This window comes from Stomoxys calcitrans, chromosome 5, assembly GCF_963082655.1.
Source record: "Stomoxys calcitrans chromosome 5, idStoCalc2.1, whole genome shotgun sequence".
NCBI lineage: Eukaryota > Metazoa > Arthropoda > Insecta > Diptera > Muscidae > Stomoxys > Stomoxys calcitrans.
This window is the reverse complement of record NC_081556.1, coordinates 17,537,416-17,608,780: the sequence shown is the minus strand read 5'-3', so window position 1 is coordinate 17,608,780 and position 71,365 is coordinate 17,537,416. Positions and strand designations below refer to the sequence as shown.

Below are 71,365 nucleotides of genomic sequence, written 5' to 3'. Positions count from 1 at the left end.
TCTACCTTCGACTCCTCCACCGAACAAGAGGAACCAACAGCTGCTCCCACAACAACAGCCTACAAGAGACCTTCCATAAACCTTTTCACGCCCATATACTTCAGTGGCGACAAACGCAGCCCCATGGGTCCCATACCACCCATAACGGTCTCCAATCCCGCCGAAACCTATCGCATGGCCGAGAGCAACAACTTGGAGAAATCGGGTGATAAGGAAGTGGAACAGCAAAAAAGGGAGGAGAAGGAGAAAGCAGAAGCAAAAAGCGGCAGCGGTGGCAGCAGTGATAAGGAGCAGCAGCCCGAGAAGAAGAGTGTCATGCGCGAGATATTGGCATTTGTGCGCAAGCCTTCGAAGCACATAACGACACGCACCAATCGCTTTGCTAATGCTTTTACAAGAGCCGAAACCGGGTCATCTAGGGGACCGCTCATTCGCCAAAGTACTTTTTCAGCCAGTCCGGCAGCATCGTCAACTGCTGCAAAGAGTGCTGTACAAAAACAAATGTCCGAAGTTGGATTCGAACCAAAGATGTCACTGAAATTCTCACACTATGCCAAAATGTCTCTGAAGTTACGTCGATCTGCCCGCGACGAGGAGAAATCCAAACAACAACAGACGCAACAACAACAGCAACAACAACAGCGTGCCTCCAATGACACCCAGAGAGCCAGCAACGATTCCTCCTGCACCGGCAGCGGTCTTTTGAATGTCCAAGAGGGCAGCGCCTCGGGCAGAGCTACACCGTTGAGTGATATTCCATTTGAGTTTGCCAATGTCCATTTCGAAAAGGTAGGTGAATCCTATATCAAGCATGATAAGAAACACGACGACGAAACTGTGGAAGATGGCGCCGATCCCACAACCGACATTATCTTAGCCAATCTCGTTGAGGAGATTAATAACTCTTTGAAAATAGCCTCATTGGCCACGGAAAATGCGGGCGCCACTCATCACTTCCAGAGACGCTCTGAAAGTCGTGAGCCCATAGAGCCTCGCATCAGCGAGGAACGCGAATCTGATTCGAATGACTTGGTTATACCGGAAGAATTTCGTACCGAACTCGCGGAGATTTTAAAGGGCTACAAACCGGAACCCATCTATGTGAACTTGATCGAATTGAAGAAAGAGACCGATGATGCCGAAGCTGCCGCAAATAAGGCCATTGAAGCGGCAGCTTTGGGCTCATCCACCGACAAATCCCCCTTGCAATGTCCAACCATTGAGTTTGTGCCTCCCTCGAGGCGTTCCTCATTTGATCCTCCACGTTCACCCTTCCTGGAGACTCTACGCAGCCCAGGTGGGGATACAGATGCCAGCTTGCAACGTTTAGAATCGGGTGGTGATAGCTTTGAAATGGTCGAGGGCGATCGCAAATCCAGCAGGGCAGAATCAAGTTTTGAATGCCCCTATTCTTCGCGAGAGACAAGCTTTGAGATTTCACGCTACCAATCCACCAGTTACGAGGACCAAAGCTCTAGTTTTGAAATAGTTGACATCGATGAGAAAAGTAAGAAGTCCAGCATAGATCTGAGGAAGTCCTCCATTGAGCTAGTAGATGCTGAGACCTTTCAAAGGTCCAACTCCTCACCCGGCCGCAAATCATCGCTGGAAACCCATTTTGATTATACGCCCTCCGAGGCCAGCGGTGGGGCCGGCGGCGGTGGTGGTGGTGGTGTTTTCGGCATTAGCTCCATTAGATCACCCAACTTTCCCATGACCAAAAAACAAAAGACCGAAACCTTTAAGTCCCTGCACATCTCACCCTTCAGTGCCTTTTCACGTGCACGCAGTCCCCTTTCCAATCAGACTTCCTCTAATTACAGTTCACGTGACAGCTACGATTCGAGTTCCTCTGCGGGTCACCATGATGTGCCGCAGCGTAGCCCCTATGCTGATCCCACAAAAAAGCATTTTCCCCTAACCATAAGACAAAAAGAGGAGGAAGTCAAGACCTTCTTGTGCACCGATCAACGATGTGCCTCCATCTTTGAGCCAAGACCCAGCTCGGTATTGACTCAACAGTTTTCCACCGGTTCAATGTCTACCCCTTCAGGCTATGCCAATGGCACCCCGAGAGCCTTGAGTGCAGTGGGCAGTAGTTTGGGCGGGGGATTTTCCAGTGGCAGTGAATTTGATCCACCTTCACCTCGAAGGGCTACCAGCGCTTCACCAAAGCATACTTTTACTTTTCGCATTGTGCTCAAGAAAGTGGATAGTTCACCAGAGGCTTTGTGTCCCGAAAGACATCGTAGTCGCATTATTGACCGTTATCGCCGAAGAGATAGTCGTCGCAGACGTTTGCAAACGGCTGGTAAAAGTGTTTAGAAATTACCAAAGGAGGAGAGTGTGCAGGAAACCAAGGGAAATGAAACATGGGAAATGTTGTTGTAAATGTTTAGATGGAATTGAATTTGAAGCCATTTGCATTGGATTCATTTTCAATAAATCCAATACGAAGAATGAAGGCTAAAATTATAGCTTCTCTAAAGCTGTGAAGTTAAAGTTGATTTTTTATAGACCCCAACATAGGAATAGATAGGATAGACTATTAGCTATGCAATTTCATTGGCAACAGTATCATGGGCTACGAAACACACGGACTTTGCACATCTGTCTTTTGTTATACTACTACAGAGCTTAAAAAAATATCAACTGAATGAATGCGTACGGTAGTATGAAGAAGACAACTTTTATTTCACATCATTTACAACTCTTCCCAAACATAACCTACGATGGTAAAAGATAGTAAATCTATCGAAGAAATTTTTTCCTGCTTAGAGTGTCACTTATAAGCCTCTCCAACTTTGGTATAAACTCAAACAAAACAGAAAAGAAAGAAAGTTACAAAGATAGATAAACCCCTTGATTTCGGATTAGAGCTGGCAAAATATCGATCGATCCATACCATACTATCGATATTTTATTTTTTGTCCGAATAATTGTTAGTTTTTCTATCGATACTATCGGCAAAGTTCAAGTTTTGCAAAATTGAACAAAGCTAAGCGATGCAACATTGAATGTATCCTTTGAGATACATTGCGCCTATAGAGGGCGCAATCATGGCTTCCCACTGACTTTATTAAGTTGGGGTTTGTTTTAAATTGATCTCCTGATTTGTACATCCCATTTTCGTTTAAAGTATATGTGATGGGAAATTAACGATAGTATCGATATTAATCATTAGAAATATCGAAAATATCGAATATTGCCATTATCGATAGTTTGCCAGCTCTAATATCAGACCAAAAATCCTTCAGATCCATATTTTAGCTGGACTCCTTGCCAAGCCTATGATCCAATTTAATATCTTGGAGTCACAAGCCTCACATATCTCCTCCAATTTGGAACGTCGAACTCTCTCGCAATGTATAGGAGAATTATGATAAAAATTCCGTGGAACCTATAAAGCTTTTGGGGAATATTAGAGATGTTTTTTTTTTAACCTGAAACTCTTACTACCACTTTTTATAGAAGAGATGCTTTGTGGTAGATATGAATAGTTCGACTTGGGCGTAATTTGCATTGCCCTCATGTTTTTGATTTCTCTTAGACTTATATAGATAGTTTACAAAATATTACATTTAAAGTCCCAAAAAAACTGTAATACAAACAATTTTATTAAAAAGTAAAGGCAACTCAGACAACCCGATTCTAAACTCAAGCTCAAGGTGTAGTTAGAAAAACAAAAAAATATTAAGACCATTGCAAAACCTAATAAGCAAAACAAATATTTTGAAATGACCTCTTATTCTCTAATAATGAAACTAATTGTTGGATAATCTGTTTGATATATGACAAACTATTTTAATTGTAAAAAAAAAAAATCTAAATGTTTGTTGAAATTTAATAATATCACAACAACAAAAAAAAAACAAAAGTATTTTAGAAAGGATCTCAATTGATATGTACGTTTTTGTTTTTGCCACAACTGCTGGTTTGATAATTAGCTTAGTGTCAAAATCAGCTGATGTATACAACAAAATCAGCTGATCAAACGAAACCTAAGCGTTGAAATAAATTCCAATGTCAGTTGCTTATATACTAACATCAGCTGATCAATCGTAGAAATTTGATAAGAAATATGATCATCTCTGTCAATTTCAAATTCATCTGTTTAATAAACTTAGATCTGTCGCCCGGCGAATGAAAGCTTAGGGAAAAGAAAAAAATGATTTAAATTTCGGATATTTCAAAATCAGCTGTTTGTAAGCAAAAATCAGCTGAGCAAGCGAATGATGGCGTAAAAGATAGAAAAAATGTGGTACACTCTGCATGTGTGGAATTTGACTGTTTCATAGACCAGACTAGCTAAAACCGGCCTGCCTCGATGCGCCTTCATTAAAACCACTCGAAAAATATGTTTCTTACATATTATGTATCATAAAGGTACATACAATTCCCCGGTACCATTTTTGAGACCGGGATTGTGATTCACCCCTTCCGGCACTTGTGCACAAATTCGAATGCTAGGTTCGCACTCTACTTAAAAATATCAATCACGTGATCTCCACATTGTCATGATCGGCCATTTGACCTATTTATTCAGCAGGCAGCTGGTATTAATTCTAAAAAATCGAATTTTCTTGTAAAGGTATAGGTAAATAAATAATACAATGTCTTTTACTTCTAGAAAAAAGTATATAACAGAATGATAGCGAACATATACAATAAATAAGGGGAAAAAAACTAGCGATGGGTAGCTGGAGCATTATTAGTTTAATGCAGGAACATAAGCAATATAGGTACAGTACAGAAAAAAAGTGATGAACGGGAAACACATCACCAGAACAAGATATTGGAGCAAACAGTATACTGGGATTAAAAACAGAACAAGCAGGATACAGGAGCAAATCAGGATAACGAAGAGGCCGAAACGGTAGACTGGTAGACCATGGATCATGGTGGTGGGTTTTAAAGATTCGGAACGGCCGAACAGTTTTAATAGTTTTATTTAGTTCTTTCGTCGCATTTTTAGACCCACCACCGAAGGATGAGAGTATATTCATTTTGTCATTCCGTTTGCAATACATCGATACATCCATTTCCGACCCTATAAATATATATATATTCTTGATCAGTGTAAACAACTAAGACGGTCTAGTCATATCCGTCCGTCTGTCTGTTGAAATCACGCTACAGTCTTTAAAAATAGAGATATTGAGCTACACCTTGCACAGATTCTTTTTTATTCATAAACAGGTTAGGTTCGAAGATGGGCTACATCGGACTATATCTTGATATAGCCCCCATATAGACCGATCCACCGATTTAGGGTCTTAGGCTCATAAAAGCCACATTTATTATCCGATATTGCTGAAATTTGGGCAGTGAGTTGTGTTAGGGAAATCGACACGTATCTGCAATTTGGCCAAGATCGGTCTAGATTTGGATATATCTGCCATATAGACCGATCTCTTGAATTAAAGTTTTGGGCCCATAAAAGGTGCATTTATTGCCCGATTTTGCCAAAAATTGGGACAGTGAGTTGTGTTAGGCCCCTTGATATATTTTTGCAAATTTGGCCCAGATCGGTCCAGATTTTGATATAGCTGCCATATAGACCGATCCCTCGATTTAAGGTCTGAACGAAGTAGTTCAGTGAGCTAAAAAGAACTGAAGTGAGTGGCATGCTTAATAAATTACATACAATGCGGAAGAACATTTGAAGAAATACACCTACACCGAAAAAAAAGTGATAACAAATTTGCTCTTATCACTACTATAGGTTACTAATAGTGAATGAATTATTGCAATGAATGAATGTAAACAATGCCGAGTGGTATTGAAGACATACCATATTTTGTTCTGGCATTGTAATTGGTGGTACAGAAGTAAAGGGTGGATTTTGAAAACAGATACACATTGTTTAGTTCGTACTTACTAATCTGTTAGTTTCTGAATTGACCACACAACTTGAATTTTTTTTAACAATCACCACTCTGCCACCAAAACAAGCAAGCATGGCAAAAATAAAAATGTTATATATCAGTAAAGAGATCAACCAAAAAAGACCTTAAGCGCCATCTTATGATTGTAGAACCCCCCTGAAATCTAAAAAAAAAACACAAAACAAAATGACAACTTGAATACAATAATTTTTCTCTGCAATATTAGGAAGAAAAAAAAACGTCAACTGTACAAAACAAAGAAATGTAAAAAAAAACAAATATTTATATGAATGTTTAAATTTTCTACTTTCAACATATTGCAATTGAATAACACAGACAAAAAATCAAAACAGTTTATCAACTTTTTGAAAACGATAATTACTGATCAAATTTTTCGGTAAAAGCACATACTCGTGTACTAGTAGTAAGTTGTGTACCACCTACTACTCCAAATGACAATCCTTCAGAGTTTCAATATCACCTTCCTCTTCCCCCTCTGAAATCTCCAAGGCATAAAGTTTGTAGTCCTTTAAAATCGAAGCATCAACACTATGAACTATTTATCAAATGCTAGTATTTACAAAAAAAAGAAAATAAATTTGCTTAAAACTAAAGAAACTGAAGACGAATATACCTGATTATTGTTAAAAAAAGCATAAATTATATATTTAAAAATTCAAAATTTTTTTTGGTAGTTATTATTCTAGACTTTTGGAAAATACAATTAAGAAGGGCGATTAATTGACGTAGAGGTTTGAAGAAACAAAATTTAACAAAAAACTTTATAATGAATCTAGAAAATTCTATAACATATCAAAATCGATTAACGTCGTCTGGGCCCACGCAGTTTCGATTTACGTCTTCAAAAATATTGTTGCTAGTAACTTCGATGTAAGTCGTCTCCGTAGTTTCAAGGAAAACAGTCGATGTGATTTTTTGATTGTACTCGTTGTTATACCCTCCACCATAAGATGGGGGTATACTAATTTCGTCATTCTGTTTGTAACACCTTGAAATATAGTTTCAAGGAAAACTCAGTCGATGTGATTTTTTGATTATACTCGTTGTTATACCCTCCACCATAAGATGGGGGTATACTAATTTCGTCATTCTGTTTGTAACACCTTGAAATATGCGTCTGAGACCCCATAAAGTATATATATTCTTGATCGTCATGTCATTTTAAGTCGATCTAGCCATGTTCGTCCGTCCGTCCGTCTGTCTGTCGAAAGCACGCTAACTTTCGAAGGAGTTAAGCTAGCCGCTTGAAATTTTTCACAAATATTTTTTATTAGAGTAGGTCGGTTGGCAGTTATCCACTCAAAACAAAACATTGAATAACATAATTCAATACAAGTCCTAATCACACCAATCGCGAAAAATTATTTCAGGTGATAAGGACGAGTATAATGTAATGGGTTGCATAATTATCGTCGCGAAGATTTGCTAAAACATCCACACAGAAAATGGATTGCCCAATGATATCGTAGAAGAGTGTTTCGTGGCTCATACAGAAGAACAATTGCGTAAAAATCTTCCAGAAGATTGTTTTATTCATCACTGGGACGAATACTCTTCCAGAACTATTAAAATTATTTGAATATAGATGTCATCAGCATAGATGAGGACCATGTGTTGAAGTATAATCTTCACCAGCAGAGTATTAGAACGAACACGGTATTTTAACCGAACAACGTACATTAGGCAACGTTGCCCTGCAAAGTCGTTTGAATTTGGGGGAATATCAAATTTATACATAGCTTGAAACATATTTGATTGTTAAGGGCTGACGAAAGCAGCTTTGTAATCAACAAAGTGATGTCAATTATCGATCCTTTACCCTTTGAATTTTCCAGGATTTTGCGTAGTATGGTCTATGTTAGATTCTCTAGATCTTAAGCGGCAATGTTTAGATCTTATTGATGGGTTGACTTTAGATTTCAACCATAAAGTATGTTGTATCCAATGGAAAGCCGACTTATTGCTCGCTGTCTTATCTGGTTTCTTATATACAGGACATAGTTCAGCTGGTAAACTATCAGCTCCTGCTGCCTTGTTGTTATACAGCCGGATTACTGCTACACTGATTCATTTCAGTTCAGATTGTATTCAGTTCATAGAATGCTTGGCTCCTATCATTGGGTACTCGTTCGTTTAGCCAGATTGAGCTGTAGAGCGAACACATTATCTGCGTGTCGCTTGCGGTCTTCAATAGTTCAGCTGATAACCCATCGGTTCCTGCAGATTTGTTGTTATAAAACCGAGTTAATGCTACACTGACATTTGTACCCAGTATATAGAATGATGAAGCCCCATTCATTGGGTACTCTTTTTTCTAGTCAGATTGAGCAGACGAGCAGATGATTATCCTTCATCAGCATATTGTCTTCATCCTAAAATAGTACAGCTGGTAGCCCATGTTGTTCTTGTTGTTCTTCAGCTGAGTTACTGCTACTCTGACATTTGTATCCAGTATATGCTGATGTATTTTGTATCCAATAGAAAGGCGACTCATCCCTCTGTAGGCACATGCTGTCTTGTCTCGTTTCTTATATACAGGCCATAGTTCAGCTGGTAACCTATCAGGCCCTTCTGCCTTGTTGTTATACAGCCGGGTTATTGCTACACTAATTTTTGTATTTCGATTATAGAATGCTTGGCTTCCTATCATTGGGTTCTCGTTCTATTAGCCAGATTAAGCAGTAGAGCTAACGCATTATCTGCGTGTTGCTTGTGGTTTTCAATAGTTCAGCTGGTAACCCATCGGTTTCTGCAGATTTGTTCTTATACAGAGGGGTTACTGCTACACTGACATTTGTATCCAGTCTATAGTATGGTGAGGCTCCAATCATTGGGTGCTCTTTCTTCTAGTCCAATGAGTAGATGAGCTGATGCATACCCTTCATCAGCATATCATTTTCATCCTAAAATAGTTCATCTGCTATCCCATCGGGTCCTGCTGCTGGCCTCATTTTAATTAGGGCGAACACATTCTATGTACTGAAAAAAATTGTGTCCCAATTTTAAAGACTTAAGCCAAAGATTACGAACTTAATTTTACGATGATCAATATTCTACAAGCTCGGTCATTGCACTGTGGGACAGATTCGAAAAAAACAAGTGAAATATCTGCCGTTTAAGAACAGCAAATCATGCATCTAAATTGAACCACAAAGCAGAAGAGATATTATAGTCCTCAAGTGGATTTTTTTTAGGGACTTGGGAGCACTTTACGGAAAAAAGTTTTGGAAATAGGACCATAAATGAAGCTTTTGGCAGCCCGAACAATTTCCCGAGGTGACAAACTGTAGAGGCCTGCCAAGAGGCGTCCGGACTACCTAGGTATAAGTTAACATGTCCGCCAATTATGGAAGACTGGGTTGGAATCCTGGCTAAAACTTTAGAATTGCTGTCGGCATTTATGAGTTATTCAAGCAAAATTTAAACCCTACTATAAAAAGGTTTACAATTTAACTTGAATCGGACAACACTCATCGATGTTGGAGAAGTTTTCCCTGTTCCTTAATAAAATGCTAATGATCAAATTTGACATTCTGACTCCTCAACAACCCGATTTGCCTACACTTACACTGATAGGAAAAATATGTTGCAAAATCATACATCAATCGTGCCGTACACGGACGTTGTTGGAAATATTGTCAACAAGCGTGGACGATTTTGTGAACACGCGTTCTTGTTTCATGCACCGACTGTTGTGAACATCATCCCTACGTAATGTGTATACAGATAGGAAAAATGTGCTGCAAAATCATGCGCCAACGTTATCATTATCATACACGGGCGTTGTTAGAAATATTGTCAACAAGCGTGAACGATTTTGTAAACAGGCATTGTTGATTTATGCAATCACAGGTTCAATACTCATCATCGGCACACAAAATCTTTTTGTAATCTTTAAATAAACTGTGCACTAGAGGTTGCCAGAATGTGAACGTCTGTGCACGTTTTGTTCAACATTACTATTGTTGGTTTATAAATATTTGTAGTTGATCTAATAACATCTGTGTGTTGATTCACTTTTATGAACGAATGTGGCCACTTTGTCAACGCCGTACTTGATTTTTTCATCATCGGCACACAAAATCTTTTTGTAATCTTTAAATAAACTATGCACTAAAGGTTGTCAGAATGTGAACGGCTGTGCACTTGTGGTTTATAAATATTTGTAGTTGATCTAATAACATCTGTGTGTTGATTCCCTTTTATGAACGAATGTGGCCACTTTGTCAACGCCGTGCTTGATTTTTTCATCATCGGCACACAAAATCTTTTTGTAATCTTTAAATAAACTGTGCAACTAGAGGTTTTCAGAATGTGAACGTCTGTGCACGTGTGGTTTATAAATATTTGTAGTTGATCTAATGACATCTGTGTGTTGATTCACTTTTATGAACGAATGTGGCCACTTTTTCAACGCCGTGCTTGATTTTTTCTATGGGTGTACGTCTTAACATTTCCTTCATCTTTTTTCTTGCGTTTTGTACATTGCTACTGACTGCAGGGTTGCTTTGAATGTCTTATTCCTAGCTAGGTTAGCCATTCATATCAAGGGTTACATATCAAGGGTTTCTTGGGCTAGGCATTTGGTATACAGGTAGGTCTTTTGCGGAGTGCATAAGGTGCATATAGGAATTTTTCTCCAATACTTAAAGTTTTTGTGCTAATCTTTCTTCAACTAATCGCTCTTCTTAAATTATTTTACACAACATATACATATTGTTCCTCTTTAAACATAACATTTACAAACACCGTTACTAACAAAAACACACATATGAGTTAAGTAAATCCCTTATTGTAAAAAAAAGAGAACAAAAACAAAGACAAACCTTTTTGGACATATTTTTAAAGCTGGTCATGGGGCCGTACTATTTATTTGTAATGTTAAAATCAAATAAATAATTACTTATTAGTATATACACACACACACATCCATATATACGTATAAACAATATTTTAAATGTATAAAAGTATGTTTAATGCAACATCAGTTATATACAATACAAACAGAGTTGTTATTTACTGTGGGCTTGTTTGTTAGCTTTTTATATTGTTTGAAATTTTTAATAAAAATAATGAAAAACAAAACAAAACCCAAATCTAATGCAACAATAATAAATAATGGATTGTTTGAGATTATCTTGAAAGAATGCAAGTAGAAAAAGTTTTAAGTTTTTTTGTTTTAATTTTGCTTTACTGTGGCTTATTATAAGTTGTAGTTTTTCTTTCTGAATTTTGTGATTTTTTTTTTCAATTGCATAAAAGCTTTAGTTATAGCCAAATATATTCTTATTAATATATATTTATATACAAAAACATACATACAAATATACAATATTAAGTACATATGTATACGTTTGGCTTTTGAGTATGTATCTGCAATATTGTTGTAGTTTAAATTAACAAATAAAATAATTTGATGTTTTTTTTTAATTTTTTCTTTTTTCAAGGAAAAAATTCCAATAATTTTCTCAACAAAACTTTTTCTATTTGCAGTTTTATCTAAGGATTTCTAAACAACTACAACATCCCTATATCAAAAAAATTTACATGTACTACCTGTGTTAGGATTATTTGAAAAAAAAAAAAACTTAAAAACTGAAAAACTTAAAATCTATGACATAGTAATTGAAAAACAAAGTATTTTCTTTAAAAGTTTTATAATATATTAAGGCTTGTATTGTGAACTAAATGATATCCTGATTTGTCTTATGGGAGAGGATTTAATATTTACATTGTGAACACAAATAAAAAAAAAAACCAAAGGAAAGAAAAGAACAAATTTAAATTAATATGTATATGTATATTTACTAGTTATATAAGTCAGATATTAAAACAATTGTCTAAATTCAATTTTAATGGTGTATTTATATGCATGAGCATTTGTTTTTTGCATCATAAATAAAACAAAAGTATTCTAGGTTTACATCATGAGAACTCACTGACTAACGTCCTTTATTGGGGGGTTTGTACAGGTAGGTATGCTGGTTATGTGGCATATGGCAGATGACAACGACATAAGTTCACTCAACAGAACTAACTAACAGAAAATCACTTTTTATCCCAATGAAATAGCAGCGCAACGGGAATTAACCCCTTTTTAAAATACCTTGAAATTCCTACTTGAACGCTTAAAGCCTCCCCCGAAAAATGCTACAAAAGCCAAGAATGCGACATGCAAAGAAACACTGCAGCAAGTAGCAACGCTCCAACCAAAGGAGAGTTAGAAAAAACAAGTAAACTTATATACCCTCCACCATGGATCTCATTTGTCGAGTTCTTTCCCGGTATCTCTTTTTAGATAAACAAAGGATAAAAGAAAAGAATTGCTGTGCTAAATGAATTGAATGTTGAAGACCACAGTAGAAGTATGTGTGTAAAAATTCAGCCAGATCGAATAAGAATTGGGCCTTTTAGCGGCTCAAGAAATCAAATAGGGAGATCGGTTTATAGGGGAGCTGTATCAGACTAAAGATCGATTCAGACCATATTTGACACGGAAGAAGCCTTTGTGCAAAATTTCAGCCAAATCGGATAATAATTAAGCCTTTTTTGGGATCAAGAAGTCAAGATCCCCGATCGGTTTATATAACTGCTATATCAGGTTATGGACCATTTTAAGCCATAATTGGCACCATTGTTGGAAATCATAACAAAGCACCTCATGCTAAATTTCCGTCAAATCGAAGAGGAATTGCGCCCTCTAGTGGGTAAAGAAGTCCAGATTCAAGATCGTTTTATATGGCAGCTATATGATGTTATATGCCGATTTGATCCATGCTTGGCACAGTTATTGGAAATCATAACGAAACACGTCATGCAAAATTTCAGCCTCTAGTGGGTAAAGAATTCCAGATTCAAAATCGTTTTATATGGCAGCTACATATATGAGATTATAACCCGATTTAAACCATACTTGGCACAGTTATTGGAAGTCATAACGAAAGACGTCATGCGTCGGATGAAAATTGCGGCTTCCAGGGGCTCAAGAAGTCAAATCAGAACGACACGTGCAAAGTTTGAACCAATCGGATGAACATTGCGGCTTCCAGGTGCTCAAGAAGTTAAATCGGAAGATCGGTTTATATGGGAGCTATATCCAAATCTGAAACGATAAGATCCATTTGTAATCCCCAACAACCTAAATCAATGTTAAATATCTGTGGACGGACGGACATGGCCAGATCGACTCAGAATGTCAAGACATTGGATATGCAGGCTATGTCGTCGAATTTAAAATTTGCTTATCATTTGATTTGTAGAATTTCGACAAATTGTAGCAGCCATAGAGTAAATCGTTGTGCAAATTTTTTGATAAAATCGATTGATAAACTCTTTAGCAAAAGCCTTGAAAGTGAAAATCAGGAGATGCATATATATAGGAACTTTATCTAAAACTTTTTTATATTAGCAGCCGTTGAGTGCAGAGGACTAGTTTTTTTTCGCTTCTCAAAGAAAAAAATATCCGTATCTCGGAATAGGTACTACCTATTACGAAAAATGTTTAAGCCTTTTTGGAGTAGGCTAGAAATGGACTCCAAAGATCCAACAGCTGCGGTGGTGGCGTCGGACCGTAGCATGTTCTTCTCCCCTCCTATAGGTGTGGTTGGCTTGGCAACTGTAGTCGAGAGTAATGCTTCAAGCGCACAACTAGTCATCGGACTAATTAGTGAGGAAGAGACACATAAACCAGAGGGATGCACAGTTCGTCTCCAGCCTTTAAGCAAAGGTGGTGTTTTCGACTCGGATTCATTCAGCGACAGTTTCAATGAAACAGTCGTCGCAGCCGAATCGAGAGATGATGGCAGCGGAATAATGGCAGAAGTGAACGATGGCTTTGCTAAGCTCACAAGCAGACCGAGAAAGCGATCCGGGACACGACGAAGGCGACAGAGGAGTGTGCACCGGTAGCGCAATCGGGCGAAAGAGCAGGATGCTGGAAAGGATAGAGCTGATATGCCAAGCACTTCTACGGAAGCTGGAAAGAGAATCTGTTCTCCCGACTCCCGAAGAGCATAACACTGCTAAAATGCTGAAGAAGAAAAAGAGCTCCCCGCTTTCAAGTATGCAAATTGCAAATTTTGGCCATGAACATTCCACTAAGGAAAAGGGGCAAACTTTTCACATATCAATGAGTGCAGTTCAATTTAAGTTTTAAGCTCAATGATAAGGGGCTCCTTTTTATAGCCGAGTCCGAACGGCGTGCCGCAATGATACACTTCTTCGGAGAGAAGTTTTTACATGGCATAGTACCTATCAAATGTTGTCAGCATTAAGAGGGGAAAACCACCGCTGAAATTATTTTTTTGATAGTCTCGCCAGGATTCGAACCTAGGCGTTCAGCGTCATAAGTGGATATGCTAACCTCTGCCCTACGGTGGCCTCCAAGTACTCTTGGAAAACCAAGCCAGTCATCCTGCAACGGAGACTCCAGAAAGTGTCCTGCGGAGGTAGACAAAGTCGGAACAGGAACGAAGGCAGCGCGCACGGCCTCTGACTCTTCTTGGAGGACTGTGACTTCCAAAAGGAGGCCACAGCCATCACCGAAGGGAAAGATGATCGCTGAGAATGGAAAGGAGCCGCCCTCTTACGCCAAATTTGCAAGGAAGCACAACAGAGGTGAGCTGACTTATGCAGTCATCAATATCGGCAGTGCATCCGGTAGGAGGATGATCGCTGAGAATGGAAAGGAGCCGCCCTCTTACGCCAGATTGGCAAGGAAGCACAACAGAGGTGAGCTGACTTATGCATCCATCAATATCGGCAGTGCATCCTGTAGGAATTCACCTGATCACCGGTCCCAAGTGGAGGGTCTGGTTAACGAGTGTGGAACTCTGTAGAGGGTCCACCCATACAAATGATGAGCTGTGAGTATAGAGGGGACATCTTTACGCTGCGTTTTGCGTCGGCGGAATGTACTGATACCGTCAAACAGCTCGTCAGAGGTATCCACGCTCCCTAGGAGGGCGCAAAGCTCGACCTGGTGAGAAAGATGGACATCCCCCAGCTCACAAAGGAGAAGGAAGGAGAAGGAGGAAGGATTTCTCCTTGTGATTGGCATTGATCAAGTCTCCGTGATGAGTTTGACTAAGACTAAAGGCATGGCGCACTACGGGAGCAAGACTGTCGTTTTCAAGATTGGGATGACTAGAATAGGCAGAAATCCTCATATTGAGACATCAGGCCGTGCAATGTCAGGTGGAAGATCATGTTACACGGATGGATCAAAGCTTGGGGACAGAGTGGACCTGGAGGTCGACATTGAGAACCCAGGGACTGAGATCTATTTTAGGCTGTCTGACCATAATACGGTCACGGAATGCGTAAGATGGTGTGGTGCTAACGCGATGGCCTCGAGTGTGCACATCTTTACCGACATTAAATTGCCATAAGGGCTATAACAACCAGTTTGGTAAGGTCACGAACAGTCTTGCAGTATAAGAAGGAGATAACCGCCTTCTCAGAAAAAGACAAAATCCGCATCGTTTGGGTGCCGGGCCATAACAAAATAAGGGGGAATGAAGGGGCAGATGATTTGGCGGTTAAGACCAGAGGACTGCCATCAATAAACTTGGTAAACCCGAAGCCTTTCGGGTCGGCGCAGTCCGAGTTAAGTGAGTGGGCGACGAATGCGCATGCAACATTGTGGAACAGCGAAACGGTGGGTAGGACGACGAAAATCCTATGGGGGGATCCAGATCGTGAGAAGAGGAGGCTATTACTGAAAGGAAGTAAGAAGGAGGTCAGTATAGCTAGTAGTATAAAATCGGTGTGGCAAGTGATAGCATATGTAGGGCATGCGGGGAAGATGATGAGACGTTGGAGCATTTCCTTTGTCATTGCCCGGCTTTCCCGTCTAACAGATACCGGCACTTAGGTGGGGACATTATACAACTTAGGGAAGTGGCATGGAAAACAATTAAGGATTTTGTAAGTAGCACGGAATTCTTAGCATAGATTTTCTTTTTCGAGGTTTATTAAAGCGCACAACAAGCCGATTACCGGCTTAGGTGTCCATAGGGGTATGGGCGGATTTATATCTGCAGCCTCTTTTCAACCTTACCTAACCTTACCTAACCATGTCCTGCTCACAAAAAGGAGACAAGACAGAATGTGCCACCTTCATATGAATCAGCTACCTACGCATCGCATACAAGTGACGTATAGAAATACAGCGATTACCGATTGGCTAGATCATATTGTCAGAATGAATGAAGTGGCCAAGCTTATGCCATATTAATATTCTAACCCAATATTGAAAACAAACAATTTTGCTGTTAGAATTTTATTGACTTATCAGGAAATTGACAGTTTATAAGCTCCAAATATTTTTCTTTTTCTGCTCTCCCTCCTTGTTATTGCACTTACAATTTGGAATTCTTGTGTATGGCCAAAACGCCATCGTCTTCATTGGCACCAATCCAGATTTGGGCATAGCCCCAAGTCTCCACTACCACGGTTTTACCGGTACATTTACCATTAACCTTGGAGCCCGAAATCACATCACAATAGGTACCAGCATCCAAGCAGGTCATTAAACGCTGATTCAAATCATAATTGTTGCCATTGAAGGCAATGAAACCATTGCCGCCGCGACAAAAAGCAATTTGATTGTCACCATTATCCCACCAATCGTTGACAGCCCAGTTGCCTACTACGTTTTTAAACTCAACCATATTGTACATTTGACGCCATCTGTGTTCACACACCCAGCCATTGGTGCAAGCTCCAGTTGCAGCATCAAAGGTCGGTGAAATAATGTGACCATCTGCTGTTTGTGGTGGTGGCTGATCACGATCGCTAAAATCAAAGGAAGACATAATGCGGCTAATGCCATAGGGGTAAGCCAAAGCAAAGGCTGTGGCCATCTTGTATTGCTTCGAAGTTTTGTAGGTTAAGACATGACCACCATCACGTTGATTGTCGTGATTGTCCACAAAGACCAAAGCATGTTCGCTGGGTAGGAAACCCCATTCAGGACCCCAGGTCTTAAGCCATTTCAGTTGATTGCCACCACGGAAAGCGCGGCCAATTTCTTCGGAGAACTGGAATTCGGTAACAGCACCCAATTGATTGTACTCATACTTGCTGACAGTTTCATGGCCATGATCGATGACCTCTTGGAAGATGAAGGCGCGGGAATTGTCGGCAAAGCCATGATTGGTATTGAGGTTGCGTACGCGATTGTAGATAATCTGCAACAGAATATAGCCTTAAATCATATGGTGTTAAAGTTAAATCTTAATGGTATTTGAAAGACCCAATAGCCAATGGCCAGCCAAAACCTGCTTTTGAAACGAACAACAAAACAATTCGATAAAGATAATTGCTGTGCTCTATTTTAATGCTATATAGGGCAAATCAATATTTATCGTTTATTATTATCGGTTATTGTATGATATCGATAGCTATCTATTACAACTTTCCACTGAAATTCTATCCAGAACATGTGACATGCACTGGATATGAAATAATACACAGGCTTGGAATTCTCCAATGACAACGCGATTACTTTAAGGCCTAGATCCCAGAGTTAACGCTCAACTCGCCCACAGAAGTCCATGACCAAGGACTTCTATCCTATTTCACCATTGGCCTTCTCTACCATGCCTACTTGCCTCGTCCTTAAGTGAAGTATGCACCTCTGGCAATATTTTCTTAAGTCAGCAAATATGTCCGGTTTGAGTATGGGCCCTACAATCTATCAATATCGAGATTCACTCCCTTCAAGATCCAAATTGTCATGGTGAGCAAATATGTCCTATTTGGGGGTTGTTATGGGAGTGGGCTTCCCCTAGGCAGTTGGTCTCGAATTTTGATATCAGATTCGTGGTCTGCTCCCAAATTCCTTTCATTTGATCCCCATATTTCCATAGTCAGCAAACATGAACGGTTTAGGGGGTGTTTTGGGATGGAGCGGCAGTTCAGTGATTTGTATCTGATAACATATATCAGATTCGGGTTCTTCTCTAAAATACCTCTAATTACAGCCCCATATTGGAATGGTCAGGAAATACGTCCTATATGGATGGTGTTATGGTAATGGGGTGGCCCCCTAGACACTTTTTCATGAATATTGATATGAAATTCTTCCTTTACTCCCAAAAGACCTTTCATTGCAATGGTCGTTAATTTGTCCTCATTGGGGGGTGTTCTTGGGAGAGGCGGCCCCCCAAACACTTCGCCGCAAATTTGAATATCAGATTCGTATTCTACACTCAAATACCTTTTATTTAAGAACCATATTGCCATGGTCAGTAAATAAGTCCTGTTTGGGGGTGTTTTGGAGAAGGGGTGGACCCCCAGAAACTTGATCTCACATTTGGATATCTGATTTGTATTCTACTCACAAATACCTTTCATTTTAGTCCCATTTTGCAATGGTCGGCAAATATATCCGATTGAGGGGTGTTCAAGGGGTTGGGGTGGTCCCCCTAACACTTGGTCCGACAATTGGATATCAGATACGTTTTCTTATCCTAAATACCTTTCATTTGAGTCCCATGTTGTTGTGATTGGTCTAAATATATATTTGGTAGGTTTCAGGTTTGGGCGGCCCCCCTACGCCGAAATTTGTACCAAATTTTTGTTTGTAGTTTACTATAAGAGATCACACAAAATTTTGCTTAAATCGCACCACCCATCACCGAGATCTGGCTTTTCTGAAATTTTGGGGTAAAGGAGAGGGTCCGCCGCCCCTTCAGATATCAAAAAAAAGTAGTATCCGATTTTCTCCACGGGATCATTATTCACCATCAATGAAAATTTCATGAAAATCGGTTCGGACGTTTTTGAGTCTTTAAGGACACACAAACAAACACAAATTGATTTTTATATATAGGAAGAAGAAGATAAGATTGCCAGAAAATACATGAACACTGCCTTTTTTCCAGAGAATGCCTCATATATTCTATATGTACTTTATTGGTTTGGAATTATGGCTGAATTATTTAAAGCTTGTCTCACACTGTTAACAGCCGGCCAAATTTAACGGTATTAATATGTCAGAGCTTAGTTTGCATTCTCTTTGTTGTTATCTTCTTTCTCGCATATTCTCTGCTGATGTAAGCACACTTTCTGCACACGCACACAAATTTCTTTGTGTGTGATGGCAAAAATTCGATCAGCTTGATGACAAGATGGCGATTTCATCGTATGCTTGTTTAGTTGTTGTACAAATGAGACAACCTTTAAATAGTTCAGCCATGATGCGTAATGTAACAAACGGCACTTATGTGGTGGATATGACAAAGGACAACACCGACATAACATTGACAATACCTGGCCAACGGTGGCCTCAGTAGACTTACCCTTAAATCATCCGCTTTCATATGCTTAGCAGCATCCACACGGAAACCGGCTACACCCAACTCCACCAAATGATCCAAGAATTCAACTAAACGATCTCTCACCCATTCACTGCCCTGATCCAGATCTTTAAGGCCCACCAATTCACAATTTTGAACCTGGTAGCGATCATTCCAGTCCCATATATCACAAGTTTCATGGAAATCCAAGGCTGAATAGGGTACGGCAGGGAATATCTTCATACCCGGTTCGGCTGATGAACCATCAGTACCCACAGCTGTCTTATATTGATCGGCGGCCATATGATTCAAAATGACATCGACATAAATGCGTATGCCTACGGCATTACAACGACGACACATTTCGGCAAATTCTTGCTCCGTGCCAGAGCGAGTTATCAATTTATACGAAATGGGCTGATAGCGTTCCCACCATGGTCGCTTGTCGACTACAACATTTTCATTGACAGGCGAAACTTGGACACCAGCATATCCACGGGGTGCCAAAAACTCCTCACATTCACGGGCAATGTCATTCCACTTCCATTCGAATAGATGCACAATAGTATTGCGACCACTCCACCAATGGGGATTGTGTTGCGAATTGGCCGTATTGGCAAACAGCGCCACTAGCAAAGCTAAGGCCCAAATGACTAACGATCGAGACATGATCCGTCTAATTTAGAACTAAACTGCTTTATTTGGCAAACCAGCCAATTTATAGTTTTTTTCATTCGATTCCCATGTCATTATTATCTGCCGCAATAAGCGATAAGCTTACCGGGATTTTCTTGTCAATGCGTTGCGTTTATTTTTGAATGCCTTTAGATGTGGGTTCGTATGCCTCTCTTGCCCATGACATGGTTATCTATTCGCCTATATTATAAATCCATTTTTTGGCGAAATATTTTATAAATTATTTTTTTCTGAGCTAAATAAAATCTTAACACTTACCGCATACCATTCTAATTGAAAAGGGGGGAACCATTGGATTGCAGTAATTTTCGTCGTCACAAAATTATCCAGCGACTAAAGTTTGCCTTTACTGCTGATGCGGGGGTTATGGACTAGGGAAAGAAATTTTACACCTCCTGGAAAACAGAAATTAAAAAAGTGTATGATTCTATCCCGGTCGGAGTGAAAAAAGTCAAATCAGCGGATTTGAGCTTATTGTTCGATTCGTATCGTACTTAGCACGGACATTGGACGTCATAATAGAAGTCTTTGTGCCGAACTCCAGGAATTGAGGCTTCCAGGGGCTAAAAAATTCAAACCCCACGATCCACCCCCGTTTACACCGCTCTTTAAATACGGATTTAATGACTCGACCATCCGTTTTCCCTTTATAAAATCAGCTGACAGAGCCTTAAATCCGGATTTAATGAGCAGTGTAAACGGGGTTGAAGCCTCGTCCATAAATAGAGCTAGGCAAATATTCGACCATAAACGTTATGCGGGATTCCCACATAACGTCATAGGGCTTATCGCCCATTGCCCTGTTATGACTTTTTGTTATAAATAGTACTCAACAACCCAATGTCGAAAGCAAACATAGAATGGACGAAAACACACCCACATGACGAGTAAAGTTTAACTTTCTATAACAATGTTGTGAAAGTATAATTTTCATAGAAAATCTAAAAAAATATATTAATTTTTCATAAAAAAATTTATATTGTATACTTTCAAATACAAAATGTAAAAAAAAAAATGTTTAATCATATATAAGTTTTTTAAAAACTTCCTGTTAAACAATTTTTTTAACACAAAAATATTTATTTGAAATATAAAATCTACAAAAATATCTATTTGAAATATAAAATTTACAAAAATTTATGGTTGCCGAAACCCGGGATTGAACCGGGGACCTTTAGATCTTCAGTCTAACGCTCTCCCAACTGAGCTATTTCGGCACATGTTAATTATATGGCAAACAACAAACGCAAACCTCACATGGGTCAACAAAACATATAATTGGTATTTAAATGAGAATGCACAACGTATGTGTCTGTCAAAACTATTAATAAAGCACAAACAATTGTGAATGCTTCGTTTATATTAGTCCAGTTTTATTTTAGTACTATAAGGAGAAAGGCAAAATTAATGGAAATGATTTTTTCCAAATTGTTTCCAATTTGGAAATCTTACAAATATTTTCACTTTTTTTATTGCAGGTAGTTCTAAAAGGTTGGTAAATGGGGCTACAACCTGGTCTGTATATCTGTTTTTTAGGTTTTCGACTATACTGATTTTGCAGAATGCACTTATAAGGTGAGGTCATGCGAACAGCGGAGTACATTTTTTTATTTCTGCTCTGATTTTGCAGTAAATCTAAATGTCAAAGGCATGATAACACAGCTATGATTTTTTTCGTAAATCTTAAAAATATGTTTTATTTGAACCGATATTCCACACATAAGCAAAAAACAGTGTTATAATGAAGAATATACATGTATAAAAAACATTTGAAGAAGATAAGTTGCAAAACAAAGATTATTTCCATGGCGAAACAATTAAAGGTGGTCTCATTTGAACAACAACCACAAATCATATGGTGCAATCTGCCATCTTGTCAACACACGCAAAGAAATTTGTGTGCGTGTGTATATACGTGTGGGTACATGAGCAGAGAATATGCGAGAAAGAAGATAACAACTATAAAAATTCAAACAAAAATCTTTCAGCTTAATACCGTCAAACCTGGCCAGTTTGTTCGCGTGAGATCATCTTTTTAAATCCGCCTTGGTTTATTTCTAAAACCACTTTGAAATTTCAATTTACGGCATTTGCCACTCAAGGTAGTTTCGTTGGGGGTAGAGTTTTGTTGTTGTGCTAATGACGTTACCTCTTAATTGTACCATGCTGATTTTGCAGGAAATCTAAATGTCAAAATTTGACAACACAGCTGCGATTTATTGTTTCTAAAATCTTTAAATGAGGTTCTATCTGATTAGACATTCCACACTTAAGCAACAAAACAGTGTAATAATAATGGAAATACAAATATAGAACACATTTGAAGAATATAAGTTGTAAAACACAGTTTATTTCTAAAACCACTTTGACATTTCAATTTAAGGCATTTGCCACTTAAGGTAGTTTCATTGGGGGTAGAGTTTTGTTGTTGTGCTAATGACGCTACCTCTTAATTGTACCATGTAAACGTCATATAAAATGTATTGATAGTAGTTAACGTCATAAACCTCGAAAATGGTCCGCTATTTGTTTAGTTCCAACATAATATCATTGTTTTAGATTAGTTATTGTTGCTATAGCAACTATAGACATTTTAAATATGATAAAAAATCTTTTATTTTAAATCTATTCATAATCAGCGCTCTGCCTTCCGGTTTAAACACGTAAAGATATTCGCAAATGCCGCCAGTATGTATAAATGAGGGAGAATAAAAGTTACAAAATGTTTTTGATGTTTTCGCCATGATTAGAACTCGGACGTTTTTTGTAATAGAAGATCGTGCGAACAGCTGGGTACAATTTTTTTTTATATTTGTTTTGATTTTGCAGTAAATCTCATTGTCAAAGGCTGGATAACACAGCTGTGATTTTTTCTAAAATCTTAAAATGATGCTCTATTTGATCCGATATTCTACACATTAATAACAAAACAGTGTTATAATGATGGAAGTACAAATAAAAAACACATTTGTAAAAGATAAGATGTAAAACAAAGTTTGTTTCTAAAACCACTTTGAGATTTAAATTTACAGCATTTGCCACCCAAGGTAGTTTCGTTGGGGTAGATTTTTGTTGTTGCGCTAATGACGCTACCTCTTAGTTGTACCATATAGGAGCACGTTCTAGCCTATGCACCGGTGTTGCCATATACATAATTTGACAATAGTTGAAAATAATTGTTTTTCAATTCCGTCAAAAACTAGTTTTTTGGCTAAGTTTATGACTTTTTACGTATGGACAGAATTCACTAAAAGAAGGTTAGATCACTTGCGAATACATAAAGTGCGTAGGGCCCATTAATATCATTAAGGGTGTCAAATCCTGACGTACATGTTATACATCGGAAATGTATGTATGTCATATGCGTCGGCGTTTCCGACAGACCATCTCTGGCTACAACCTTGTATGAAATAAATTAATTATAACCTACACCATACGTTGGAGTATTGTATATAGTATTGATCGTCATGACATTTTTTATCAATTTAGCCGTTGCCGTCCGACTGTCCATTCGTTTTTAGCACGCTAACTTTCGGCGCTCATTCTGGTTTGGCTTTGAGTGTTATCACAAAAAATAAAAGAAGGAGAGCTACATTTGCTAACAATTGTTTATTATTTAAAGGGTGATTTTTTTGAGGTTAGGATTTTCATGCATTAGTATTTGACAGATCACGTGGGATTTCAGACATGGTGTCAAAGAGAAAGATGCTCAGTATGCTTTGACATTTCATCATGAATAGACTTACTAACGAGCAACGCTTGCAAATCATTGAATTTTATTACCAAAATCAGTGTTCGGTTCGAAATGTGTTCAAATTTTGACAAATTTTGTTCAGCGATGAGGCTCATTTCTGGTTGAATGGCTACGTAAATAAGCAAAATTACCGCATTTGGAGTGAAGAGCAACCAGAAGCCGTTCAAGAACTGCCCATGCATCCCGAAAAATGCACTGTTTGGTGTGGTTTGTACGCTGGTGGAATCATTGGACCGTATTTTTTCAAAGATGCTGTTGGACGCAACGTTACGGTGAATGAACACATTTCGAACCGAACACTGATTTTGGTAATAAAATTCAATGATTTGCAAGCGTTGCTCGTTAGTAAGTCTATTCATGATGAAATGTCAAAGCATACTGAGCATCTTTCTCTTTGACACCATGTCTGAAATCCCACGTGATCTGTCAAATACTAATGCATGAAAATCCTAACCTCAAAAAAATCACCCTTTATAAGGCAATGAACGAAAATGCAAAGAAAATTTCCTTTTTTTATCATGTTGGCCCAAGTTTAAAAACGTTTCGTCCACGCTTTTGAGTGAATTTCGAATTTCCGCCCAGTGAAGAACTTAGTACCGCAATATTTAAGTTTTCACAGATTTTTTATATGGAGTTTCGATGTAAAAACTGAACTTGATCTACCTTAAAACATGTATTGTCTTTCGTCATTTACGTGCTAAATCATGTATTTTTTTGATATGTTTTACCACACAAAAATAAATCCAATTTTCGATGGATTTATATTTAATTCCCAATTATTATATTTAATTCTCAATAGATTATACGCATGTACGCTTGTGTATGTCACTTTAATTACGACGCTACTCAAAGCGCTCATTCTGTTTAGGCCTTTAGGTGAGTCTCATGGCTGAATTATTTTAAAGTTTGTCTCATTTTAACAACTACACAAAAACCATATTGTGAAATCACCATCTAACCATCAAGCTGGTCAACATTTTGCCAACACAAACAAAGAAATTTGTGTACGTTTGCAGAAAGTTTGAGAACGCGAGCAGAGAATATGCGAGAAAGAAGATAACATCAAAGAGAATGCAAACAAAAATTTGACATCTTAATACCGTGAAATCTTACAACCGGATTTAAAAAGGCTGTTAGCAGCCGGCGATATTTGACGGCATTAAGATGACAGATTTTTGTTTGTATTCTCTTTTTTTGCTATCTTCTTTCTCGCATTTTCTCTATTCATGTACGCATACATATACACACACACACACAAATTTCTTTGTGTTTGTTGATAAAACGTCGATCAGCTTGATGGCAAGATGGGTGAATGCACCATATGATTTGTGGTCGTTGTACAAATGAGACCACCTTTAATTATTTCGCATGGTTGATAGCAGGGGAACAGCATCAAAGGGATTGTTGGTTGGTCTCGTGGACAAAAGTATTCAGGAAACGTTGCGGCACAATATTTTACCAGGACTGCATCGGTAGTTTTGTTTTTTGTAAAATTTTCTCTTTTAATATTTTTGATCTTTATGGTCTTATAATATGTTCAGACCAAAGCTGTTTTGAGCAAACGACTCGTTTTCCTTTTATAATGCTCTGAAAACGATTCGTTTTTCCTTTACAATTTATAAGGGCAAAATGACTCGTTTGCCATAAAAACGAGTCATTCAAAGCTTAAGAGCCGAAAATAAATGCCTAAATTGTGCTAAATAAAAACAGCCCTGAATAATGTCAAACAATTAAAAACCAAATTACTAAGTTGTTAAAAAAAACCTCTTCACCTGGAGCGACTTCAATTTTCATCTCGACCATCCACAATCAATCTTTCTTTCTTAACTAAATAAACTCAAAGTTTGTGCCAAAAGGTAAATACCATAAAATTTCAAATAGTTCTTTTACAAATTTTTATGAGTAAAAGGGACAGTCATTCAATACAATTTCATTCCAAAGTCATTTTTCTAAAATTTCAAGGCTAAAAGAGAACCTCTTGAAAGCAAATACCAAAGTCGAAAGTAAAAAGTTGATATTAGGTCTGTTCGCGTACTTTTCCAGTAAAAATTTGCAGGAGAGTAAGAGCCATTTGACTCTCTTTAAAAAATTTGCAAGTAAAAGTACGCGAACGATTTTCAGTGAAAATTTGCAGAACAACAGCTGGTTTTTTGTTTTGGTTAATTTTTTCAACATATTCCTTTATGAAGATATTTCTTTTATGAAGATTTTTTCATAAGTAAGGAGCGAATGTCCTACTGGTTGAAAGCAATAAGTTTTTTTGCTTTAAAATCTATTATCTAAAAAAGTTAACAGCGAAAACTATCCCGAAAAAGGAACATAGTACCAGCTATTAGAGGATAAACAAAACATCCCTGTCGCAAACTGTTATCATTTGGCACACACCCTTAGTCAAAAAATCGACTTTTAGATCCCAACTTCTTCTTTTTCGGTAAAAAAAACAAATTTTCGCGTATAAAAAATGTGTTAAAAGGATAACATAGTGCAATTTCTCAACAAAATGTAAAAAATATTATCAATTTTCTTCAATATTCAAAAGACGATCTACACTAAAACCTGCAAAATCATTAGTGACCGCTGTTCCACCTTTTTGTTGTCGCTGCTGTGTTTCTTTGGGGAAAAATTTGGTTTTCTCTTTGGGAAGGGGGTAGACAGTAGACGTCAGAGGACAAAAAAAAACTGCTCTTGAAGCGGTCATTGTTGTGTCTTTTGTGTGCGAGTGTTACAAGAAACAGGAACAAAGTTATCGTTTCGTCGGAATTCGTGTTCAAGTGCTGCTCTTCTTTGCTTGCAAAGGAGGAGTTAGTTGTACTAGCCTGTGAGCAATATCTTTTGCTTTTAGCGCTTTGTGAAATATCCTTCTGCCGCCCGTTCTTCACTTCCAAGCATCATACTTCTTACGCTGTCGGACATGATGTCCGACCTGTCGGGAGGACGAACCGATGATGATAAACCTCTAATTTCAATACTTATTAACCACAATGTCTTAGAGGTTGGAAACCACCACATCACAATGAAAAATTTCAATGCAAATTACTTAATAATTATTGTTTGTGTATATAATTAAGGTTATCTTCTCCTATCTGGATTTGAGAGATCTGGGAAATTGTGCTACTGTCTGCCGCAGTTGGAAACATTTCCTAGACGATGAGAACAGTGATTTTTGGCGTTCGCACTGTATACGTAAATTGCCTGAGGAGGCGCTGAAATCCGATCTGATGTCTTCGTTACCCACGTATAAGATGAAATTGCGAGCATATTATCATTCATGGAATCCCAATGATTGCTCGCGAAATGTATATATCAAGCCAAATGGCTTTACACTACACAGGTGAGTTGTAACAGATTGTTTTTTTTTTGTTCACACATAAATAAATTCCAATGTAGTGACAGTACATCTATCAATTTAAGGCCCATTGCGTTACTTCCTGTCCTGTCTAAAGTTGTTGAGCATGTTCTGAAAATTCAAATACTTAATCATTTGGATAGTCGGGTCTTATTAAAGGAATCTCAATGTGGTTTTCGCTACCGCAGAAGTACATGTTCATTTCTGCTGCGATTAACAGATACAGTAAGATCATATCTATCCAATCATCAATTATGTGTACTTATTTCGCAGGACCTTGAGAAAGCATTTATTAGGGTGGACTATTTTAAGCTTATTGTTAAATTATCGAATTATTATGGATTGGGTAACAGTGCGTGTAAATTGTTTTACTCCTATCTAGCTAATAGGAGTGTGTATATCAGTGTTAATGGTGTAATGTCTAATGTTTTGTCCACTATTGCTCATTATGCTTTTAAATGACTTGTTCGTTGAGGTCAATGATTGATGTGTGCCCTATGCATATGCAGACGATGTTCAACTTCTTTTTAAAGGAGTTTATTCTCATATTAATTTTGTGCAGTCTAAAATAAATACGGTTTTACAATCTATATTGGCTTGGATGAATTCCAATAAGTTAAGTGTAAATGTTTCAAAGACTAAGGCATTAATGTTTTTTTTTTTATTGTTTAGGTGTTTTAATTGATGATAAGTTGTCTTTTGAATCCCATATAGATAATGTTGTTACACGTACAAACTTGTCGCTTCGAGGCGTTATATAAAAGAACCGCCTCCATCATCAGTCGGTGTCGGTGAGGTGTAATCGGTGCATGGAGTGGGTTTATTTCCGATCTTGCTCTGGCCTTACATCACTACGGGTGTATAGTCATACTGAATATGTTGCAAGGTACTGTGCGAACATTGACAGCAGTTGGTCACAAGCGCCTCCCGTGCGGCAATATACGCAACAGCAGCACCCTAGCCCTACTATTGCCAGGGCAGTGCCGGGAAGTGTATCGTTCTTGCAGTTAAACTGCAACGGACTGCGTGGCAAGATCGATGAGATCGTAGACTTTATGAGTCGGAAGAGCATATCGGTCGCAGCGATCCAGAAGACAAAGCTGACCAACACCTGCAGCTTGCACAGTTGTCACGGTTACAATGTGCTACGTAAGGATAGCTCAAGGAATGGAGGTGGGGGGTTGACCTTCGTGATACACCATTCCATGCAATATAGAACCACTTTGCCTGCGCCTGGCGCTGGTGACCCCTACATGGAGTGCATGGGGATAGCAGTTAGGTCCGGTACTGCCAAGATAGAGCTAAACAACGTGTACATACCGCCGGTTGGTAGCTGTGTCCTAATTAATGGCCAAGCTTACAACCCCGACATAAGTGGGTTACTATCTGGCCATAATCGTCTGGTTCTAGGGACTTTAATGCGCATCACAATTGATGGCATTCTCCCTCTCTACGTAACAACCAGCGTGGTATAGCTTTGGCAGAGCAGATTGATGGCTCCACGTTTTGCAGGGTGAATGAGGATGCCCCCATTAGGATGACGAGAAGGTGTAGCAGCTCCCCAGACATTTCCATTGCATCTCCTGAGTGATGTATCCTGGCAAGCCGCCCTCTCTTGGGGTCAGACAATCTCCTCATAATTCTCACCATCGACCGACCACCCGACTTCATAATCTTTGAGCGAGGAACGTTTATCAATCAGAAAGAGGCCGATTGGGCTGGCTTCAGAGAGTACACCAATCGCCGCTTCAGTGAAGTGGAACCCCCCTCGGATGTGCTAGTTGCCGTGAAGAAACTCCGAGACATCATTAACGCAGCACCCGCTTGTTTTCTACCAGCTGGTTAAAGAGAGAGAACCTCTATATCAAGCGGGGGGTAGACAACATTCATGCATACACGGAAGCAGATGCGGTAAATAACTGCCGTGAAGCTGGGTGAATGTAGTGCTTGGAGAGCGACAGCCTCCCATTGCACCAGAAGAAATGGACCTCCCCTGGTAAACCAGAGTAGTTCTGGCTCAATTACGTCCCGGCAGATGCAGTCGCCTCAACTTCTACAGAGGAAGAATTGATGCCGACGTGCAAGATTTATTTCCCGATTGTAACCAGGGGCCACACGACATACGTCACCTGTTTAACTGCCCAGCCAGACCCACTCTGGACCCCCCATCTTAGTCGTAGAGTTCCTGAATCTTGAGACTCAACAGAATCAAGCAGACAAAAGATAGAACACAACAAGCTGCTACAACAACAACGGATCTGTTTTTACCTCAGCCGATCAAGGAGCGTTGGTCCATGCACTTGTAATGCTTAACATATTTTATGTGTTAGGCATAGAAGTTTATTCGGGTTCCACCCATACTATCATGACGAAAGTTAGATTAGCTATTTATATTCCCGCATACATTTTGAGCATATATCGCCCTCGGTAAACCGTTTTTTTTTTTTTTTTGGGTTGCACTTTTAACAACTTTGTGAGCTTTAGAATGTTGATTATGTTTTATATAAAGTTCATAAGTACCAGTCTTTAATGTTTGTTTCTGATTGCTTTCGCTTTTCGTCATTCAACTTGTGCTGCCAATGGTTGGTTCATCAATCCCATGGCAGCTAGTTGTATGTACCGGATTGGCCCGATGAATTCCTTCATCGGCAAGGGCTGCCGCCTCTGTACCACACACTGCTGCTACAACAACATGGTTGGTTCATATATGACGGAGTCCTTCGTAGTTAGAAAAGCCTGGTTGTTTAATATACTTCCTAGCATTCTCAGAGTCTTTAATTTATCCAGCCACACTTACCGCAAAAATCTATTGCTGCATCTTGGGACCGTGTAATTATATTTAATTATTTTCAAAGCATTTTCTGATTTTTCTTCTGCATCTTTCTTTGAAAAATTGGTTATCATGAACACATTTTTATGTTTATTTATTTTTTAAATCAGATACTTCGTTCAATACTTTTTCTCCACCATATTTTATTGAGTTAAACCTAGTGAACTGTAATATTTTTTTTTGTTCTCATACCCTTAAAGCGGCTTACTTTATTATGCTAGAATAACGTTAGCTAATTTAAGTAAACTGAGATGTCTCTGCTTTGCAAACCTTTTCAAATTTATGCTTATATTTAAAGTTTGCATGTTTATATTTAAACTGTTAAGTAATTTTTATTTTTTTTTTTGTGTTAGAATAAATGCATGTTTGAATAAATAAATCTAAACCTAAAACCGAAGGGAGAAAGTAACTTTTTCATTAACAGTACACGCATAAACCTTAACTAAAAAATCTAATTTTTATCTAATCAATGTTAACAACTTCGATAATAAGTAGCTTTAACATAAATCGAACATTACTCATTAATAATATGAATGAGTGAAGTATCCCCCTGTTCCCAAATGAAACGTCCATGGTTAAATTTGCAATTTTAAATGAAATACCTTTAACTCATATACATATGTATGTATAGACCCAAAGCTAATCTAATGCACCAGAATCATGCCTGGTGAAGGAAAGTACTTCTCTGCAAATATGTTGTCAAAAATATAACAATCCAAGGCTAATATTTCGCCATGATAAAGTTTGAAAAGGGTCCAAGGGCCTGTGGAATGGCATTTCAATAAACAGCGCTATGAGGAAGCATGGCATCATGGGGTACCAATAGGAATGCTCATCTACCATAGGAGACGAAGACTTTATTTCACTCAGGCGAACAAGCAAATCCCAGCTATAGTTTTGAAATTGGGGTGTACTGAATAAAAATATGCTATTAAAGTTTGTCTGTGTCTCTAATCTCAAAATAACTAATGAACGCTAAAGAAATTGATAAAATACCTTGAGTTATCTTTATAAGAACAAAAAATTGCTGATAATGAAGTTACGGCGATTTACCGTGAAATTAGAATTCCCAAGTTGTGATCAATCTTATCATATTTATGATTATAGCATATTAAGTATTGGGTTGCCCAAAAAGTAATTGCGGATTTTTCATATAGTCGGCGTTGACAAATTTTTTCACAGCTTGTGACTCTGTAATTGCATTCTTTCTTCTGTCAGTTATCAGCTGCTACTTTTAGCTTGCTTTAGAAAAAAAGTGTAAAAAAAGTATATTTGATTAAAGTTCATTCTAAATATTATTAAAAATGCATTTACTTTCTTTTAAAAAAATCCGCAATTACTTTTTGGGCAACCCAATAGTAATCTAGGCGTATTTAATATGGTGGCAGCATCGGCGAATTGCTACAAAAAAGGCCCCTTTCGGGAACTTTATATGTCAATATTTGTAAGCAAGGCGAATAAAATTTTATTTGTCGTGACATTTCAGATTTGTTTTGACCAAGGCGAATTGCTACAACACAGCATCTTTTTTGGCAACCTGATATGTCAAAATTTGTAAACAGGGCGAAGAAAATTCGGCTCGCCCTGACATTTAAAATTTTCGGCAAATTTGCTTTGACCAATCAGAGCAAGAAGAAAGAAGTTTATTAATTTCAAGTAAGAAAACACACATTTAAAAATGTTAAAAATTCCAATTAGCTCCCGAGGCTTTACACACAAAACTGGCTGGAACATTGAGGTCCGACCTGTGTGGTGTTCATTGCTGTCACGAGAAGTTTAGCTGCGAGCTACCGGGCGCAAGACTGCACTGAAATTGCGAGAGTTGGTGCAGGATTATGGCCACACAAAAACCTAAATTATCTTCATGCAATAGTCCTTTTGCCATTCTTGACTACTAGCATTAAAATGCATATTGGAGGGAGCTTCTCCAGACCGCCTCACAGTGTGACTTTTTCCACTTTTAGGATGCCCATGTGGAAGGGGCTACGCTATTGAAATTTGGCATATATGCTCTGAGGGATTATGTGAAAGGTCAAAACAAATATGGGCGTTCACTTACAGTGTTGGGCAAAACTTAAGCAACTTTCGTTCACCTTTTTTAATATCAAACAAGAAAGGGTGGCGGTAGGGGGATGCAGCTTTTTGTTGTTGTTGCTGCTTGTTGTTGTTTCCCCCTCTCGCCCCCTTTTTGGTCGATGTTAAAAAAGGTGAACGAAAGTTGCTTAGGTTTTTCGCAACACTGTATATGTTGGAATCTCAAATGATATTAGTTTCTTAAAAATATACCTTTATCGTAAAGCACTAATTGCAAATTTTGCCCATGAACATTCCACTAGGGAACAGGGGCAAACATCTCACATATCAATGAGTGCAGTCCGATTCAAGTCTAAGCTCAATGATAAGGGGCCTCCTTTGTATAGTTTAAGTGTTTTTCTTCATTTTAATGTCTGGCATTGTACAGATGTAAATTTTATCAGTGTTCTTCTGCGCTTTTTGAATCTGTCGGGGGCTACACAATAGACCTAATTTCCCTGAGTTAAACTAAAAGTGAATGAGGTTGTGTGCCATTATATACCCTAAGTTTAAAAACCATACCATCAGCTGTGCTGATGCGACCACCTTATTAAATACGCCTTGTTTCGAAGCTTATATTTTTGTAAGGCGAATACAAAAATTAATTGACATATCCAAGGCGTTTTTAATAAGGTGGCCGCATCAACACAGCTGATGGAACTTTATATTTCAATTTATTTTTGAATTCGCCTCATTAAAATATTATGATTATTAAAAATATTACTACTCTGGTCTACCGTGGAAGGTTAAATGCATTCTTTGTAGCTAGTAGTAGTAGTATCTTTATTCATTTCATTTTAAAAAAAATAAATCGTACTTCGAATATTAGATTATGAAATAAGATATACGGCTTTGACTTAGTGTCGTCAGCCGGTAAATTTAATACAAACATTTGAGATTTGGTAAAGAGAACATTATGTTTAAATTTCATGTGAATTCAGTGATTATTAATTTTCTATACTTCAGTGCATTTTTTAAATATTTCACTAAGTTTATCCAATCCAAGGCTCCTCTGCCATCTAGAATATCTATGATTTCTCTGTCAGTTAAACTAATTTTGCCAAAAAATTGCATCCGGTATCCTCGCAGTATTGGGCATATTCCTAAGAAATGCTGAATGTTTTCTTTTGCTCGCATATTACATAATGTGCATTCGGTAATTTCATTAGAATTGGCAGTGTATTGGCTTCCATTGAGGTATATCAAATCGCATCTTGCCTTTAGTATCCAAGTTATATCATCTTCAGTGTAGCGATCGGATATATATTCAGAACCCCTAGTGTAGTCTAGGTGTTTATAAATTCTTTCGTTGCTTTGTGTTGCCTTCTGTTCATATTTTGTACGACTGCACGCATTTAGATGGTTAGTGAGCGATGTTATTATTCCATTCCAGGTAGTTTCATTGATGCTTGCATCGATTACGTGGATGTCAAACTCATTTAATTCTTTAACCCAGAACAGTTGTTTGTTCAGTAGAATTTTAGATAGCTGATGCGGTAGTCGATCTCGATTATATTTAAACATAGTTCTGCCCACGTATTTCATATGCAGTTGTAGCGTATATATATGACTATTTTCTATGCAGGTTTCAAGAGCGATAGCATAATTTGGGGTGTTTTCGGGTAGCTTCAGAACTCGTTTCAGAAAAAAACGCTGTAGCTTATCTACTTCTTCAAAATTTCCAAATCCCCAGACTTGTGCGGAGTAGGACTGTATGGATCTGCTAACCGCCAGATATAAATTCCATTTTTGGCTCAAGGAAATATCTTTCTTTTGAAGAAATGCTTTCCAAGTCATGTTTATTGCACTTTTTGCTTGAGCATTACGACTTTTAACATGCTTTTGGAATTTCATTTGCGGTGTAATTATAACACCAAGATAATTATACTCAGAAACAATTTCTATCGCTTCTCCGTGAAAATACCATTTTTCGTGGTCAGATAATCGTCCGCCGTTTCGAAAAATAATTATTTTGGATTTGTCCATGTTGACCTCCAGATTCCATTTTGCGCAATAGTATTCTAAGTTGGATATCATGTTTTGTAGTACCGTCTTGTCGTCGGCCAGAATTACAATGTCGTCCGCATATAGTAATACTCTTATGTTCAGCCATTCTATATTCAAGCCTCCTCCCAGACTATCATGTAGGTCGTTGACGTAAAGTGCAAACAGCAGTGGAGATAAAAGGCAGCCTTGTTTTACTCCCGAGATGGTATGAAAATAATCCGATAATTCTTCTCCTGTCCATATAGCTGATTGGGTGTTTTGATAGATATTTTCTATTATTGTAACAAATTTATTTGATATGCCCATTTCGTGCAATTTGTAGATAAGTAGGCTTCGGGATATCTTGTCAAATGCGGCTTTGAAGTCCACAAAAAATGCGTATACTTTTTCTTTTTTTGCCAGCTTAATGTGAACTATTGACGCTAGGTTGTATATGTTATCTGTAGTTGAGTACTTTTTTCGGAAGCCTGCCTGATATTCGACTAAAATATTTCTTTCCTCTATCCACAATTGCAGCCTTTCGTTAAGAACTCCCATGAATATTTTTGCTACAGAGTTCATGAATGATATTCCACGATAATTTTTCGTCTCATTTACATTGCCCTTTTTGTGAATTGGGAAAATTACCGTTTTGATAAAAGACTCATCCACTATTCCATTAGTATACATTGTGTTGTACACCTGTACTAGTTCCGAAATAAACTCGTCTGTAGCATTAACAAAAAATTCATAAGGAATCCTGTCCTCTCCTGGAGCTTTGTTTAGTTTAACCTTTTGTAACATTCTCCTTACTTCTTCGACCGTTATTTCCTTGTCTAATAAATGAACTGTGATAAATGAGGGAGCGTACAGAATATTCGACGTTGTCTGATCTGTATTGAGTAGCTTCATGAAGTAGTCTCTAAAAGATGACGCAGATATATTCGGGCCTATATGAAAGTGGTTATTATTAATCTCCCGTACTAATTTCCACCATTCTTTACTGTTTTTAATATTGTTGATTTGTTCGCTAATCATGCTGTAATAAGCCTTTTTGCTCGTTACGCATATCATTTTATATATACGTTGTGCTTGCAGGTATTGTTGTTTATTACATTCATTGCTACTTTTCTTAAATTTCCTCAAGCTTTTAAAGACTTTTTTCCTCGCCCAATGACATCTTTCAGTATACCACTTCTCCTTTGGCTTGTAGCTATGATTATCTGTGGTTACAGATGATTTTACTATGATGTCTGTCAGATCCTTAAGGTTGTGAACTTCGTGGGTATTCAAGACATTTTGAAGATTTATGTTCAGCATTGTTTGGTAGTTGTTTTTGTCGTTGTCTTTCCAAGAGAGTTTTGGTAAGAGCTTTAGTCTGTTTGTAACAGTTCCGTTTATATTAAATTTCATTTTCAAAGAAATGGGGAGATGGTCAGACCAAATGTTTTCTTCGACAGCAAAATTGTCCACATATTGTAGTAAACTGGAAGACATAGCACATATGTCATTAACCGACTCGCCAACCGTACTCACAAAAGTAAAGTTGCCATCTTCATCTCCTTTTGTCTGGCCATTTAGTATTACTAAGTTGTTGTCATTGCAGAACTCCAGATATGTGCGCCCTTTGCTATTATTTTCCTTATCCATCGATTTTCTTATCTTCATGCCTGCAGAGAAAGATTCTCTAAATAGCGAAACTATTTCTTGTTGACTGCTTCCAATGCGGATATTCATATCACCTATCATTATCACATCTTTGCATGGGTCTTCTTCAATTATTCGTTTCACTGCAGTAAAATCGTTGGTCCAATTTACACTGCGTAAATACAATGGTAGCATCCAGAATTTAAGTTGGCCTAGCTTTAAATATAATGCTTTTATTCCAGAAAACATAACGAATTCATATTGTAGATAGTTTCCCTTGATTGACCGTTTGATAGCTATCATTACCCCACCAATTGCTCTTCCATATCTACTTGCCCTTGTTGCATATACCCAATCAATATCGTGATTTGGAAAATATTTCTCTGCTTGTTTAGTGTTTTCGATTGTGAGATGTGTTTCCAATAGAATAATTATATCAAAATCATTTAAAAAAGTGAAGAATATTGGGAACATATATTTGTTTGCCAAACCATTTATATTGTAAGATATTATTTTTAGCTCTAAATTACAATTTTTCTGCTCGACAGTTTGGCTAATCTGATTAGAATTTAATCTTAGTAGTTTTTTGACTGAATCTCATCAAAAATTGTGTCAAAGTTGGTTCTGGATAATTCTTCGCCATAGAGTTCTTTGAGAACTATTTCAGCATTCCTTTTTCCACACGTTAAAATGTTGTTGTTGTTCCATGTGAACCAATAATCTTTTATTTTCATTTTATCATCCCTTACTATTATTTTATGTTTTTTAGATTCCTGGAGAATATCCTTCCGTACTAAAAGCATTGCAACCTTGTTTCGCTGTCTTCTTGGACATAGATCTCGATCTACATAGATTGAAGTTCCGGATAAAAATCTTGTTTTTTGAAGTACTTCTGATGCAACAGTTTCATTATCGAATTCTACTACCACCGTTTGCACATTTCCTCGTTCAAATATAGTTTTAGCTGATTTTATGGCTGGTGTTATTTGCAGTTTTTCAGTGCACAGCTTAACAACCGGGTTTATTGCGGGTTTTTCGTTCACAATTCCCTTAAAAACAAGTTTTGTATTGCTGACCTGATTCTCTAACCATCTTATGCTACGGTCGTTATTCTCAATTTTATTTTTCAGAAGCTCTAATTCCATTTTCAATTTTGCATTTTCCGCCTTGAGATCTGAAATCTCTGATGTTGCCCATGATATGCCCGCCTTGACCTCCTCAATATCTTGTTTTGTTGGTAGATTTTGCAGTTTGTCTTCAAGCAATTCGCTCATTGTGCATTTCATCAGCTCGACTAAGTCGCTCACTTCCATATTGCCAACGGGTTTCTTCGACATATTTTGATATTCTGGCGATGTTTCCTGGAGTTTTCTTTTTGTTTGTTGGGTTGTCTGTAACAAAGTTTTCTGATTTTCTGACATTCCTTAATGACCAATAATTTGGTGGTTACTACTTTCTTGTTGATAAGATGTTACCAAAGCTATAGTCGGTTTTTATAATTTTCTGTAGTATACTTTTAGGGTTGTATATTTAATCTAATGCTGTGGTAGCAGTGGTGAATTTCTATTGCTAGTTATTTAAATCCAAACTCTGACTTTCTTTTACAATGTAAGCTCGGCCTCAAACGTAAAATACAACACTATCAAAACTGTCAAAACGTACCAGCTGTTTTCTGTTGTGCCGATTGCTGAATTTGTGCAAAACATTGACCGGTTAACATCAACAGATCTTCCTTCCAGTGATTTCACAATCTGTTTTACAAAAATTAAAACTTCTCGCAAAGAAATAAGCACTTTTCCGAACAAGGGCAGCCTCCCGAACTCGTCGCAAGATGCACAGCTTCCTGAAGTATGGATTACACGCCTCCTCCTTGCCAGAAATGTATCGGAACAGTGAATACCAGTCGAACTTATGGAGCCGCTCAAAAACACGTCTGCTCTCTTTAACAGTGATAAGTATTTTGTCTTTGTAGCTATTGGTAGCTAGTTAACCGCTACAACAGCCTAGTGAAAACAATTTAAACCTGCCATCTCGATGGTTTTATCTGGAGCTAATAGGAATTTTGAACATTTTTAAATTTTTTTGTTTTTGTTTGAATAAACTTTCTTCTTGCTCGATTGGTCGAAGCAAATTTGCCGAAAATTTGAAATCTCACGGCGAATTGAATTTTCTTCGCCATGTTTACAAATGTTGACATATCAAGTTCCCAAAAAAGATGCTTTGTTGTAGCAATTCGCCGATGCGGCCACCTTATAAATATGCCTTGGACATATCAAGTTCTATCAGCTGGGTTGATGCGGCTTACTGATAAATACGCCTTGGTAGTAATGTTTGTTTTTAAAACTTATGTCATCGTGTGGATTTTTACTGCCGTAGTCATTCTATTCAAAACACTTGTGCTTCGTTTATATGGTATAAGGCCTACCATTTGTTCAAAAGCGCCAAGTCTTGGATATGGGATCAATCGACTTAGTCGATATAATGCAACCAATAAACCATAAACACCCGCAACTTGAATTGAGGGGCAGCCCAGAAATCACTTATTCAACTTTGATTATAGGGGAGAGGAGAAAATCAAACTGCATGTTTCCGCTTGAATTCCTACCTAGTTTCTGTGGGGTAATCACTGTGTCCATTCTAACAGTCGGCCGTAGTTCCATTTTTAATTTCCTTATTTCAAAAAAATGATCAGCGTCCTAAGATTAGCCTCTGTCTGTTTAAATGCTTATGGTTTTTAATGTTTTTGTTTATATAGATATATACAGCGCAAAAAGTCGAGGCGCTTGAAACGCAATTTTACGTTCGGCTAGTGGAACAAAAGTTCTGTCATAGCCAATTAAAGTAAAGTAAAGTAAGGTATATACAGATCATTGAGCTTAAAAAATCGGACAGCACTCATTGATATGAGAGAAATTTCCCCACTGTTTCTTAATGGAATAGGCATGGGCTAATTTGTAAAAGATAATTATTGTAAAGTGCAGATAGAGTAAGATTAGACGTTTTACAAAAAGCTTACCCAAAATTTTTTTATAAAGAATTTGAAATGGCAGAGTACGACTCTATATACCAGGTTGTACTTCCGAAGTTGGGTCCCCATCAACTGTGAACCAAGACACCTGTATTAAAAATAGAGAATTAAAAACCGTATATTGTTATAATTGTACAGAGTATAACGATGACTAAGCACCGAATCCCGAAGCTTCCACTTTAGACGAATTCTAAATGCAATGTGATGAACCACTTTTAAAGTAATTGTTTTATTTTTTATTTATTTATTTTCCAGAAATCCCGTCGCTCAAAGTACCGATGCAGCGAGGGGTAAATATGGATTTCGTCAGGGACGTCACACCTGGGAAGTAATTTGGGAGGGACCATTGGGCACAGTTGCAGTTGTAGGTATATCAACGAAGGAAGCAGCATTACAATGCCATGGTTATGTGGCCTTATTAGGATCGGATGATCAAAGTTGGGGATGGAATTTAGTTGAGAATCACCTACTTCACAATGGAGATGTCCAAGGAAGTTATCCATTATTAAATAATGCACCTAAATATCAGGTAAGTGAAAATACTTAATCGAATGGCATATGGAAAAACAACACCAGTCAGACTTGGCCAAAGTTGTGTCGAGGTAGCTCTAGTCAAATTCCTTTCGTTTTGATTTTGTAGATTTTTTTTAAATCTGTTATTTCTAAGGATAATTTGAATGAAATTTTATTCTTGAGGTAAATTTGAATAAAATTTCGTTTTTGTGATAATTTTTTTTGTAATATTGTCCTTAGAGAAAATTTGAAAATTTGCAATTTTTTTCTTTTAGGGAAAAATTCATTGAAATTTTGTCTTTAGAGAAAATTGTATTTAAATATTGATTTAAGATTTTTTTTCATTATGTCTATAGAGAAAATGTCATTAAAATTTTGTCTTTGTAGGAAATGTCGCAGAAATTTTGCCTTTAAATCAGTACTAACTTTGACTTTTCGCTCGAACAACTGTCAAAACGCTTTATAAAAAAATGGTGACGAAAAAAAATGTGATCACATTCCGCAGAAGTGATACTGAGTTCTATGAGTAAAAAAGTAGCGAAATGTTGTTGCGTCAGTATAAATTTCGCTGCAATAAAGTCCTAGTACTGACTTCGACAACTGTCAAAATGCATTATAAAAAAATGGTGACTAGGAATGAATGCTTTTATTGAGACTTTTTACTTTGTCAAAATATATTAGACATGCATATCGAATGGTTAACATATAAAACCATAGAACTAATTACGTCTTGTTATAACCTTCTTTGTCATTGAATATAAGCTACTTCGTATATGAGATTGATAATGTTTAGAAACACTAAGGGAACGAAAGAGACAAGGCTTGCTCACGGCCTTTACGGTTGTATACAGAGCAATTTGTCTGTTAAAAAACTGCGAACTCATTCTGTAGAAGTGGTACAGAGTTGACCATGAGCAACATAGTAGCGACATGTCGCTGCGTCAGTAGAAATTTCGCTTCAACTTATGCAAATGTAATTTAATGCTCACAAAATGGGCCCCAATAAACTCTGCTTCAATGCTGTTGTCTTTGTTTGGTGATATTGTTTGTCTTGCTTGTGTTCGGGCGAAGAATAGATTCAGCAGATTTCACAATAATTAAATAGGAATTTTCGCTGCAAATACAGTCAGTACTGAAAAGTCTTCTAACCAAAGGCGAAACGCGTCCCATAGTGGTTGGTGTGTGTTGCTATCTCTGGCTTTCCTTTTCCATTTGCAGTGAAAATCTCGGATCATTGAGCTCGTCTCGAAAGAGAAATAAACAAAAATTTAGTTTGTATAAATTTTTAGCAGAATCCATTTTAGTGGGTTCCCAAGATTCGGCCCGGACGAACTTAGCACGTTTTCACTTGATTAATTTCTTTCTTTCATATCCGTATTCTACGCAAAATTTCCTTTAATTTGTGTACCATTTACCCATATTGAGTTCAATTTCACTTGATTGGAGGAAGGACCGTTTGGGGCCCCCTGGCCTGAGCTCTATAAACGGGCTTCATACATGTTTTTCTGGGGTGATTTTATTTTCCCCGTATACTGCATTTTAGCCAAATTTCTTTGAAATTGTGTCTTCAGGAAAAACGTCTTTGGCGAAAATTTCTTTGAAACTTTTTCTGGAAAGACAGAAATTTTGTCTGTAAAGAATATTTGTTATAAATTTCGTCTATAGAGAAAATTTCTAAAAAATTGTGGAGAAAATTTGTCTATGGAGAAAATTTTATAGAAATTCTATCTTAAGTGTCAACTTTGTCTTTCATGAAATTTTCTTAAAATTGCATCTTTTCAATGTTATTTTTAAAGATAAGTTTAATAATTTCGTTTTTTGGTGTAAAGTAAATTTGTTTTTCTTTGGAAACATTTTTCATAAATTTTAATTGATTTCCATTTTTCATCCTTAGGTCGGCGAAAGAATACGAGTAATATTAGACTGCGATGAAAATACATTATCGTTTGAAAAAAATTATGAATTTTTAGGCGTTGCATTTAGAGGTAAGTTAGACCAAGGAAAAACATTGCGATTCTCATTAATGACTGTCTTATTTTTCCTTTAGGACTACCGGATAAAAAGTTATATCCCACGGTATCTGCGGTTTATGGCAATACGGAGGTTTCTATGGTTTACCTAGGGCCACCATTAGATGGTTAAAATATTAGTTCTGTTTAGTTATTAAGTTTATAAAGCAATTTTTTTTAAATATTTGAAAAACAAAACAAACAAAATGTCTGTCTATCTGAGAAACAAAAACAAGATGAAATCCTAAATCATAAAAAAATATTTATCATCAGACAAGCATACATTCTCAAAAAAAAAAACAAACAAAACACTTGAATTTAAAAGAAAAAAAATGATGAAAAAGAAAGGAAGAAAACTAAAATTGACATGAACAATGGGGCATCCAAATTGCAAAAAAAATCCTTAATTCCTTTTATCCCTTCAAAACTTAACTATAAACTTAGAAAAACATAGTAAAAGCAAAATAGTATAAAACAAAACAAAACACAGCAAAGGAGACAAAACAAAACAGGAAAACCAAATTATTTTTAAGAGTATACTGAAGGCCTTGTATTCGTCACTGTTAATTTTTTTTTAGAAACACACACCAAACACACGCCCATTTTTTATAAACTTGTACTGATATCTTTATATATGATGTATGTATTGATGTGGAGACGAGGAGAAATCCTTGCATGGAAGCGTTTTCGAGTAGTAATTGTAATATTTATTACATTTTTTTATTCTGCTTGTTTTCTTGTTGTGTTTAGTGAATTTTTTCCAATTCCTTTGTGAGATTTAGTGCAAAAGAAGCATTTAATTTATAGTATATGTATTTATCATATGTAGGTATGTATGTATGTACACCAAGTACACACCCACACAATACTGAGTTGTCTTGTTTAATTTGTTTATTAATTTTTTTTATTATTGTAAAGGTGCTAGTCTTGCTTAAGTTGTATTTTTTTTTATTAGTTTTCTCTTTTTATTTTGAATAAATATACATATTAATATATAATTGTAAAAAAAAGATGAGAAGAAATTTAAAAAGAAACAAACCAACAAACTCAAAACCACAAATTCAATTCAGCCTGCAATAATGAAAATGCATTAAATTGTAAAATAAGCCGATTGAAAGTAAAACAAAATCAGAAACGAAAAAAAAAACTGAACTTTGCCAAAAGCGTCTTTTTGTTTATTATACATGGTTGTGAGAATTGGGGGGGGTTTGGATGTTTAAGCATTTATATCGACATTGAGTAAATCATCCTCGTCATCATCGAAGAGGTCATCGAAATCATTGTAGAAGTCGGCATGTACATGTTTTTCATTGCTTGCCAAGTCCATGAGTATAGCTGAGGAGCCGCCAGACTGAAAATAAAAGATTAAAAAAAAACATGGAAATAAATTTTATTGGCAGCTGAAAGAAATATAACACATATGGCAGTAAATACACCCGTTGTACCAGCTAATGGAATACTTTAATTAACAGCCCAATGGTGAAAACTCCCAGGGAATTAATTACTCTCTTAAATAAAATCCTATTCTGATTGAGTGTGGAGAGAAACAAATTTGGGAAGGAATTTCGAATTTTCGAAAACAGCTGTTTTGGTTCAGCTGTTTTGTTTAGGCTTAACAATTGACTATTATTTTGTTGACAAAATAACATAAAATGGCAAAAATAAGTTTTAAAGGTAGTTAAAAAATTATACAAACATGTTTAGTGTTGCTTTTATAACGTTTGTTTTACTTTTTATACCCGCCACCATAGGATGGGGGTTTTCTAACCTAGTCATTCCGTTTGTAACACCCTGAAATATTAATCTGCGACCCCATAAAGTATTTATATTCTGAATTGTCTCGATATTCTGATTCGATCAAGCCATGTCCGTCCGTCCGTCCGTCTGTCGAAAGCGGTCGAACGCGTAAAGCTAACCGCTTGAAATTTTGCACAGATACTTAATATTGATGTAGGTAGTTGATGATTGCAAATGGGCCGTATCGGTTCAAATTTAGACATAGCACCCATAAAAACCGATCTTCCGATTTGACTTCTTGAGCACCTGGAAGCCACAAATTTCGTACGATTTGGCTGAAGTTTTGCACCAAGTTTTCAGTTGTGACTTCCAGCAACTGTTTCAAGTACAGTCCAAATCAGTCTGTAACATGATGCAGCTACCATTTAAACCGATGTTCCTATTTGACTTCTTGAGCTCTTACAACCCGCAATTTTAATCCAAATTAGCTAAAATTGTGCAGATAATGTTTTGTTATGACTTTCAACAATTGTGCCAAGAACGGTCTAAATCGGTCTATAACCTGATATAGCTCCCATAAAAACCGATCTCCCGATTTAACTTTTTGAGCCCTTACTAGCCGCAATTTCTTGAACCGTTGAGTGGAGCGGACGTATTGTTATTTCACTCGGCAAGAATTTTCCTGTAATTCGAAATAGGTCATTATTTTTGGAAGAAAAAATTTATATCACTCAAGGTTGATGATCTGCGTCTGTTTCCAGTGGAGCGGCAGATCTGGAGCCCGGGATAGGCTTAGAATGGATTCTAAAGACCCAACAGCTTCGGTGATGTTATCAGGCCGTAGCATGTTGTCTGCTACTGAAACCTCGACTGGTGGAGTGGCTCCACTAGCCGACAGACGACTGGTCAGCAGGGGCTTTTGACGAAGACGCCTAGTTCGAGTCTAAAGGACAAGGCCGAACCTATTCTTTCTTCGCATGCCTATAATTGGCTCTTTAATAGGTTGGAATAATAGAAGACTTTCTCAGGTTTATTGAGAGGCTTGGTGCGAACGATCCTAAGACTCTCACTAATAGGGAGAGAGACTCCCTAAATTGGGCTCGGGAAGTATTTTGGTAGCGGAATCGTTGCACCAACGATTTTTAGATCCATATGCCGACGTACATCCGCTGTCGATGTAGAGAACAAAGTGACTATTTGTCGGCATATATCTTCAAATTTCTTGCAACGAAATAAGTAGCAGAATCGACAAGTTAGGGGCTTGAAGATATGTTCGTTCAATCATCGTCATATAATACCATTTGCAAGCCTTCAGCAAGAGAGTGGAAGAGAGGTTAAGGGGCTTCCATTTCTAAATCCTAAGTTCGACATACGAATGGCGAATGCTGGAAGTAACGTTGGTGATGTCCTAAAATAGCTTGGCGTGGTTGACTACAGCCAAAGACTTTTGTAGATCTACGCCAGGACAATCACACTTAAAAATGTCTAATACGGATTAGTTTTATATTATTTAACTTTAAATTCAGTAAACTTGTTGAACCATATAAGAACTATGGTTTGCTTTACGGAGCCATAGTGGTCGATAATTTTTTCAAGTTTTTATGTCGCAAATAATACAAACTATGGAATATCCCGCTTTTAAAATATTCTTCTTCGCATCTATATTTGTGTGCAACCCAATGTCCTTAACAATATAAATAGGTGTCTAAATACCTCTTCCATTGCCTCTGGAAACATTTCATCAGCCGCTAGTGGTTTCATGTCTTTGGTATTGGAATCCGTGTTGGTTGGACGTCGCAAACAATTTATTTAATTAATTATTTTTTCAAAACACACAACAGATTTTGTGTTATTCAGAAGCACAGATGGTAAAAGCAAAAATTGCAGAGTCGGCAAAACAGTTATTATATACGAAAATTGCCAAGGTACATTAATGGAAGGTAACACTTATGACAAAATTAGCAGGTAATGTCCCGCAAACAGCTGAGTGCAATTTTTAATCGCGAAATTCACTATCTTTCAATGAGTTTTGGTTGTGTGTGATTAGTTAAGAACTATATCACACACAAACAACGAAAAATGGTGCGAACCAGTTGCATTCACAAAATCAGAGTTGTACTAATCACTGGTTGTTGTCGTTGTACACCGAGGCGGCAGCCCTTGCCGATGAAAGACTCCATCGGGTCAATCCGGTACGTAAAACCGGCTTGATAACACAGCTGTGATTTTTTATTATATCTTAAAATCATGTTCTATTTGATCCGATATGTCGCACATAAGCAACAAAACAGTGTTATAATGATGAAAATACAAATATTAAACACATTTGAAGAATATCAGTTGTAAAACAAAGTTTATTTCTAAAACCACTTTGACATCTCAATTTATGGCATTTGCCACTCGAGGTAGTTTTGTTGGGTTAGATTTTTGTTGTTGTGCTAATGACACTACCTCTTAATTATACCATGACCCACGGTGAAACAATTAAAGGTGTTATCATTTATACAACGACCACAAATCATATAGTGCAATCCGCCATTTTGGGTTGTATCCAAGGCGGATTTAAGGCCTCACGCGAACAGTTGTTAACAGCCGCTCAGTTTTACTGGATTGGATTAAGATGCTATTGGGTTGCCCAAAAAGTAATTGCGGATTTTTCTCTGTAATTGCATTCTTTCTTCTGTCAGTTATCAGCTGTTACTTTTAGCTTGCTTTAGAAAAAAAGTGTAAAAAAAGTATATTTGATTAAAGTTCATTCTAAGTTTTATTAAAAATGCATTTACTTTCTATTAAAAAATCCGCAATTACTTTTTGGGCAACCCAATAGATTTTTGTTTGCATTCTCTTTGTTGTTATCTTCTCTGCTCATGTTCACACATGTATGCACACACGCACACAAATTTGCTTGTGTGTGTTGGCAAAACGTCGATCCGATTGATGACAATATGGCGGATGGTACCATATGATTTGTGGTTGTTTTATAAATGAGACCACCTTTAATTGTTTCGCAATGGATTTAAAAAAAGGCGGATTTAAAAAAAGTGGCCTCACGCGAACAGCTGTTAAAAGCCGGCCAGATTTGACGGTATTAATATGTCAGATTTTTGATTGCATTCTCTTTGTTGTTTTCTTCTTTCTTGCATATTCTCTGTTTATGTTCGCATACTTTCGGTGCACGTTCACACACGCACACAAATTTCTTTGTGTGTTGGCAAAACGTCGATCAGCTGGATGACAAGATAGCGATTTCACTATATGGTTTTTATGTTGTTGGTGATAAAGTACTTCACAAGGTGTATCAAATAGGGTGGCCGCATCAGCACAGCAGATGTTTTAACATTTGCAATGTTTCAACAACTGCAAACGTTTTAACATTTGCAATATTGAATTCGACGCGCAAAAATCTAATTTAAATGTAAACATCAAAATAAAACTTTTACAAATTTTGGTTTTTGTAATTGCTGGTTGTATTAAATTGAGTGGCACTCGTTTAATAATCCCAATCGAACTGACGAAGTTCCCTCTTATCTGCCATATCAAGTACCAGATCAGTCTTTCTAGGGTTTATACCAAGCTCATTAGCTATCTCCAATATAGACATGAACCCTGCAACACACAACAAAAACAACATCATTGAAACAGAGTTGATTGGTGCTTATTTGTATTAAATTACATTTGCAATTAATTGAAGCGAAATTTGTATTGGCGCAGCGACATGTCGCTACTATTTTCCTCATAGAACTCCGTACCTCTTCTACGGAATGTGTTCTGGTATTTGTTCGCAAGATAAATTAATTTACGAGTAAGAGCAGTTGGCCAAAAACAAAAACCCGAGATCTGCCAAAATCAGTGTTTGATGCAACTCTGATTTTGAGTATGTTACTAGTTCAGACCATTTTTCGTTGTTTGTGTGTGTGTGTTATGGCCCTTAACTATATTGCACACATAAAACCAAGGCGGATTTAAAAAGGTGATATCATGCGAACAGCTATTAACAGCCGACCAGGTTTGATGGTATTAAGATGACAGATTTTTGTTTGCATTCTCTTTTTTGTAATTTTCCTTCGCGCATATTCTCCGCTCATGTACTCACATGCATACACACTCACAATTTTCTTTGTATGTGTTGGCAAACGTCGATCAGCTTGATGACAACATGGCGGATTGCACCATATGATATGTGGTTGTTGTACAAATGAGACCACCTTTAATTGTTTCGCCATGGTCGGCTGATCGGCTTGACCTAAGTTTTCCTAAATTATTATCCTGTGTTATTATTATTATAAAATGTTTTCTTAGGATTTTGTCAGCAACTAGCAAAACTGCAAATCACTTAATGGCAAACACCCATTCAATGGTAAAGTTTCAAATAAAACTGTTAACATCTGGCATAACGCATGTATTTAGTTGATTCTAGGCGTGTATTTTGCAAAAATATGGCAATAGAGGCAAAGTAAAAATCATCACTGTATGTCAAACGGAGCAATGAAAGAAAATAAAAAATAAACAATGTTGAATTGTAGCGGGTTTGCAAGGAACATATTTTGTGTTAATTTTGTTTCCCAATTTAGGGCTAAATATGGATAAAAGCATTAAAAATAAAAATGGAAGTGATATACATGTGCCTCTCAATAGGCTGAGCTTTTCTTATGAAAATATTATTGAGTATATTTAATTGTTAATGGGCTCCTGTCGCCTAACAGTAGCTTTTTCTCCAAGTATTGACAACACCAACGATGCCTGTTTGGCGCGCGTAAATCAGCTGAGACCATCGGGTCATTTGCTCGCTCATTGTCCAACACGACGTTTGGTAAATTCTAGGAAAATTTTGATACCCCTTTTCATGGTCTCAAACCCAACCGATTTTCATAAAATTTTCACCATTGGAAAATTTCGATTTTTATCAATTTTTTGATATACAAATGTCAAAAATCGGTGAAGGCTAAGTGGTCGAAAAGCCTTTCGCAAAATTCGTATATTTTCGGTGTGTGTGGTGTAGAAAAGAAAAAACTTGCCATAAACGCTGGAATTGAAAATTCCTTCCCTCGCCATTTTGACTTGTTAAAGTGAATATTTCCTCTTAAATAATTTGCCCAAAAAAGCAAGTTATTTTGTGAAAAACGTATTTTTGTGCAAAAATGTGTGTGGGGGAGAAACGAGAGCAGTGAATATTAAAAGAAATTCATAAAAGTTTCATTAAAAAACTACCTCAATGAGGAGGCAAATAGCGAAATAAAAAAAGACAATTTTCAACTGCTCGGTCTCGACGTCGGTCGAAAAGGAAAAAGAAGTGCATGTACTAAAGAAGAAATGATAAGAAATGTTTGCGGTTTCACTTGAAAATAGATAAAACGGGCGTATAGTTTTAAAGGAAAGAAATTTACACAAACTTGGCACCCGGGAACCAGTCCATAGGGCCGTAGTTCAATTCTATATTCAGAGAGCCGTGAAAGAATATGAAATAAAATCGAAAACGTCATCATCGCGTTAATGGCTTACAAATGCTAGTCGAAAAAGGTTTCTTAAGCGCTTTTTCTTTTAATTGTTATTTGTTATCCATTCATCCATTCACGTTTGGGAAAAACTCTTGTTGTGTGTGATAAGTTCCTTCTTCATTATATACTTTAATTTGTTGTTGTTTGTTGTAGCGAAACGACGAAAATAGAAATAACCAACTTCAGCCAAAGCCGCCACACAGTTTAACTTTTCGAAGCTGCTGCTGCCTGTATCTCCATAAATATTCTAAATTGTTGTATTATTGTATAGTAATAAAAAAAAACAGCCAGCCACCATCAGCACAAACTACGAAACGAAAAGCTGGGCGCTGGGAAAAGAAACACACACAAAAATGGCGCACTCATCTACAGCAGCAACGACGACAGGTGATATAATTAACTATTTCTTTCAGGATGAGAATGGTGAGTACTAGCAGATAATTATTACGTGCACAGAATTGCCATTAACTACCTAGCACTACTAGGAAACTACCTTCCTTTCCCAATCCCAATAAGACAATTTATATACAAAGTCCTAAGCCGCCAAAACAAAAGATCGTTCGACCATATCTAGCGATTCCAAGAGCTCGATCGATCCATGTATGTGGTCTATATTTTTCTTTTGCTCGGATTCATATAAGATTGTCTTGCAATAGAATAGTAGCTGCTTGTCGAGCGAGGTACTCTATATAGCTGTTGTCCTCGTATGCATCGTCATCATCGCCATTTGCTCTTGCTGTTCATTTTATTTTTATTGTAATAAAATAAATCGGTAAATCGCGTACGCCGCTGTTCTGTTATATTGAACATGGGCAGTATAGTGGATGAGTAGATGTTTTTAACCATCCATTCAATCCAACCAACAACATGCCTCAGCCATTACACACATCCCCTTTCATTCTCTGTTGTGTGTTTGGTTGCGTTTTTCTTTTGCCTCCTTTTTTTCTCCATGAAACAACACACACATTTGTCACTCACTTCTCTTGTTGTTTAGAGCAGCCCACTGCGACCGACAACTCTCCGGGAATTTGTTGTTGGGGTTTTTGCCTATGTCTTTCTTTAAGCCGCCATATTTTTACAGCAACAATAAGCCGCCGCCGCCGCAATAACTACGATGATGTTTTTATTTTCTTTTCGTCGTAAGTCTTGGTCTCTAAAATAGTGTGTCAGAGTAGTATTTTGCTGTTGCTTCGTACGTTTCGTGCGCATTTGTTGTTATTTTCTGAGCGGGTTTGGTATTCAACTTAACTAGTACTACAGACGATGCGTTATTTGTATTTGACTTATTTATTTATTTTTGGGTATAGTCGATAAATTTTGTCATTTAACAATAGACCCTTACTGACATTGCCTAAAGGGTTGAAGCTCATAATCTAATCAGAAACTTTATGCAATGGGAATTTGTTATGAAAGTGGTATAATCTGAACATGATTCTCATGAGAGACCTTTAGTGGGTATGACATTGACTCCCATACTCGATCCGAGGTTTTGTCCGATTGTCAAAAATATAATAGTGATCGAAGGAATATAGCCGTAAAGAGAGTTTGGAAATGGGATACCTTGCGTGAAATTTTATATACAAATCTATGGCTTCTTTTAATTTAAATAAGCTTGATATATAGGTTGCTCTGTTAGTGAGCTCGGACCAACATTTCGTGGGATCGATTCCCGCCAGAGGTTTTGGTTTGTCTGTAGTCCCTATATAAACCGATTCCTTAATTTTATCCGTGTCTCGTTACCATCTGCGAGGCTATGGAAATGTTGCAGGGAAGACTTTCCAGTTTTGCAATGACAAATGGGTTGGTGAGGAACCCCAAGAAAATCAGAACTTATGATTTTCACTCGTATATATAACGTTTGGGAATTAGAATCCCATTTCTAAATGGATCATACTGCAAGGAAGGACGCATAATACTTGGCATTATTCCTCTGTTTGAAGGTGTCCAGGGAAAATAATGCAGAGCAAAGAAGCCGTTAGGAGTATGCGCCTTCTGCTCCTGTAGAAGAATGTGGCTGCAAAGTGGGGATTAGTCCATGGACGATCTATTGAATGACGCAGCCATCATAAGAACAGTGCTGACATAGGGTGCAATGCGTATGGAGCAGGAATATGGATAAAAAGTGTTGTCAAAAGTTCGAAAAGGTCAAAAGGCTGACCTGCGTCGGGATTGCGTTGATGACTACATCATAGACTGGGTTGGAAGAGTTGGTGAATACACAGATAAAGAGGGCTATATACGTAAATGTCCCGTCAAAGCAGAGCTTCGGCTGTGAAAACCAGACATGCTAATCCTGAGTTGGTATCTTTCACCCTCTAAGCCGAGGATTAATATGAACAGTAATGCTGGCGCATTGTATGAATTTCTATGGGGTTGAACGCCTAGGTTCAAATCCTGGTGATAATAAAAAAAATACATTAATTCTGGTGAGATTTTTAGGGACCTTCAGTTGTGTAAATCTTCGCTATTTAAAGGTGTCAAAATATGAAAATAAATTACTCCTTGGTGGACATGAGGATTGCCCAATCCTAATATGATGTTAAAGGCTAAGATTATCAGCCCACCATCAGAGTAGGGCTCGATTAGGAAAAAGTGACTAGAGCAATACCACAAGGTAGAGAGAGGAAGATCAAATAGACTCTTTTGTAGATCTTGTTTATAAATGTGTTTCTCAGACCTTTTTGAGGCGAGAAAGGGTGAAGGTTTTTCCCATTGCAGACAAATTTTCAGAGGGCATTAAGGAAGCTGTCTGGATGAACGGAGACCAATGGGCTTGCATAAAGCCCAGACAGAGTGAGCTGTATACGCCAGAAGCAGAAGCGTGGTACTTTAAAAGAAACTGTGATTGAGCTTGTCACTCGATTTTCGATGTTGTAACCGCATCAACTTTAACTCGTTTGCTGGGCTTTCCAATCGTTGCAGGTTCTTTGTACCGGATGCACACGGTGGACATTTCCTCGAACAGGAGCTGCGGCCTCAGAGTACGTATGTTTTGGGAGCTGTTTGTTGTTGCCACATTTTTATGCGGAGGCGGTGATTCTCGTCCAGCTGCTGTAGGTGAGCAAGCTCGTTCCGGTCCAAAGGACCGATCGCCGCGGGAATAGCGTGGCCATTGGTTTTTTAAAGGCCGAAATAACTCGATTTGTCATATCGAGCATCATAAGCACTCAGTAATAGTGCAAGAACCGGTGCCGAACGGCCTCTCACTGAGACTCTACGCTCGATACCGCTGATTGTCCGCGATTGCCGTTGCAGCTACTCCGGATGCTCGCAGCTAAGCTTATCTTGACATCAACGAACACCTCACAGATTGGACCTCAATGTTCCAGCCTGCGTGGTGCATACAGCTATCTCGTGTCGGGGTTGGTAATGCGGCTTGGCAATAGATTATTTGCGTACCGATGGACTATTAACTGGGAGACCCTTGCTTGTTAAAGCATTGGACATCGCATTCCTGAAGAGGAAGCTCACGGATGGGAGTGACTCGCTATTCCCTGGGGCTATATATATGCACTAATGGGTCCAGATTGAAAGGTGCGCCGGGGAAGGACTCTTTATTGCATTTCTAGGACCTGAATGAGTGAAGTATATGGCGGAGGTCTTCGTGTAGTTGAAGACTCTGGAGATGATTTCGATGCAGTAGAGTCTGTCATATCGGACTATCATGGACTACCGGATTGGTGAGGAGATGTGAAGTTCAACTTCGAACCAAGGGCAGACTATTACGCTTTTTTCGTTTCCGGACCATATAGCGGTGGCGGAGAACGAGGTGAGTGCACCATTTCTGTAGAAGCTCCTTGGTAAGCTAGAGGCTTTTAAGATGACCGTGGAAAAGGGTGGGGCTGATGCCGTGGTTATCTTGTGGCCGAGTACTTCCCAGAATAGAACGCCAATAATCTTGGAATTGAGAAAGCTTGATTTAGGTCTTTGACCTGGCGCGGAACAAGTAAGGCAGCACGGGATGAGCACCACAGGGGTTGGAGCTATGAACTCCGATTTTGTAATGTTCATTGTATCACGAAAGGCTGAAAGAAAGAAAATTGCGGATAGTGGAATGCTTCTTATATAAAGCAGCTGCACTTGTAGACGCGAACAATCAGCGTTATCGAGTGAAGACTCTCAGTGTGTGGCCGACCGGCGTCGGCTCTTGGTTAAATACTGAGTGCCTTTGATACGCGATATGGCGAGTTATTGGCATCTTTAAATAGCCAATGGCCATAACGTTCCTGCGGTGATAGGTGCTTTGGAACGGAACAAGCTTGCTCAACTATGGAGCTTAACAAAGGCCGCTGACTCCACATATACATATATGGGGCTACAACAGGTGAGGCAACGTCTGCAGGGTTTGTGGGAATGAGAAGCATTTGGGGATGATCAAGTGCCCTTTTTTGTTGTTTTTGTAGCAGTTTGTTGCACACTGAGGCGGCTCCCTTGACGATGAAGGTCACCATCCGGTCAATGCGGTATGTTTGCGTCACTACCCTGAAATTGTGGGAAAGTGGCACAGGATTGTATGTGAAAATCTCTTTCCATGTCGGGATATCCTTCACACACACGGTTCCCTTGTCAGTCTGGACTGGGGTGGAGACCTGAATTGGCTGACGTAAGAAAGCTCTTAACGACGCGATTCTTCTCCAATCCGCCAGCTCCCTTTGTTTTGTGGGTTGGTTTTCCCATCTCTTCTACTTGTCTTTTTATAGTGTTGGAATTTATATTATTCTTCTCCTTCGTGGCATTTTCGGCCGATTACCTTTTTAAATAAGGGTTTTTATATAAAAAACATAAAAGTCGCTTATATCATTCAGTAGCGCATTATTTCATTACTTATGGTAAAATTTTAATAAAAATAATTGATATTTGTGTAGTGTTCCCGAAAAGTAATCCCAAAAAAACATGGGTTTTCAGCGGTGAAAACGAACATAGTACCAGTCATAAGGCAAAAAGCCATAAATTAAGCAATATTGGTAGAAAACAAAGTAATTTTTTAAAATTTTGGCAGGGAGTGGGGTTAACACGTTCTGAGGCGTGCTAAACTCACCCTCCAGAGACCTTCCTACGGTTATGTACTGGATTGAAATCTCCACGAAATTGAATGGGGGTTCCGTGTAACTTTCTCAATACATACCAGCCCGGAAAAAGTTTTGGGTTGCTCTTTGCCCAAAAGCCTTTTGGAAATTCAAGTAAAACATCAACTGCATACATGTATGTATATGTTTACGATTATATCCTTCTTTTTTTGATCACTTTTACCCCCTTTTTTGTAGTTCCCTTCATTTGTGCCTCTCTTTTGCGGAACTAATAAGAAATCGAAATATGTGGAATAAATAAACAGTATCAGCTTGCTTCATTCTCTTTTCTAAAAATATTTTGGCTTTTGTGTTTCTTTCACTTCTTTCGCATGAGAATATTTTGCGAGGAGGACCATTTATTGGTTGGCAGTGTGCATAAAAATGGCCAAGGTAGAAATACGACTTTTATTTTGTCATATTTGTTGTTCGTTTTGATAGATGTCGGTGGAAGAGTGGTGTAATACAAGAGCTAAATATAAGAGATGCTGAGAATATAAGGAAGGAAAAACATCTACATGATAAGACCATTTGTTTGCATAGACTTCGACTTCTTCTGTTTTGTTGTTGTTTTTTGGTTGTAGTAATGATGCTGCTGCTGCTATTGGTATTACTTGTTTATAAAATGGTCTTGCCCATTTTACCATAAGCATAAAAGCAACAAAAAGAAACGACTTGTTGTTGCAGAAGGTTAAACTAAAACAACAACAGGCCTTTGTTTTTGGTAATTTGGTAAGAAGATTAAAAGAAAAGAAAAAATTATATGGCTTAAGCTAAACAAGAGCGAAAGAGAGAGAGTGCGTGTGAGAGAAGAGAAAACACTTATGATTGACAATCATAAACAGAAAACGTGCGGTTCGTGCGACCACAGATAGATTTAGGAAATAATAGATAAATAATTAAAAATAGGAAGAGACTGCCTGAGATATCAATTACCCACTACTGCCTTCTATGTTGAAGAGGGATCTGCCAAACAAAATAATGCAAATTAAGGGCAAGAAATCTAATTTAATACAATTTAACTTTCGAACAGTACCTAGAAGTTTTTTAAAACAGCCCCATTGTATTGGGTTGCCCAAAAAGTAATTGCGGATTTTTCATATAGTCGGCGTTGACAAATTTTTTCACAGCTTGTGACTCTGTAAAAAAAGTATATTTGATTAAAGTTCATTCTAAGTTTTATTAAAAATGCATTTACTTTCTTTTAAATAATCCGCAATTACTTTTTGAGCAACCCAATAATATAACATTGTGCTACAAATTTTACACAAATACGTACAGGCCAGTATTCACTGAATAATGTTAAGCTACGCGGTCAGCCGATGTATTTTTTTTAATTTTTGGCAGTACTTGTCATTGAGGATATCAACTTGTTCTCCTTTTACATTCATTCTTTGTTTAAGTTTTCTCCTATTTGATGACGTTTTTAATCGGCATGTTTGACATCCTTGTTTATGTTCATGGGGCCTATCCACTTTATGTTTTCGCAAGTGACTTAACCTTCTATTAGTGAATCCTGCGTACAAGCTAAGTGTGGGGTCCGTATAGGCCTTTCTTGAGCACTCGAAAGGAGTATCTTCGAGAGGTATCTTCGAGATTTTTGTGTTGCACTTTGAGTCTTCATTGTCCAAAATAGGAAGAACGTTAGGATTCTGTTTTTTTTTTCAGTCGAAGGGCAATTTTAGTCGCCTCAGAACCACCACCTTCTCGATCATCATGCGGTAATATTTCTCTCCATAGACCATACCATGCCAGACACCGATAAGTCAGAATAGGTCGTACTAGTAAAACGGCGTTCCGTAGCCAAATAAGAACGATCTCGCACTACTCCGCAGTCGTATTAAACTTCCAGTCTTGAGGACAATTAATGAGAACAAACGCAAGAGACGGTCGCTACAGACTTAACGTATGGAAAAAAAGACCTCGTAGTTATGACGGTGGACCCCAAACAAATACATCCCATATCTTTAAAATGAAGAAACGAAATTGTTGAGTTTTTTTTGATTTCTTGTTCCTAATAGACACAAAAACGGCGGAAACGATTTTCATGAAATATTCACAAGGGGTACAGTTCGAACTTAATCAATCCCATGGCAGCCGGTTGTACGTACCGGATTGACCCAATGAAGTCCTTCATTGGCAAAGGGTGCCGCCTCAGTGTGCAACACACCGCTGCAACAACAACAACAATGAACTTGATATAACAATTCGAACTCACGTGTCGGGGGCCCCTCCTGCCGACAAAAACCGCGCAAAGATTACATGTTTACCGATTGGGTCAATATGGGTATCAAATGAAAGGTTGTTGTTGTAGCCACATTCTCCTGTGGGGGTGGTGATCCTCGTCAAGCTCATGTACATGAACAGGCTCGTTCTAGTCCAAAGGACCGAACGCCGCGGGAACAGGGTGACCATTGGTTATTTAAACGCACCAATAACTCGCCTTGTCATATCGAGCATTACAGGCACACAGTATTTGCACAAGAGCCGGTGTCGCCCGACCTCTCACTGAGACTCTCCGCTCGATACAGCTGATTGTCTGCGACTGCAGTTACAGCTACTCCGGATGGAGCATTCCACCACCCGCAACCTGTGAAAACGCCCGGTAGCTCGCAGTTAAGCTTCTCGTTACAGCATAACATAAAAACCACACAGATCGGACCCCACTATTCCAGCCTGTGTGGTTCTCACAGCCGGGACAAATAAATGGTAATTGGAAATAGTATATGAAACTTTGGGCTAAAGTCCCAGGTGGCCGCCCCACCTCAAGAAGCACCCCCAAACGTATGTGTAGGCCGATTGGCACGATATGTGTTTCAAACGAAAGCTATTAGAGGATAGAATACAAAACGTATATAAAACTTCTGGATCTATTCCCTGGCGGGTTGCCTCAACCCAAAATTATGCACCAAATGAGCAGGTACAACGAACGGTATAAATGGAACTCAAACGAAAGTTATTTGAGAGGAGAATACGAAAATATATAAAATTTTAGGTCTATTCCTGGCGAGTCCCTCACCTCAAAATTATGCCCCAAATGGACATGTATACCAAACGGGACTATATGAGGTTATAAAGTGATGTGGGAATTAAATACAAATATAAATTATTTTCAAATTTAGACCATTAGCACACCGGGCCAGCTAGTTGAAAAATAAAATCGACCCCAAATTTGGGGTTGTTTTTGCATATGAAAAATGATTTCTAAACAAATTTCTTCCCAAGTATGCATATACGCCCCAGAAAAGAACAATATGCTGTTTGAGGTGTATTGTCATATTTTCCCAAACATTTACCGGCAAATAGACCCCACATATTTTTTGGACAGGGCGGTAGGAAAATTAAATTGGCCCAAATAGCAACATGAAAAAATGCCCCAACATTTTTGTATACCTATTTGAGGTAAATGGTCAACAATTTGTCAGCAGCATGAAAAAGACCCCATAAGTAGAGATGGGTTCCTACCGGGTAAATACCCAATGCTTGGGTATTTATTTGGGTATTTATAATTTTGCAGATATCTGGGATATAAAAAAATTTTACAAGCAATTTTTGAGGATTTGGTATTCTTTGTATATAATCTGACTTTCTGATCTCATAAAGTCGAATTTCAGTTATATATAGCCGCTATATAAACCGATCTCCAGACTTAAAGTCTTAAGGAAATAAATTGGTATTGGTATAAATTTTTCATCCGATTTCCATGAAATTTAGCACATTGAGTTCTGGTAGACCCCTCTTCATTTCTGTGAAGTGCGGTTCAGATCGGACTATATTTGGATATAGCTGCCCTTAGACCGACCACTCGATTTCCCGATATAGGGTATTGAGGCCATAAAAGATCCATTTATTTCCCGAAGTTGATGAAATTTGGCACAGTGTGTTCTGGTAGACCCCTATCCATTCTTGTCACACGCGGTACAGATCGGAACATATTTGGATATAGCTGCCATATATACCGATCTCCCGATATTGTGTAATAAGCCTATAAAAGGAGCATTTTACATTCTATTTTGATGAAATTTGTCACAGCGAGTTCCGGTACCCCTCTAAATCTTCTTAGTGAATATCGTCCAGATCGGACCATATTTGGATATAGCTGCCATATAGACCAATCTCCCAATATAGAGTATTGAGCCCATAAAACGAGCACATATCCGTTGCCAAATCTATCAATCTTCAATTCCACTTAATTTCCATCGTTCAGCACCCTTTCAGGACCTATGTATTTTATTATGGCAATAGTTAAAATGTGATATTTGTACATAGTTATTTTGATCATTCTATCCTGATTTATTTCCCCCCCCAAAAAAAAACTGTTCTAAGATGTCTGCAAAGTAATGGAGTAATGCCAGTTGCTTATGTTCGTAGTATTGATGCCCAAATCTAAACAGAATAAATTGTTGTTGTACCTGATATAGGCAAGTATCAGAATAATTTGTTTGCTTTGCTGCAACTGGAATGTCAAGAGTGAAGCGGGGAGAAGTTCATACTTTTATTTCCTTTTTGAAAATGTACCTACATTCATATACACTCAATCGCATGTGGGTTTCACGTCATAAGGTAGACGTGTACGGTGGCGGGTAGCTTTGTTGAATGTATGGAGATGGAGTGTATTGTGAGAGTTTATGCAAGTAGAGAGTGGTTCTTTTGATTTGTTGTTGGAAGTACGATGCCGTATTATAAACGAGGGGTAAATGGGAGAAAGAACAGAAAAAAAGCAAACAAGCAACAATGGGAACATTGATATGAGTGTAAGAGTGTTTTGCTTTCGTCGTCACCAAATGTTGCTGTTATATGTCTATCGTTGGTAGGCTGTTGTAAATGTTAGTACAAAACGGCGCTTTCCTCCTGAAGTGTTGCCCATCGTTGTGTGGCAAAGACTACGGACGATGACGTCGGCTGCAGCAGCAACAGCAAAATCAGCTGTGAGAGCACTACAAGTCGTGGAAGAGGTTTTGTTTGTTATTTTGGCTAAGCAGAGGACTTTGTTTCATTCATTTTTAGTTACTCCTTTGTCACTACACCTCCTACTTCTTGATGTTGTTTTTGTGCTATATTTCACTTTACTTTGTTGTATGTTATTTGGTGTTCTTCTTTACCATCTACAAACAGCCAACATTCCATTTTCTATTTGCGCTTTAACTTAAACTTTGCAACAAATTTATGAATATTAATGAAATTTCCTTTTTTAGGTAAAATTCATAAAGTTCTGAAGCAGGTTGAAATTAAACAAGAACCTCATGAAAACTCATCGGCAGCAGGCACAGTTTATGCCACAACCGTAAGCGGTAACCTGGGCACATTTACACAAATGGTGAGTATCTATGTATCTATCGGACGAATGTCAAAAACCAAACATAATAAGATCATTGCTTGAGCCCTTTGATCGATGAACTTGGTGTTAAGTACATAAGAAAAGTTGAGCGGTCGTTCGGGAACGGTCCAGATCACTCTTAAGCTGGCTTAGGTTACTATCACTTCATATAAGCACATGGCTGCAACAGCAACAAAATTTGGATTGGGTCTACAATATGAAAAAATAATAGGCTATACAATTTGCCAATATCTGAGGGGGTAGGGAGAGTGCGCAGACCCTCCCCTTTACCCCAAAAAACTGACTACATGGAACTAGGAAGGAATTCAACTTGAAGGTATTTGAGAGTAAAAAACGAATCTTATAATAAAATATGGGGCCAAGTTTAGGAGTCAGCATGACTCAAAAAAAAGCACCAAAGAGACAAAAGGTATTCGGATATCCAACATTGACTTACTTTTACTGGCTATGACAGAACATTTGTCCCCCGCCACGAGATGGCTGTGAGTACCACACAGGCTGGAACAATGAATTTCGATCTGTGTGGAGTTCATTCCTGTCACGTGAAGCTTAGCTGCGAGGTACAGGACGCATCCACATGTTGCAGATAGTTAAATGCTCCATACGGAGCGGTATCGAGCGGAAAGTCTCAGTGAGAGGCCGAGCGCCACCGGCTCTTACACAAATACTGACTGCCTACGATACTGACAAGGCGAGTTATTGGCGCTTTTAAATAACCAATCGCCAACCTATTCCCGTGGCGATCGGTCCTTTGGACCGGAACGAGCTTGACGAGGATCTCCATCTCCACATGAAAATGTGGCTATAACGACAACAACATTTGTTCCATTAGCCGAATTTAGAATAGCTATGCAAACGCTTCGATTTTCTGCGCTTCACCTAAAATCTCTGACACCAAGTTTCCAGATGTCGTTCACCACTTGATTTTCCATCGGTAGTATATGGGTGCAACAATAAAAAGATCACAGCGACCCGGAGATGTATTCGATTGGCGAGAGCTTCTCTAGGCATTCACTTCAGGTCTCTGCAATAGGCCACAATAACGAACGGTCTGTGCGTCTGTAGTGTACGTTAGTCCAGAATGAGAGGTCTGTGTGCCAGTGGTGTGACCATGCTTAGAAAGATATTTTCACCAGTAATCTTTAGCCTTCGCTCTGGATTTCAAAGCGTATTTAACTCATCGACATCCACACAAACCATCCAGGCACGGGATATCTATGAGCATCACACAGGATGGAACATGCTGAGCTCCAATGTGGAACTCTTCGTTATCACTAGAAGCTTAGCTGGAAGCTCACGGGTGTGTCCACAGAGCCGGATAGTGGAATGCTCCCTACGGAGTAGCTGCAACTGCAGTCGCACAATCAGTGGTATCGAGTGGAGACTCTTAAATATTGAATGCCTATGATGCTCGATACGACAAGGCCACATTTTGGCGCCTTTAAATAACCAATAGCTATCATGTTTCCGCGGCGATCAGTCGTATAGACCGGAACGGGCTGGCTCACCTATAAGAGCTTGACGAGGATCGCCACATGCAAATTTAGCTATAAAAACAACCACAAAGCTTCCCGTGTGTCGAGCGCAACTCCAAAGATCTTATATTACAATGTTATAGCAGTATGTTATAAACTGAGATGGCAGCCCTTGCCGATGAAGGAATTCATCGGCTCAATACGGTACGTACAACCGGCTGCTATGGGATTGTGATATTACAATGACCAGTCAGGATAAGCCCCAGGCCCTGTTCTGTTAAATACTTGGCTTTGGTCACTTACAGCATTAGCCCACGTATATCCTACCAATGAGGGTTCAACGGTGCAGTAACATAAGATTCATTAACGATTCAGTCCTGGCCATTTCTTTAGCCACCTCATTGATGATCTGCGACTATAGAAATCCCGATAGGCTTTCCTATGGTTTGAAAAAAATGCTCTTCACATATCATTATCAATCTTCTCCGCACTTCCTAATCAGACCTCAAATGGCCAATCCCATGGCAGCCGGTTGTACGCACCGGATTGACCCGATGGAATCCCCATCGGCAAGGGCTGCCGCCTCAGTGTACGTGTTCGTCTTTTTTCGTCATGGGAGAGGCACATCCCGGAGTGCCTTATTGAAAAGAATCCCGGACCCTGGTTCTGTTCAGTTTGCCAGAACCGCCTTCATCATCGGTCGGTGTCGGTGAGGTATAACCGGTGCATGGAGTGGGTACATTTCCGTTCTTGCTCTGGCCTAACTTCACTACGGGAGTATAGTCATACTGGCTATGTCGCAAGGTGCTGTGCGAACATAGCCAGCAGTGGGTCACAAGCGTCGCCTTCGGCGTTCTCGTCGTCGGACCATGTGACCCCCCCGACCTCTCCCGTACAGCAATTTATGCAAGGACAGCACCCTAGCCCTACTATTGCCAGGCCAGTGCCGGGAAGTGTATCGTTCTTGCAGTTAAACTGCAACGGACTGCGTGGCAAGATCGATGAGATCGTAGACTTTATGAGTCGCAGCGATCCAGGAGACAAAGCTGACCAACACCTGCAGCTTGCACAGTTGTCACGGTTACAATGTGCTACGTAAGGATCGCTCAAAGAATGAAGGTGGGGTATTGGCCTTCGTTATACACCATTCCGTGCAGTATAGACCTATCTCGCCTGCGCTTGACGCTAGTGACCCATACATGGAATGTATGGGGGTAGCAGCCAGGTCTGGTACTGCCGAGATAGAGATATACAATGTGTATATGCCACCGGTTGGAAGCTGTGTCCCGATTAATGGCCAGGCTTACAACCCCGGCATAAGAGGGTTGCTATCTGGCCATAATCGTCTGGTTCTTTGGGATTTTAATGCGCATCACACGTCATGGCATTCTCCCCTAGGTAACGACAGGCGTGGCATAGCTTTGGCAGAGCTGATAGATAGCTCCACGTTTTGCACGGTGAATGAGGATGCCCCCACTAGGATTACGAGGAGGTGCGGCAGCTCGCCAGACATCTCAATTGCATCCCCTGATCTCCTGAGTGACGTCGAATACCCCAAGTGCGACCCAATGCATGGGAAAGCACCTCACAAATGTCGCCAACATTAGGAGGGTATAACGACCACGTAACATTTCTCCAATGTGCTCGCCAGTATTTGAACCCAAGCGTTTAGCATCATGAATGGACTTGCTTGCTCAATGACACGAATTCGATATCCACATTCGGGGCGAAATGTCCCCATCTTAAAACTCTACCAAAACAGGACTTATAGGGCTCAAATGAAATGTATAAGAGCATCAAATAAGACGCTGCGGAGCGGGACCGATTCGGCTAGTGTAGTATAAAATAATAAGCACTAATAAAATAATTTTGTTTATACCTTATTTTCAGAACACAAGTCAACCTCAGTTTGTTAGAATACAAAATAGTTACAATATCCAACCAACAGAAAGTGAGTTTGATCTCTTCTTTTGCATAATCTTGCAGTGTTTTAAAACGAAATTTCCCTTTGCAATTTTTTAGATACCACATATACAGTTGTAGCACCACAAAGTAGTAGTGGCAGTAACTCCACCACCGCCACTACTGGAACAAATCCCAACAATATGCAAAGGCAACAACAGCAACAACATAATAACAACAACACAAATATCACAGCACTAAAATATGAATCTTTGGATGACTATACGACACATACGGTGAGTGAAAGGGCGTTAAGGGAAAATTGTGGTGTGTAATGACAAATATGATTTGATTTTTACTTACATTCATCAGACGGTGGTCAAGGAAGAGGAGCGCTACAAATATAAACCACAAATACTAGCAAATAATGCAAAAGCTGTAAACAAATCAAAAATGTATGTTACAACTAACACTAAGACAATGAATTGTTGGCTTCCAAGGACGATATGTTATTTTTTTTATTTTCTCATCCCCTTTTTTTAGCAACACAACCAGCCATCAAAATGCATCCGTAGTACAAAGAAAACGCAAACCCGAAAAGGCCGGCAAAGGTTTGCGACATTTTTCGCTAAAAGTTTGCGAAAAAGTTAAGGTGAAGGGTACCACAACCTACAATGAGGTGGCCGATGAATTGGTGGCCGAAGAAATACAAAATAATTCCTTCGACAAGAACTGTGATCAAAAGAATATACGTAGACGTGTCTATGATGCTTTGAATGTGTTAATGGCCTTGCAAATAATATCCAAAGACAAAAAGGAAATTCGTTGGATTGGATTACCATCCAGCGCTGTTGAGGTAAATATTTGCTGCCTTTATACACTCCACAATTTGTGATTTTAATTTCTTGTTTCGACTATTTGCAAAAGGAATGCTCTCAACTGGAAAAGGAGAATGAAGAGCGCCGAGAACGTATCAGACAAAAACATCAGCAATTGAGGGAACTGCTGCTGCAACAAGTCTCGTTTAAGAGTCTCATTGAACGCAACAAAGAAGCCGAAAGACAGGGTATAATACCCACAGCAAACTCATCCATACAATTACCATTTATTATTGTAAATACGCATAAATCAACCAAAATTAATTGTAGTGTAACCAATGATAAGTAAGTTTTAATGCAATTTCTCCAACAGCACGAGATGCGCTTTATTATAGTCGTTTGTGTGTTCTAGGTCGGAGTATATTTTTAAATTTGATGATAAATTCGAAATGCATGATGATGCCGAGGTTTTAAAACGCATGGGCCTATTGTTTGGTAAGATCCTTGTTTGTTTTTTTTTATTCCCCTACTTTTATAACAATGTGTTTTATATATTTCAATAGGTTTGGATAAGGGCCATTGTTCGTATGATGACATTGAACGTGCCAAATCCTTGGTGCCACCCAATTTTGAAAAATATATTGAAGGTGTGTATTAGAATATAGCATTTTACTCATAAACACCTTGTTTGTATCTCATACATAAAAAGTGGAAGGAAATGGAGATACGATCACAACTCTAGCGAAATTCTCAACAAGGGGTGTATGCAACTTACGGTAGCGGCGAAAATGGCTAGTAAAAACGTATTTCTGTGAACAAACCCCCAAATAGGGAGATCGGTTTATCCAAACTCAGCACAATTGTTCATTGAAATCGTGACAAAAGTATATACGACTCTCCTGAACTCAAGATTTCTTATTTGAATTTTCATTTTATCAAACGACGATCTAGTATTTATACTTTGTATGTTTGAAAATGTATAATTTTATGTGTTGCAATGAAATAGAAAAATAGCCAACTCTTCGGTGGTGTGCATAGAAACATATGCCGCATTTTTGGCTTGCAGAACATTTCGTAGGTTTTGGTCGATAATGCACAGTCATTATTTTTTCCAACTTAAATGATATCGGCTAAAAGAAGCGAACAAGTTGGTTTAGCAAGGCACGCAAAAAGTGTGGCTTAAGTGTATGTCCCTAGTTGCATGGAGCGGATTAATATACTCACGCTCTTTTCAAACTTACCTAAGCTAATGTACTGGCTGCAATATCTGCGAGGAATTCTTCCTTGCCGGAAAACGTATCAAGTTCGTTCACTCAGATTTTTTTGGGACACGAGGAATTATAAGACTGTGTAGAAGGGTGCACGTGAGTCATGTGCAGTCGTGCCACGCGTGAGTGACGCTATTCAGATCCAAATCTAATCACGTGATCGTGCGTGATTGAATTCAAATTCTTCGTGCATGAGTCACGACTCACAACGCTAATCACGATTCACGAGAAAATCACGAACCACGAGATATCACGACCAGTGTTGACGTTTTTGGTAAGTTCCTACTAAAATTGGTAGGTTTTTATTCTCTTCATAGCTTGGTAGGCTGGGTTCAATTTTTGGTAGGTTTTTCTAACATGTAAATACCGAGTTGATTACTGAAAAAATTGCCGCGCATAACTCAAAATTATTTAATTTTTTGTCGATTGTTTGGTTTGGTTTGATTATTGGCGTCTCACAGCTTGAAATTTTGAAAAAAAGGATTTTTGAAATTTTGCAAATGGAATAGAAAAACCGCTAAAATTTTTAATTATTTCGCGAGCGAAATTTGCCAACAGTCAAATGTTTTTGTTTCCATACCACGTTTTTTTATCTGCACTTATTGTTTTCTAATTTATTTTTTCGGAAATAAATCAAAAAAAAAATTTATTTGCCCATGAATATTTTATTAAGGCACAGCGGCGTTGATAAGGACTTATTATTAATGGTCAACTACTTACATAGGTGGTCATTACAAAACATTTGTTCTCCTAGCCGAACGTAGAATTGATTTCTTTCTACACCCAGTTTCGAGATGTCTTTCCCCACTTGGTATTTCCGTCTTAGTTTTGGAGGTATTTCTTATATACGTCAGAAAAGAAAGGAGCGCGCTCTAATCGACGTGTGGTGTCCTCCAAATTTTATGCTAACAGACCTTTTCTCCTCCATCATCGCTGCCGGTCTATGTATTTTACCAAAGATCTTTCTCTGAAACGCTTCCAAGTGAAAATTGTAGTAACTACGTCCTTATAATGAATTGTGTAATTCATGAGATTAGAGAGCGTTTTTTTGGAATTATAAGTTTAAAATTTCTTGGCAACCAACATCTACACACCCAATTCCAACGAAATCGGAGGTGCGTCCTATAAAGTGCAGTTTTGCCGGGTAAAAAATGCGATTTCCACCTTGATTCCAAAGGATACGCACGAAAGGCATAGAAAGGATATGAGGAAAGGACCTACATGGCAAAGCCCGAATAGGTAGGAATTTTATAACAGCCACAGTAGTGGTGCAGGGTACAGTTTGTTTGTTTTTAGTTTTTATTATAAATTCCATAAACATACTTCCTTCCATACCGATTTCATGCTACGGCCTAAAACAATCAACTGGATTCCTTAAAAAGCACAACATCCTACATGTTGTTGTTGTTGCATATTGAGATGACGATTCTCGTCAAGCTCCTGTGGGTGAGCAAACACTCCGCGACCGGTCCAAAGGACCGTTCAGCGTCATAGACGGATATGCTAACTTCTGTGCTACAGTGGCCTCCTCGAGCATCAAAGGTACTCAGTATTTATCCAAGAGCCGGTGCCACCGGGCCTCTCGCTGAGACTCTCCATTCGATACCACGGATTGTCCGCAGCTAATTTCAATCCTTCGTGTGCTGTTTAGAATTTAGGGCAAAGGAAAATGGATTCAAAACGTTTAAGCAAGCGATTGGGTTTTTGAATCTCAATTGAAAAAAAAATCGATAAATTATTTTAATCAAGCAAAAGCGTTTCTAATGCATGTAGCTAATTTTTGAAACAAATCCTAACGTAAATCGAGCTATTACTGTATTTTGTTGATATTCACAAACTTTTGTTTTCTATACATTTTAGCATATGGTAATGGCAAAGCAAATGATGACATGACCTATGATTCGGAAGATGATGAAATACCCTCTTGTGATTTCATTGAATTAACGCAAGATAGCTCTCAACAAGGCTTTACCACGACAACTGGAACTACGCTTCATCACACTACCATGTCCATAGGTAGTGGAGGGGGTGGTGGTGGCGGCGGTGGTGGTCTTAGAACATCTGATCTCACTGACGATGAAGAATATGTGGAACACAGTGATATCGATTGAGGTGTAAAAGAAGTTACATGCTGTAACCAAATCCCAGAGACATTTACAAAGAAAACACAACAACAACAAAAGAGAGATGTTAACTCTCCCTTTGAGGGGCAGGGAATATTGTGCAAATCTACAGCCTCCAAGTTCAACTCACAAATGTCACTTACATCCAACACAACAGGAAAAAGAGAAAAAACAATATTATCAACTTGTCCTTTGACATCTACATCTTTATCAATATCATCATCAACAATAGCAACTACATCGCCACCAGTTATGTCATCCACAACTTCCTCCTTATCAATGGCATCGTCTTCAGCTATTACTCCAATCCCAGCTAATTATGAAATAAGAATAGAAACTAAAGATTTTAAAGATAACTTTAAGCAGCAACAGCAATATCAGCAGCAGCATCAAATAGTCAATGATGGTTTACCACAACTAGCAACAACAACCCAGGGACGCTGTATAGCTGCTTTGGATAGTAGTAATTTATCAGAAGATTCATTTAGTTTCTGTTTTATTTCGGCCTTATTAGGTTTGCACTAATGTGCAACAACCAAACACATACACAAAAGTAACAAAGTTTTATTGTTTTTCTTTTTTCTTTTTTGTTTTTGTTTTCGTTTTTCAGATTTTTTTTTTTTGAAAAACAAGTTTCAAACTCGTATCTTTATAAAGTAATAGTAAGTTATTTTTTATATATAAAAGTAAGCAGGAAAGTTTTTTATAAAGTGGTCCCGGGTCCATTGAACATTTTTTGTTTCTATTTTTTCAATTGATTCTATTAACAATTCTCTTTTTGCGGAATTTTGACAAGATATATATATGATATGAAGTGATTTGTCTTAAAGCACTTGAAAAGTGTTTTCTCCAATTCATTCATTTACCTTTCTATTAGTCTATAATTCCTTTGCAAGTGTTTTAAATCCATTTGGCTTTTGTGTTTTTTTTCCTTCATCCATTGAACGTTATTATATCTGGCCTCTTTGTTTCTTTTAGATACCTTTTAAAGGTATATAAATACTCAAGTGGCTGCGTAAGCACTTATAAAAATTATTTGTTTAATTTGTCTCTTTAGAATATTTCAGTTCCAATTGCTTGAAGCGGATATGTATAAGTGTTACTCTGCAACATTCAGTGAAGTGGCATGCCTTTCGTTGTGATTTGAATGTTAAATACTTATACTTTTGAATTATAAAAAATCATTTTGTTGTCAATCGCTACGATTTTCAGTTCTACGAAAGCCCCTTTTGCTTTTTCCATTTTTTGTATCCCAAGCGCTTGAAAAAACTACTGCCTTTTTTCAAACTTTTCTCAACAAAAGAAAACTTAGATTTTTTAAAAATTGTTTTTTTATTTTAGCGCATACAATTCTATTATTGAAGATTAGTGTGGTGGTGGTGGCTGTAGTAGCCTACTAGCCTTGGGGTTAGCCCTAGAAGGCAATATTGTGTCAGAAAGCGCAATAGAAGGCAGATAAAGAAATCTGCAAACATAGAAGTCATAAGTAAATGTTCCATCTAATCAGACATTTCATGCCCCTAGAGAAGGTTGGTTCAATTTTTGGGTTTATCAAAATCTCAGTCTACATGAAATACTAACAAGTATTGCCAAAAACGAAAATCGAACCCACAATCTCGAAAAATGGGTTTGTATTGGGCCAAAGATAGACCCAAGGTTTTTTTGGGCAGAATTTTTAGAATTTTCGTAGGTTAAGATTATGACAATCACCTCATCAGAGTTTTTTGGTCCGTACATATTGTTCGTATATAACGTTTTTGACAACCGCCTCCTGACTGTTGTTTGGCCTATAAAAATTGCCCCACCCTACTCTACAGTACTTTAAAATTACCAAGGTTTTTCGGGTAAAATTCTTAGCATTTTGGTAGATTAAGATTATGACCATCACCTCATGAGAGTTTTTTGGTCCGCACAAATTGTTTATATGTAAGGATTTTGACAACCGCCTCCAGACTGTTGATCAGTCTTTACAAATTGCACACCCTACTCTACAGTACTCTAAAATGGCCCAAAGATTTTCATGCAAAATTTTTACAATTTTCGTAGATTACGAACATGACCATTGCCTAATGAGTGTTTTTTTGGTCCTTACAAAATGTTGGTATATAACGATTTCGACAACTGTCTCCAGGCTGTTGTTCAGTCTGTACAAATTGTCCTACCCTACTCTACAGTACTCTAAAATGGCCCAAAGATTTTCATGCAAAATTTTTACAATTTTCGTAGATTACAAATATGATCATTGCCTAATGTGTGTTTTTTTGGTCCGTACAAAATGTTGGTATATAACGATTTCGACAACTGCCTCCAGGCTGTTGTTCAGTCTGTACAAATTGTCCCACACTACTCTACAGAACTCTTGAATGATAAGTAGACAAAGTAGCTGTAAAAAGATTAAGGCTTGGAAAAGGGTTTTAACGCATTTTACCATGTCTTCTCTCTCCTAATGTAGGGCAATAGATGCTTGACATTGACTCCAAATCTTCTTTATCTCGAAAAAATCAGTCAGAAGTCTGCTTTTTCTGTGTCCTGCCAGATGTCAAAGACCAGATATTGCAATGGCCAGTATGGATTATTATTTGTGGCGAGAGGTGTTGATTCCTTAGCCTTAAGAGATAACTGCCGTCCTTTTCCGTGAAAAAATTTGCACAAAAGGATGCAATTACCAAATTTACTTGAAGCCAGCAGTACCGCTCTATTGAATCAACTGATAACTCTGCCAAATAATCGGGCTTTAGCCATCTTCACGGAAAATTTTGAACCTATTACCCAGACTTACATTATATGCCCTCCACATTTTATATCATTTAATTTTGAGACATTCATAATTCAAAGCAGATCTTTGCGAAATTTAAGGTGGATACATAGAAAAAATATCACGAAAATTTAATGATTGAATCAATTATTTTTTTTTAAATAATAATGGCAATAATTTCAATCAAGATTGTAATTGAAAAAAGTTCAGATTCAATTAAAAAAATGATTAAATCAATTATTTTTTTAATTAAAAAAGACAATAATTTCAGTCACGATCGTAATTGGAAAAAGTTCAGTTTCACTTAAAAAAATGATTGAAGCAATTAATTTTTTGAAAACATTTTTATTTTCAATGGAATTTTTAATTTTTTTCTAGTTAATCCAAAATTGATTGGAAATTTCAAAAATTTTCAATAATTTTTTTTTATTTTTTTAATTAAATATTCAATTTTTTCAATCACCTTTTTCAAAAACTTTGTTTCATATTTTCATTTTCGTGACTGAAGTAGTTTCAATTAAAAAATTTATTGGATTAATTAATTTTGTAGTTGAAACCTTATTTTATTTTTTTCTGTGTAGTCAAAAATGTTCAATCATTCTTTTAATTGAATATGAAATTTTTTTAATTGGAAATATTTTTCATCACCTTTTTCAAAAACTGTGATTAATATTATCATTTTGATTTGATTGAAGTAGTTTCAATTAAAAAATTAATTAGACTCATTAATTTCGTGATTGAAACCTTATTGGTACACACCGAGTAGACACTCAGGTGGATGTGGACCACTGTTCCTTCGTGGTATGCACAAATGTGTGCGTGGGTGCCTCGGCCCCCGTTAACATATCGGTCTTAAAATTTAAAAGAGACATAACTCAAAAATGCATAACTTATCGATATGCTGCCTATCATGCTTTTACTTCTGTATTGTTTTCTTCATTTGTTTTTTTTTAATTTTTTTTAAATTATTTGTTTTAGTTTTCTTTTTTTGAACGTAAAGGGCAGAGTTATACCGCTCGTTAATTACTTGAGTGATATACATATGCTGGGGAATTTTAAGTATGCGAAGGCAGTCCTTAAATTCCCATACAAATGAAAGATTTTTATTCTACTTTAAAAAAAACCCATAACATCGTAGTAGGTCTATATCAGCGATGTCCAGCCCTTTACGGTAGCGTTGATGGCCACTCACACGCATTCTTATGTTCATTGTTGCGGTCGTTGTTGACACATCAATGAACGAACATGCGCAGGGGCATCGTTTTTCTGTTTTTATTTTTAAAAACAATGATTTTTGTTGATTAAAGTTTCTTATTTTATATTTACTCTGGAAAACTCTTATCATTCAGTCAAAAAATTATATTTACATATTGAGGGAATTAAAAATACTAAAAGAGAGTATTTCACAAATACAGGCACAACTTCAATTTGGACATCGCTGGTCTATATGTTCGTTTTAGAGATTCGTAGTGCGGGATGATAAAAATCGACCCCACTCTTGCATGAAAGAAAATTTAAATTTCCGATTTATATTCAACTGCCCTAAAGCTATCATTTGATTCTCATCGGGCTACATGTCCACTTGGAGAGACAAGAAGGGCTGTCGCCCTTGATTGACTTCATCGGGTCAGTAGAGTACATACAACCGGCTGCCATGGGATTGTGGAGTTGTTGTTGTTGTAACCACATGAGTATTTGGAGATTCTCACCCAGCTCCTATAGGTGAGCAAGCTCGTTCCGGTCCATATGACCGATCGCCGAGGGAACGTTATGGCCCTTGGTTATTTTAAGGCGCCAATAACTCGTCTGGTCATATCAAGTATCATAGGCACTCAGTTTTTATTTAAGCAGCCAGTGTCGGCCGTTCTTTCACTGAGACTCTCCCCTAGACACCGCTGATTGTCCGCGACCGCAGTTGCAGCTAATCCATATGTGGAGCATTCCCCTATCCGCAACCTGTGGTCCCTGCGTTTCTCGTAATGACATTGAACACCACACCAATCGGCGCTAACAGTTCTAAACCCTGCGGTGCTCATATCATATATATGATATCTCTTGGCAGGTTTTGGGGGTGGGACTTATACCTTGGAATTTGTACTTTACCCCCCTTTACCTTTGATTAAAGCCCGTTTTATTGCGAGGGGAGAGGTAATCGCAGTTGCGTGACTCCATATTTCAATGTGGGGTTCGTACTATTCTCCTTAACACTTTTCATTTGTGTAGCACATAGCCATAAACATGCCACATGTGCGCTTGGTTGGTTTTTGGGGTGACCGAACCACTAGACACATGA

At 38.0% G+C, this 71,365-nt stretch overlaps 5 protein-coding genes and 1 non-coding gene across 12 annotated transcripts in view; 3 read left to right on the top strand and 3 right to left on the bottom strand.

Annotated features, from left to right (window-relative positions):
• Positions 1-2,325, top strand: part of LOC131997850 (serine-enriched protein-like) — a 2,799-nt gene extending 474 nt beyond the window's left edge. The window contains exon 1 of the mRNA XM_059369679.1: positions 1-2,325. This exon is cut by the window's left edge and continues 474 nt beyond it. Coding sequence (XP_059225662.1) covers positions 1-2,325 — 2,325 coding nt within the window.
• Positions 2,326-16,175: 13,850 nt separating this feature from the next.
• LOC106090615 (alpha-amylase-related protein) lies at positions 16,176-19,901 on the bottom strand. The gene is made up of 2 exons (XM_013256877.2): positions 19,217-19,901; positions 16,176-17,101 (listed from the first exon to the last, which is right to left on the bottom strand). The coding sequence occupies exons 1-2, from the start codon at positions 19,880-19,882 to the stop codon at positions 16,271-16,273; spliced, it is 1,497 nt and encodes a 498-aa protein (XP_013112331.2). The 5' UTR covers positions 19,883-19,901; the 3' UTR covers positions 16,176-16,270.
• A 1,152-nt stretch (positions 19,902-21,053) lies between these two features.
• Positions 21,054-21,126, bottom strand: Trnaf-gaa (transfer RNA phenylalanine (anticodon GAA)). Its single transcript has one exon. It is a non-coding gene; the product is annotated as a tRNA-Phe (tRNA).
• A 4,925-nt stretch (positions 21,127-26,051) lies between these two features.
• LOC106090617 (F-box/SPRY domain-containing protein 1) lies at positions 26,052-42,183 on the top strand. Its single transcript, XM_013256880.2, has 5 exons — positions 26,052-26,655; positions 26,732-26,994; positions 38,829-39,102; positions 40,981-41,071; positions 41,134-42,183. Exons 1-5 carry the CDS (start codon positions 26,575-26,577, stop codon positions 41,226-41,228), a joined length of 804 nt encoding a protein of 267 aa, XP_013112334.1. The 5' UTR covers positions 26,052-26,574; the 3' UTR covers positions 41,229-42,183.
• Positions 42,184-42,248: 65 nt separating this feature from the next.
• Positions 42,249-44,715, bottom strand: LOC106090618 (COP9 signalosome complex subunit 9). The gene is made up of 2 exons (XM_013256881.2): positions 44,546-44,715; positions 42,249-42,446 (listed from the first exon to the last, which is right to left on the bottom strand). Exons 1-2 carry the CDS (start codon positions 44,591-44,593, stop codon positions 42,312-42,314), a joined length of 183 nt encoding a protein of 60 aa, XP_013112335.1. The 5' UTR covers positions 44,594-44,715; the 3' UTR covers positions 42,249-42,311.
• Positions 44,716-47,620: 2,905 nt separating this feature from the next.
• Positions 47,621-69,217, top strand: LOC106090613 (transcription factor Dp). 7 transcript variants are annotated; one of them, XM_013256870.2, is made up of 11 exons: positions 47,621-47,642; positions 48,481-48,750; positions 58,589-58,710; positions 62,097-62,157; positions 62,229-62,404; positions 62,481-62,563; positions 62,652-62,964; positions 63,036-63,271; positions 63,339-63,421; positions 63,490-63,573; positions 66,055-69,217. In XM_013256870.2, exons 2-11 carry the CDS (start codon positions 48,681-48,683, stop codon positions 66,303-66,305), a joined length of 1,479 nt encoding a protein of 492 aa, XP_013112324.1. In that variant the 5' UTR covers positions 47,621-47,642; positions 48,481-48,680; the 3' UTR covers positions 66,306-69,217. The 7 variants fall into 7 exon arrangements, with proteins under 7 accessions (XP_013112324.1, XP_013112325.1, XP_013112321.1 ...); XM_013256871.2 differs by lacking the exon at positions 47,621-47,642 and adding an exon at positions 47,669-47,816; XM_013256867.2 differs by lacking the exon at positions 47,621-47,642 and adding an exon at positions 47,669-48,349.
• The last annotated feature ends 2,148 nt before the right edge of the window (positions 69,218-71,365 follow it).

What these genes read in the sequence shown, in the direction of transcription:
- LOC106090615 (XM_013256877.2), bottom strand. Translation starts at nt 19,882, where the DNA reads ATGTCTCGATCGTTAGTCATTTGGGCCTTAGCTTTGCTAGTGGCGCTG. An exon ending in TGAAAGCGGATGATTTAAGG is followed by an intron (nt 17,102 to 19,216) that starts GTAAGTCTACTG and finishes ATTCTGTTGCAG; the next exon opens with ATTATCTACAATCGCGTACG.
- LOC106090617 (XM_013256880.2), top strand. Translation starts at nt 26,575, where the DNA reads ATGATGTCCGACCTGTCGGGAGGACGAACCGATGATGATAAACCTCTA. An exon ending in AATGGCTTTACACTACACAG is followed by an intron (nt 26,995 to 38,828) that starts GTGAGTTGTAAC and finishes TTTATTTTCCAG; the next exon opens with AAATCCCGTCGCTCAAAGTA. An exon ending in TTTAGGCGTTGCATTTAGAG is followed by an intron (nt 41,072 to 41,133) that starts GTAAGTTAGACC and finishes TTTTTCCTTTAG; the next exon opens with GACTACCGGATAAAAAGTTA.
- LOC106090618 (XM_013256881.2), bottom strand. Translation starts at nt 44,593, where the DNA reads ATGAAACCACTAGCGGCTGATGAAATGTTTCCAGAGGCAATGGAAGAG. An exon ending in TTCCAGAGGCAATGGAAGAG is followed by an intron (nt 42,447 to 44,545) that starts GTATTTAGACAC and finishes TTTTATTTTCAG; the next exon opens with TCTGGCGGCTCCTCAGCTAT.
- LOC106090613 (XM_013256870.2), top strand. Translation starts at nt 48,681, where the DNA reads ATGGCGCACTCATCTACAGCAGCAACGACGACAGGTGATATAATTAAC. An exon ending in TGGGCACATTTACACAAATG is followed by an intron (nt 58,711 to 62,096) that starts GTGAGTATCTAT and finishes CCTTATTTTCAG; the next exon opens with AACACAAGTCAACCTCAGTT. An exon ending in ACGCATGGGCCTATTGTTTG is followed by an intron (nt 63,422 to 63,489) that starts GTAAGATCCTTG and finishes ATATTTCAATAG; the next exon opens with GTTTGGATAAGGGCCATTGT.